Here is a 72,089-nt window from a genome sequence, read left to right as displayed (position 1 = left end):
TCAAATGCTGTCTGGTGCCGTGAGAAGAGGCAAAGAAGTTGGAAATCAAATCTTGAAGGGACATCACACTAAAGAGTGTTATGTTATTCTTGTTTTCATTTGTTTGTTTACTTGTTTACCATCAGACCAAAGGTGGATGGTGTCAACACCTGGGAACTTCTTTCTTATTGTTTTGAGGACAGGATTGGATTCAGACACAGTACAGAAGCCCGCTTTTTCATCTTGTGTGTAGTAACATGCCTATATGCAGATTGAGTTGGTGTTTTAATCTTGTATGTAGTACATGCCTGTGTGCAGACTGAGTTGGTGTTTTAATCTTGTGTGTAGTACATGCCTATGTGCAGATTGAGTTGGTGTTTTAATCTTGTGTGAGGTACAGTACATGCCTATGTGCAGATTGAGTCGGTGTTTTAATCTTGTGTGTAGTACATGCCTGTGTGCAGATTGAGTTGGTGTTTTAATCTTGTGTGTAGTACATGCCTATGTGCAGATTGAGTTGGTGTTTAATCTTGTGTGAGGTACAGTACATGTCTATGTGCAGATTGAGTCGGTGTTTAATCTTGTGTGAGGTACAGTACATGTCTATGTGCAGATTGAGTTGGTGTTTTAATCTTGTGTGAGGTAACATGCCTGTGTGCAGATTGAGTCGGTGGAGGTTCTGACCACACTGACACATTTGTACCCCAGTCAACATGCATGATTACACTGTGTTTCTCTCAACTGTCTATAACCTTCCTGTGCTCTCTGTCCTGATTTTTAACCAAACCCATGTGTTGCTGTTTCATTGCACAGGACAGCCCTCTGGGTTCTGCTAAGGGTGCCATTATGCTTCCCAAGGGTAGGGCTGCTGCCACTTAGTCCCCGATCCAATAGGTGGACTGGTGTGTGTGCCCCAATAGGTGGACTTTTGTGAAGACACTTCAAAAGGTATGTGGTCAAATGTGTCCCAGACTACCCCGCCAAGTGGTTTGAGTGATCGGATCACATTGCATCTTGGTGGTCATTTAACCTTTGTATTTAGCCCAGTCGCCCCCGAAATGCATTTTAAAACCAAATGTAAACAGTGTCATTGAGCCATGTTTAGGGAACTATTGCTATCTTATGCGCCAAAATAAACAATGAGGCAAAGATGGATATTTGTAAACAACACATTCATAATTGTTTACGCATCATTGCTGACCATTTCAAAGTGGCAACTGCATTTTTTTTTCCTGATTGTTCATTTAGTGAAGTAACTGGCAGTCTGTTACAATGGTCTGACTCCTCAAGCTGTTGACATTAACATGGCTCAAACAATACAGACAGGAGAAAAAGGATAATCTCCCAACACATAAAAGAGGCTTTGGGAGGAATTTGTAAGATCCTTCACAATGCTGCATGTTTTCCAGGCGCACCATGCATGGTCTAAAACAGGGGTGCCCAATGCGTCGATCGCAAAGCTTATGGTGGTAGATGGTGTCATTTAAAAAAAAAAAAAATTAAAAAAATTAAAATTAAGTTTTTTTTTTTTCTATAAATCGCCAGATCACAACGGAAGTCATTTAAGGTTACCTTTTTTATAGAACAGATATAGCTTTTTCGTGTATTAAACAAAATAAAAAGCCTTATGTTATTTAGCTGTGAATAATGAAGGAAGCAATAAATCCGATTAATATCCAAACCCTTGAGAGCTGTTGCCATGGAGATTTAACGGTACTTTCTGTTTGAAGATAAGGTAGCAGGCAAGTGTTGAAGAATGGATGACTTGAAATTGGATGACTTTAAATTAATATATGAAATTGAACAACATCAACAACTTTATGGATAAAATAAATAAACAAGGATAGCGAAACAGATTGATAGGCATAGAATGAGAACGGCAGAAACGCAGGCAGGACGTCAGATGACGAGACAGATCACAGTGACACAGGCTGTTTTTTTCCCCTCATATGTGAAGGCTGAGACATTCATAACATTTTATTCAGTCTTACTGATGGTCCTTCTGTAATGCCAACAGGTGCACTGTGTTGTGGATCAGTTTTGTAGTCCTGGTAATCTTTTGTTTAGCATATTGGCAAGGTTATTTATTTTTGTTCTTGATGAATGAATGTTTGTTTATTAATCAGTTATTTTTCAACAAATAACTAAATCATGATTACATAGAGGAAAATTCGCAACAATCACCTAAAAGCACAGCAACTTTCATCTGAACTTTTTGGAAAAGCTCCCTCGAAATCAAGAATTTTAGGCCGCAACTATCTCAAATAAGGTCACCAATATCACCATGATTCCTTTAAGTGTCGGTGCTGAGCACACAACACTGTGGAGTGCCACATGATGCTTGAGGTGATACTGCAACATTTTGTAAATTGGGGCACTCTAACAGATACATTGCTGTATGTCAAGAACCATTTCCTCCACAAAATTGAATTTGTGTGATCTATTTGACTCAATTTTTTTACATTTCCTACAGTTCTACCTCTTATTTCTCCTGTTAAGAACACTGAACCATTTCATAGCACTTATTTCCACCATTGGTTGCGACTCCTACAAATCTGCTGGCGCCACGATGATCACTGTTTGCAGCTATATTTAAATATTGCTTTTGATGAAAAAGTCTCTTTTTAAACACTTACATACGTTGTATTACTTATCAATGATTGAACCCTTCTCTGTGTGGACATTGTTTTAGCTGTAGTGTAGGTTATTAGGAGTCACAAATTAGATATGCTAATGAGTAAATAAAGTTGTATTAAATACATTCTATTATTAATCCTTCATAAAACGTAGAATTAAAAACACGGTCATTATTAAACCTGATAGCAGGTACAATTGCTGGACATGTTTTGTCCCGTGTCTCAACAATCAGTGACACACGACAGTACACCCAAGCACAACAAGCACTCTCCCAGCCACGGACCAGGAAAAGCCATTGGAGGTTTGTTTAGGAGGTGAAGTCAGGTCAACCCAAACCTACCACATAACATGCACTAATAAATCGTGTTTTCTAGGCAGATTGGTGGATGTTGAAAACTGGCCGTGATGACAGTCACAAAGCCATTTGGGAATGTGCATAGTTGGCTTGCCGGCTATCCCTCTGATGGACAGGTTATGAAATCAGTGGCCCCATGGACACGAAGGCCTCCTGGCCAAGGGCAGCGTACACAGCATGAAGCAACTCACAGTCCAACCACCCTGCACTTAGGTGAGATATTTAATACCTGTAGATGGCCTCACACCACATCAACACATGATGCAGTAACCTATACTAATGTATTTGAACTGCCAACAAATAGCATATTAATGGACAAAATAAAAAAGACCATCATACAGGATTCATGAGACTGATACCACAGGCAGTAGTTGTGTCTGTTTGTCTTGTTTCTGGCCCGCCATGCCTTGCCACTGACCCAGCCCGACCTTGCACAACCAATCAAACAAGGCAGGCTTGCTTAGTGTATCATAGTTAAACAGTGAGCAGTTTAGACAGTCTGCTCATAGAAAGTGAGTTCCTTTTGACTGGAGGCTTGCTCACATTTACTGGTAGACTCTAATTTAAATGTGTTACACAAGCCAATCACCTGTGCTGTATGTCCAGTTTTCCCTCAGGCCAAGTGTCTAGTTGAAGAACTTTCATTGCTGTCATCATCAGTTGGTTGTCACCTCTATGTGAGGAGCTTTCCTATGTGCGGACATGAGAGGACGTTGTTGGAGCTGACCTGCATTTCATATTTTTTAAATGCTGTTAAAGAACTGTCCTGCATTGATCTTCACAATCTTTTGATTATCATACAGGGCTACATTCTTGAAAAAACGTCTCTGATCTTAAAGAACAGTTTTTGTGTAGGGGCTAGGTGTTGAAAATGGACTCAAAACCCTGAATCTTTTGAGCCAGCACTTTTCTGCTTCAGGCGGCATTGTGCCTTTCTTTTTGAGCGATTGTGCGTCTCTTTTTGAGCGATTGTGCCTCTCTTTTCTAGACGATTGTTTAAACAGTGCCAATACAAACAAGTCTGGGAATCGAGCACAAAGCTGTCGAGCAGCCCCTGCTATTCTGCCAAACATTACCTGTCTGGCTCCGCTTCGGCAATAGCTGCCTTAGAAACAGATCTCCAACACAGACTTCCCATTGATTGTGGTGGATTTGTCAATCAACACACATCATCTTTGTCTGTTTTTGATTATGTCTTCAACCATTTTTTTTCTTCATCTCTGTTGCAATAATATGGTCGATGGTCATCTGATCTGAAAGCAAAACTCGGCCCATGTTCACTCCATTCAGGCCTTCCAAGCATGGAGTTCTCTAAATCACTCGGGGGCCGTATCAGTAGATCTATAGCAATATTGTAACAGCAGGAACACTCTCAATCCAAGATGGCAGACAGTGAGAACCATGCACAAAATGCTTCAGGCAAATATGTCAAAAACATCTATTCAAAGATTAGTCAAAGATAATATTAGTCTGCACAGAAAACTGATGAACATGCCTGTGTTTTGTAAAACTAAATTGAGAGTAAAATGTAGTCTTTACACTTCAAAATCCATCTGTTGATTGTATTTTTTCAAAGATCATTTAAATTAGCCAATATACCTAACTACACAAATAAATCATTAAAAATAACAAAGTATTCCTTTAAATTCTAACTTTTCACCTGCCCACTCTTGCACACTCACAGTCCCAGTCATATCAGTAAATGGATGCCCATGCTTGGTCATTTTGTAGGCTGTTTGGAACACACTGTGCATGTCTTAAATTGTCTTGTAAAATTCACAGCGATGCCATCTTTTCAATCTTTGCTGCTTTTAAGCGGGATCTGGAATCTCTGTGTTCATTCATTTTTGTCACGCACTGATTGTTGTGGTCTAGCCTTTTCAGTACGATAGCACTTGGTTGACGGCCTCAGTCCCTGCTCTTTCTGAGCAGCAAGCTACATACTTTGCACTCAAGCATTTTGTCTTTGACAATGAGCCAGTTGTTCTGGGAGCAAACATACATAATTTGATGCTCAGTCGGGCCCTTCATCTTTACTGATGTCATTGTTAACATCATAGTTGGCTGCCGTAGCAGTGGCTGCAGACGTTTTTGCTGATGCTACATCATCAGGCTCCTTGCTGCTCGGACTGGTGCTAATGTGGGCTTGCTACTCCTGGCCTGCATTTAGTACTGGTTTTGGTTGAAGGTTTGTTGTGTCATTGTCTAACTCACGCATCCTCTTAACGTTACGTTACTTAGACTAGTATTAACCTTACCTAGACTTGTCAAGAAAACAGGAACAGGTGAGCGTCACATAGTACCCCTCGGGTAACGCAGTTCATACAGGCTCATCATGAATCACTCAGAACCGGATATGGAGAGGGCAGAAACGAGTACTGGCAGCTGAAACTTAATAGACAGCAAAAATGCAAGTTAAGATAGTTAATACCAGAGCTGCACCTCTTGGTACAATGAGCTAATTTGATATTTGGAAAAACAAATCTGTGAATGCATCATTTGGCTGAATGGATTTAAATGAACTTTCTCTCTTAAATCTGAGACAGATTTGAGATCAACTAGAGTGAACAAGTCATTGGCCAGTTTGGCCCTTTTCGAAACACAATTCACCTCCTTGGTGCTTGAGTGTGTATATTTTGACACACCATTTTTTGCAGATTTCAGTACTGCGCCACAAAGGGGAAGGGCCCCAGTAAGCTATGATTGGGCCAACCCTTGTCAGTTGAGCCAATGGGCCACGCTATTTGCTTCATAGGCGGGTAAGAAAACATTCTCTCAGCCCCCAAAGGCTGTTTATGAACATGCGCTGTGACTTTCATGCACTGTGACTGTAGTTCCCATTTGCAGACTAAAACAGGAGTTCATTGTCTTCTGTTTCATCACTGTAAATGCCCCTAATTGAGTTGAAGGCTGAAGGGACCAAACGGATTCCTGTTCTGTGGAAACTACACGCATGCCTCAACAAACAGATAATGGTTAGAACATTTGTGGGGTTTCACTTTTGAAGGAAATATAATGTTCCACTACGGCCCAACATCAAGCCAATTAAACAAGATTAGGGATAGCACTACATAACACCCCCAAAGGGCAGGGTTAATAATAATAATAATAATAATAATAATGTATTTTATTTGTAATGCACTCTTCATTCAAAAGAATCTCAGAGTGCCAACATATTAAAAACTAACTATAATAATAAAATAAAATAAAAATGAATTAACATAAGCATAATAGAAAACTTTTTAACATTTTAACATACGATTTAACACACGGCCAGAAAGGCCTTCCTGAATAAAAATGTTTTTAGTCCAGCTTTAAAGGAGTCCAGCGTCTGCGTTGCCCTTAGGTGGTCAGGGAGGCTGTTCCATAAGCGTGGCGCTGCCGAGCAAAAGGCCCGGTCGCCCATGGTGCGGAGCTTTGTTTTGGGGACGCGGAGGAGCGAGCTGTTTGAAGACCTGAGGGTGCAGGTGGAGGTTTGGGGTGTAATTAATTCTTGCATGTAGGGAGGTGCATGCCCATTTATGCATGTATGGGTGAGTATAAGGACTTTGTAGTCAATCCGGAAAGAGACAGGGAGCCAGTGTAGTGAGTGTAATATTGGTGTTATGTGCTCATATTTCCGGGTTGGGTTCAGCCCTCTTATTCTTCATTTGGCATTATGAGATGGTGCAGAGTGCTGAGGCAATTATCTTCAGCTTGGAGGTGATTTCTCCCTCACTGATAAAATGGGGACGATCAATGTTCCTCTCCATTCTGTAACTTGCAGAAAGAGAGAGGAGAGTATAGATCAGTCATCTTATCGAGAAGAGACATTTTAACCATGAGTGTCAAGGACTTTAGGTTGCATTCTAGAATGCTTTGATTTTCCATACAGTAAAATAACATTCATGGTGAGAAAACAAGCTTCCTTTCAATGATTGTTGTGCAGTTATTTCAATTCAGATGCAGTCATTATTATCTGAAGGTTAAGGTGTATCAGAAGCACCAAGTTAATCCTTATGTAATCATGGGCATAAAACCACTCTGCCACCACCACATGACTACCAAGCCGCTGTCCTAGGCATATTGTGGATATGTTCTTTTTGCTTTTTTGCGCTCACTTGAAAAGATTTTGCATTTGATGCCCGAATTTGAATCCGATTAGGCACTGTTCTTGTGTAAACTGTTTTCCAAATAGGGTGAGTGCATTTCACTGGGCTTTTCCTTAAATGCTTTTTAAATCAACATGGAATTTATTATTGTGCTTTTTCATGCTGAAATGAACAGAATAAAATGAGAGGCTGACTGTGACTTTTTCATAAACTTTATTTAGGTGAATATGTACTTCTCTAAAGCATGTCAGGTTTCCACATCAGGACAAACTGACTTCAACAGCCTTAGACTTGAAGGAAAATTGAATTAACCACTCAATTAATTTGACTGTTTAAGCCATCAGTCACATTAATGCAAGTGATTAAGCCTGGCTCATCTCTCCAGTGACATGCTTTTTTTACTGGCTGTGTTTTAATGAATGGAAAGTGAGGAGGACGTTTCAACTAAATTGTATCTCCCTCCAAAATTTTATTTAATATCTTCATGGGACATGCAACACAAATAAATGTAAATTTTGCTGTAATGATTGTAATAAAAGTACAAATTGGTATACCTTCCATGAGGAAGTAGAACACAATTAAGCCACAGCGGGATTAAAACACACACAGCATTTTCAGATCAGACCTTCCCTTTTTTCCACGTCTCATGTACTAATTCTTTGTTCTTTCAAAAGCTACAACGGGGTTAATTGAGTCAAGTCAAATAGTGCCAGAGAATAACAAAGAACAGTAAGAACAGCTTGAGTAAACATGACTGGGAAGTGTAAATAGTCCAGTGTCCCAAGTCCCTGCTGCAAAGTTACAGGCCTGTTTAAAGCACTGTGTGAAAGTGACACAAGTGGCCTTTTGGGGAATGTTTCATAGACGAGGGGCCAAATTGATCTAAATGAAAAGGGATATGCATTATGAGTGTCACATGAGCTCTGTGAATGTGAATTGGGAACGTTCACTGTTAAGGTCACTATTAAGGTCACTGCCAGCTCTCTTTCTGTCCAAACAGCAAAAGTGACTTACAGGAAGTGGCAGCCTTGTGGCCGCGGAGCACTGCACTCATGCTTTAGAGTTAGCATGAACAGCTAACTAACAGCTAACTAACCCTGTTTAATGGTTTTCAGTTTGGGATATCAAAAATCAATGCATGAAGACAACCTGCTAGATAATGACTCACTGTAATTTGGGAAATGTTCAAATACACGTACAGTGGTATTACACAGAAATTACAACAAATATCCTCCTAATATTAATGATGAGGACTACCTTGGTATTATTAATGGTATATTTATTGTGTTCTTTACTCAAAATGGCATAAAAGTTGAATCAAAATGATAAGAGCAACATTCAATTCTGCTGGTAACCATCAAACCAAATGGGCATAATAAAACACACTGTGTAACTGTAAGTCATATTTTCTATTATACAAAATAATGTAACATCATGCAAGTGCATTTTCTACAATAATGGGCAACAAAGACATAAAATAAACTATAACATTAATTAGAAATAAACAAACAAATGTTTACAAAAACATCTACATTAAAGGTTAAGGACATGTTCATATTAGAAGTAAATACATTAGCGTGTTAAAATACATTCATAGGTAACAGATGTGGGAGTGGAATGCATTGTTCAGCCAAACCCTTGTAACAGAATATAGAATGCCATGATTGAAATATCTTGGATAACTTCTAATAGTACAGTTATGTAATTCAGATTTTTTACAAGAGTTCCCCAACAAGATTTGACACTATACAACATGCAGGCAACTCTGCTTATCCCAGCTCTGACATACATATGGAACCCCACTTCCACAGGAACTTCCCCAGCTTCTTACAGCTTTGTGAAGGCAGAGGATCTCAAGACATCCATACAGTTAACAGTGATGAGGGCACCGGTGATGTGTCTCCATTGCTTGGTCACCGGACTCTTCATCTTGTCCAAAGCTAAATGGAGATCTTGGATCATATCTCTGTAGCCCTCCCCATACCGCAGGCTCCACAAATGTAGGAAGTCATACGCAGGTTTCCACATTGACTAAAAGACAAGGAAGGATGATTTAAAGGAGTAGAATGTGTTTTTAAAATGACAAAATTGCTTCTAGCCCTACAACACAGAGGGGAACCAAAATAAGGCCAAAAAAGCCCAAACAAGAGAAAGGCTGTTTTGCTGTGCCTTCAGTTATTTTCCTAGATGATTTAAAAAAAAAACATTTTGGCAACAAAACAAAGGAAGAATCTCAGAAGCTTTCACACTCTATTCAGTCCTTGTCACGGTCACTCAGGTACCTTGCTGTTAAGAGTAATGCCAGAAAGGACAGCAGAGAGGAAGACAGTGATGCTATAAAATAAACCTCATTACGTTAGATTCAAATTAAAGGAGTATAACTGGCTGGAAAGAGCAGTTGCTGTGAGACAAAAGTAAGATGGAAAAAGCAAGAGAAGCTATACAAAAGCAGGGGACTGTTTGAAAATGTGTTGCCACCTCTGTTCATTTATAGCCACTGCAACATTCGGTCAGAGAAATTGGCAAAACCACTGTTACCAAATACGTTATTTGTTGTGTCAGTACATCAACTAACAATCCACAAGGATATAAAAGACAAATCTAATCAATAAAGACCTAACAATAAAGCCTATTGTAAAGTGATGTTACAAGGCAAGTATGGTCGTACAGCACAAATGATAAACAAACTGTTGTCCCTCCTCTCCAACTTCCTAATTAAGTGTTATGGTTAAGGTAATTAAGGTATTAAGTAGTGGTGCGCAGTCACAATATCAAAAGGAGAGGAAATAATCATACAAACTAAAAGTACATTTATGAATAGAAAAGCATAATAAAATGAAAACCCCACAGCTGAACTGTGGTCAATCAAAACAGTCCATTGCCATAATTATCTTTCATTATCTCTATCATGAGATTGCCTGGACTGTCTAGAAAGATTTTGTATTACTAGTATATTAGCAAAGTGTCAGGACGTCTTACTAGTCAAATCTATTATTTGCATTACGGAGGTTGCTTAGCAACGAATACTCTTGTTGAAACAAAAGAATGTCGGTGGAGAATGTGGAGACATTTCGTGGGTTCAAACCTAACTAGTCGGTAGTAGAAGTGTTGTGTAAAAGCTCATGTTCATGGGGTTGGTTGAGGATATCCACGGCTGTGATTACCTGAGGCACTAAGCCATGGGCCGAATCGTGGGGATATCCTTTACCAACTCCACTCGCATTTGGATCATATTGTTTTAGTTTTTCACTTTATGTGAAGTAGGTGCCATTTTGATATTAATGTTGCTTCAGCAATAAATGTCATTGTGGTTATAATTGTATTAGGATCCATACGCTACATGTTCACAAGGTGGTACATTCCTACACCAGTTCTGGACAAGAAAACACATAATGGGACCTATACCATCAACCTTAAAACTGATGCATGTTTCAGGAAATGCCCCAAGTGAGTTGTGTGGAGGACTCACCTGGGCGCTGACCTCTCCATTCTTGCCTCTGTGTGGTGTCTCATAGGCAGCGATCTGGGCACTAGAGAGGCGTCCCAGCCGCTCTGCCAGCTCTCTCCATCTCACCCCAAGTTCCACAGCAGTAGACAGAATCACTGTGTTCTGGATGAGGTTAGCCGCCAAGCCCTGGGCATCCATCTTTAACAACCCCTGAAAATGAATAAATTCCAAGCTCTATTTCAATTTACAATGAACAATCCCTTATCAATAGACAATGACACAAACCCTTATCTATAGACACTGACACAAACCCTTATCCATAGACACTGACAGGTGAGCATGAGGACTGGACACACCCTCGGGAGAACCCATAACATGGCTGCATTGTGGCATGCCAGTTTAGATGTGGGCATTTCACACAATGAAACCAAAGACACACACACAGCCTTAAAAACTTACATTTATCAGCTCATACTGAAATTTCAATCGATGTTTATCCGTGTGGCAATCCTCCTTCAGCTTCTCTAGCACACAGGCTACTTTCTCGGCCTCGGTCTCGGCGTGCCTTCGCACTATCGTCTCCAGCGTCTCCTGCGAGTAGCCCAGAGCTTGGGCAAAAGTCCTCCAGCTCGTTATCTGCTCAGTGACCGCATTTTGAATGGCAGAGTACATGTACGTCAGCTTCTTAAACGGAAGGGTCATGTTATCCAGCAAGTTCTGTGTGGTGATCTTGATCCCAGCGAGGTCAATGACCTGGTCTCTGGTGATGACCTTCATGTTTTTGCTGTGCACCAGTCCGAGACGGCCACGCAGAAAGCCTATGTACCACTCTTTAACTTTGGACTGGCCCGCGGACCTTACTTTCTCTCTTGAGACGAGAGCTACAGTGTCACCTTTGAAGTACTCCAGGAGATATTCCACCCTTGGCTGGCGCAACACCGATTTCAGTGCCACACCATACCACTGCACATTCACTGACCGCTGCTGAAATTTGGGCAATTCTGGAATTGCTTCCTCTGGGATAGGTACCGAACGGGTCACTTCGTCGCGCTGTTTGTTCACTCGTCTTTTGGCTTGCTTTTCAGTCCTAAGAGGAGCGGGAGAATCGGCAGTGAAGCCCACCACAGACACACCTTCCGAGCTCTTCACCTGGATGTTGAGGACAAATGGTCCGAGTTCACCACTGTCAGACTTCGAAAGCTCTAGAGGCAAATGGATAACTCTTCCTTGTCTGAGCTGATCCTGTTTCACTTCCTTGATTTGATCCGTGGCTTTTACTACAAACTCTGACTCAATGACACTGGTTTGAATATGCAAGTCTTTAAACCCATCTGGATTGAAGTCATGCTTCCCCCACAGGTGCAGAACAAGAGGTGGTAAGTTTCTACTGCCCCTAGTCATGTCTGAATATGGAAGCCTTGGTGGAACCTTCTTGTGACAGGAGATTACCACGATTACTTTGAAAGACGGATGTATGTGCTTGGGCCCATAAACTGCTACTGTGACCTGACGATTCAGGTAGTCCCAAACTGAAGTAGCAGGAGGCTGGACAACCGAGGCCTCTGCGGCTGCAATGACGTAAAGATGGGGCTTCAAGTCTTGCAGCTTCATCTGCAACATATTTCCATAGACATAACAGTCAGTGACCTTCTGATAGGGTCCTTCTTTCTTGTGTGCAACAAGCCCCACAAACGTGGTCATCACCTGGCATAGTGGATCTTTCTTCACCTCGGCCGCCATCTTCATCTCACACGAGATCCCCTCCTTTATGTTGAGGTTACTGAGACTCAACTCAAACAGCGGAGTCACAGTGGTCATGTAGTTGCTGTTAAGGCCTTTGGGTGGATCCATGTTGGCTTTAAGAGCAATCTCCTGAATCTCCCCTGGCGCTACATGACCCTGTGGTATGTGGACGCTGATGTCTGAGTCTGGCAACTGTACAGAGCCACCACTGTGACCAATCTTACACAAGATATGTGAGTCTGCAGCCTGAGTCTGTGCCCAGCCTGGGCTTTGGCTCATCACTCCTAGGTCCAGGCAGGATCGTGTAAGCTGTCTGTGACTCAGCCAGGCCATCTTATAGGCCTCTCGGTCATTCTTCAGCCATTCAAAGTCAGGGTTGAGAAATGGTCCAGAAGAACCAAGTTTTCCCTCTCTCCTAGGCTGCTTCTTCTCCAAGCCATCAAGAATGTCAGAAGCACTTCGCCACTTCGCAGATTGTTTAAAAGACTTCCGTTTGGGTTCTAAAAGATGACCAAAATTATTTTCATCTGAAGATGAACTGATGGAATCCTCATTGTCACCACCAAAATCAGCAGAAGGGTCCTCTTTCAGAACGGACACATCATTGTTGGAGAGAACAATGTCATCTAAGAAAGGGTTTGAGCCTGAGAGTTTACTCCAGAAGGGGTTTGTTGTTTGTTTGTTTGGGTGTTGGACTTCTGGCTGCAGGATGGGCCATTCATAATGTTTAGTCATCTGATTAGAAAGGCCACTGCCTAAGAAAAAAAAGACATTTAGGCTAAATATTAATCAATCAATGTTAATATTATCAAATGTATTCAAACTATTTCTGCTAATTAATAGGTTATATTCAAATAAGAATAAATAATTAATGAATTACGTTTTAAATGACACAATATGGTAAACATGAACTACAGTGTTGTGTCTGAAATGCACAGTCTAGTGAGATGGGAAAATGAAATACTCAAGATTACCATAGAGGTTGTTGTTGTTGTTGTTGATGGTAACATTGTCATCCAGATCAATCAAAGTTCCCTCTGATTTGCTCCGCATCAGACTCCCCGTCCGACGGAATGACTTTGCTCTTGCGGCGGCCATAACTGGAATAGACAGGCATTATGATTTGTCATCAGAGATACAGTTAACTGGACCAAGCTGTAAACTTGTTTCCTGGTTGCCATGGTTGTCTATTTGCTATGCTAGCTAACCAGCTAGCAAGCTAAGGAAACTTTTAAATAACCTTAAACGGTTTTAATGGCAGAGTTCCATTTGTATGAAATGATAACTAGTTATCTAGCTGATGTCATAGTCTCCTTGATTTAACTTGATATTAACAAGTTCTTATTCACATATTAACTTGAGTTAATCACATGCTAACAACTGCCAACTACTAAGACTAAGCTAGAGATAGGATGGTTAAAAAGATTGGTAGAAACACTCTGGGTGCCTGAGCAGCTTCATATTAACACAACTTCATATTCACCTCATATTAAAATGAGTTCTATTTCACATGCTAACAACTACCAACTAATATGGCTCCCTAAGCTAGAGATGGCTGGAATAGTTCATTGTCAAGTTACTGGCAAGAGACCTCATATGTTTTAAATCTGTCACAGAGGTTCGCGCTCCATAGCATTCCATTAAATACAGTTTGGTGGGAATACACAACACCCATTACTTTATCGTTATGAAAGACTGAATGTGACAATGTGATTAAAAATGTGTTATCTATCCAATGTTATTTTTTACGTGATACATTAATGGGATTTGTATGTGAAAGAGAGAAAAAGAGAGAGAGAGACATATTCATGCTTTACCTGGCAGAGTTACTGTGCACATTACTTACTACCAGGCAAAAGAAATAAGCGTTCTCGTGTATAGGACGCACTCGAGTATTAACCTAAATTATAATGCAGCAGAAATGTTCAAAATCATTTTATATACTGTAGTTGAAAGTCGGGAAATTACGGTAGTGTTCAGTAACACATATGCCGTTTATTTACTAAGTAACTTTATGACAACATAAATTGATTAAAGGCAACGGTGAAGTATTTAAAACACATTTTTGTCCAAAGCGACTACTTGTAAGGCAACAATGCTATTCACTGTACCAATTTGGGCATAAATCATGATGTTGCGGACAGCAACAGTGCCAATCACCACGGAATTATGTAGCAATAGTCTCTTCGGTTTTTTAAGTTATATTTAAGCCATTGTCCATACAACGAATATTAAAATGTATTTTGATACCATGTAATCATGGTGAAAGGGAGGCTGACATCTTAGCAATTTGGAAGGACTGGTTATTGGCTGGTAAATCAATTATTTTATATTATTGCATATTGATGATTTATCTCATAGCATGATAAGCACACTCAATAATTTTCAACAAATGTAAATGCCACAGCAGTGACAATCTCTGTAGAATACAAGAGGTATCCACTTGGTTCAGGGATGACTAACATGTTTTTTTTCAGCAATAACGTTAGTTATCTAGCTGATATCATACATTATTCATTTCCCTATCAAATCAGCTCGTCCTAAACAAAGTATTGCACCGTAGGTTGTAAACTGGGTGTCCCATTTGGTTTGACTTTCAATAGACTATTTTGAGCCTTTTCATTTTATTTCCTATATGTGGCCAATCAATAAGTAACCCCCCCCCACATAGACCTATTCAATATTTCTATTGGCCATGAATTAAACACTTGTAAAGCACTTATTAGACCTATTTTTGGAGGTATGGATGTGAACTAAGCCTATCCTTTATACAGCTACGTTTCAAAGGGGAAGGATCCAAACTGTCTACTGATTTTGCTGGGACCAGACCAATGAGTTAGCTTATGACATACATAGCCATCCCCAGTGTTTTTCCTAGACCAGTGCACAAAAACAGGTTACTCTTGTCTTGCATTCAAGAAGAAACTGTAAAAGCCTGCCCCTCCGAATGTCGCTGCTGGGCGACAGCCTACTATTCAAATTGCTTTTCTTTCACACGCAACAGTAGCAAGTCTGAGCACCTGTTCATATAGGAAATGACATACACTCTGGAACACCTACGCGAAACTAATGTAGATTACATTGTAGCAACACTCCTGATAGTTTAACCAAACATTTCAATCAATATATGCATTTTACTACACACATTATTCCATGCTCGTTATACCATTATTCAAAACTCACTGAACCAACAAATAGCCCATTACTTTCATAAATTAACCCCATCAACAATAAAGAACTACAATATAAAACGAGACAGCAATTTCAACAACATATCTTTAAAAATCCACACAAAGTGTGATAAGTTGATATTGCCCTTCGAAGAGACTAAGAGTTCATTTTAAAAGTTTTAGCGAACTAGGCTAGTGCCCAGAAGCCTACTGCACAGATTATGAATCCAGAACATTTTCCGGTGCTTGACGGTCAATGACTGGCCACTCACCTCAAGGCGCAAATTAAAAAAGTTTCCAAACGTGAAATTTATGGGACATAACTATAAAGTGAGGTCGCGACGATTCATACTGACGTTATGAACAGGGAGTGTCACAAACAGTGCAATTCACAGTCAAAATCAACTGCCTTCGTTTACACAGCTCAGCAGAGCATTGTGGGTCTGGTAGTTTAAAAGTCCGAAACAGTTGAATTTGTAGCCTCTGGCCTCCTCCTTAGTTAAAACGTCAATACCCACAATTCCAGACAGTATTTACTCATAGAGAGTTGCAACACCTGAAACCTCAAAAGACAGGTAGTTTCGGGTGAACAAGAATGTCGTGAAACAGTGCTGGTTTTAATCAGTGTTGTAGCGTCAGTGTTGTAGCCTTCATAAAATTAGTAACCTCCATACAATAATTTGCTGATCGTGTGTTATGATTAAAGGTTTGCTTTTGAGCATTGCATATGGTTAAGTCTTAGTGTTAAAAATAGGCCAGCAACACAGCTTTCAGTGCTATTAATTTTAAACGTTTTAAAGGATGCAGACAATAGCTTACTGAACGTTTTCTAAGTTGCCAAAGCCAAATATGTGATGTTTTCATAAATAAATGATACACCACTGAAAATAGAATTGTTGGTAGACTTAACAGAGGGTCTTACCTCCAGTACACGTGTATAAACTGGTGGTTAAGTGTGTGCAATGTGTGCAACTATACAAGGGCCCTGATGTAGGAAGTGCTTTTTTGGAGAGGAGATTTGTGCTACTCCTATGCATACTACTGAAGCTGTCATGTGTGGTTATTTAATAACAATTAGCTTGTTTTGAAACAGGCTATGTGAAAATCTTAAAATGATATGTTGGATCACACAGCTGAATGGATAACTATTCTCTGCTCTCATACAACTATGGATTGAGTAACTGTAAAACACCAGAACGCAAGCCTATACAAAGTCAAAAGGAGGAATGAATACATTGGTTCCTGGATTTGTTTCTGATGAAACTGAGTTGTCTAAATCTATTGAAGATAAATCCAGAGATTAGGTCAAGGAATTTACATGTCTACATTCACTGTTTAACTTCATTATGAAATAATGTTCAGGCAATGGATCTATAAAGATAACAACCTGCAGTATGGGCCCTCTAGTGAGTATTTGCTACAAAAAATCCTCAGGGATTTCTCATAAAGTAGCTTACTTTAACCCATGTAAGACGATTTGGACGGCTGTGAATCACTCACGTAGTTGACCGAGACCAAACACTTGTGTGCACACTCACACAAACACACGCCTGTTCCACAAACATTTGTATTACAGCTATGGTATTTATTTACAGAAATATTGTGGCCTTTACACACAACCATTAACTCTAAATTTAGGCCAGAGTTGAGAGCGGCCTTTGAAATATTTGTTTTAAAGAGTTGTGCTTTGAACTATGAAAGAAGCCAACTCTGTGGAATGCAGCTAAGCGCAGTTGGGGAGATTATGGATCATATCCATCTTTCGTGGGAAAGGATTGACATACTTTATTCCAGTAACTGTTTGAATAGTCAATACAATCACATTTACAATCATAACTTAGGAACATGTGCCTGTATCACTTCAAACAGAGTTCATTTTCTCAAATACAGTTTCTGCTGAAAGTACCCTCATAACTACACATGACACGACTTACATAAGCTGGGGTGGCTGGAGGGGAGGAACTTATTTACTTGTGAACAGGTGCTCCTTGAAAATGTATCATTTAGGTATAGACTGCCCTCTGCTGGACTCATTCGGCCTATCTTGGGTAGAGACAACATGATCTGAGCTAATCTAATAACATGTTTCAAATAATGTACTGGATGTAAGGATGAAAATAATGTTTACCAATTGCTAATAAAATAAGTACTGTATTCTTGCATTTTTGTTGATTTCTGCAGTTTTCTGTACAATCTGAAAAATTCATTAGGACGTAGGATAATTGATCATCTAAGTCCATATTAGTAGATAAAGAGAATGCCACAAATTCATGTAGGTGTTGGGTGATCTGACAGTGAATGTCTGGTCTTGAAGGCTGCCAGTGAATGTTTGGTCAAGAGTTGAAAATGTGTGGTGTATCTAAAGTTATCGTTACCAGTTACCTGAAAGGTTTTTTCCCCAGGCAATTCTTCGCTTTAGCCAAACAGAAATGGTACAAAACACACCACATTTGTTTGACATAGATGTCTCTCAACAAGCAATGTCATAATATGTTAAAATAAGTTGACACTTTCAACTGTACAAATGATCAATAGTGACTTGTATTTTGTAATGTCTCGTTATAACGTCCAGTGTTAATGTTTCAGTATTCCAGAAATATGTACTAAAAGGCATAATGCATACATGATTATGTAACATGTTTACGCGCAGAGCAATGATTGCATCTGAAGAAGATGTTCCTTCACATATTTACAGTCGAACTAATTTAATCAGTCCAGGAACGTCTTGAAACTTGTGCTAATAAGATCTTTTAAAATTTTCACCCACAGGCAATGAGACATGTCCTTCTATTCCTCGTTAACACTATAAAACACAACCAGAAATCAGGCATGAGTCTTTTATTTATTAAATAGCTTAGATGCCTTTGTTTGATCTGCCATGCAAGTAGTCTTCCTGCTTTGTCTCCATGTTCATAAAAGTTCTGTTTTAATTGTAATACTTTTGCAGCTGCTCTACTGGCTGACACTTCATTATAGCGTGCCCTAAGTAGCACTAATTTATTATGGTCATCCACATTAACTGTATTTTCCTGATATATATCCTTTTGTAATTGGTTAATCTGCTCATCTAATTGTTTCATTTCTAGTCTAGATTGTTTGGACTTTGAACTACAAAATCCCATAATCTGACCTCTAATGAAAGCTTTGAAAGCCTCCCATCTTATGCATGCTGAGGTTTCAGATCTATTAGTCTCAAAGTACATCTCTATTTGATTACCTAAGAATTCTATGAATGACGGGTCTTGAAGCCATCCTACTTGCAGGCGCCATTTAGGAGGAACATTAGCTATTTTGTCCTTGGTGTATACCAATGATACTGCAGCATGGTCAGAGATAACTATAGCATGATATTGACAATCTGCTATCTTGGTAAGAAGTTCTGCCGATATAAAAAAATAGTCAATACGTGAGTGTGTTCGATATGTGCTAGAGTAACAAGAGTAAGCTGTAGAGGTGGGGTTGAGGTGCCTCCAAATATCCAACAAATTTAAATCCTTCATGAATTGTTGAATAACTTTTCTAGTTTTGACATGGCTACTATCAGAACCTGTTGAGCGATCCTTAACTGGGTCCAAAGTGCAATTCATATCACCTGCCATAATGTATAGCCCTGACAGAGAGGAAATTGTGAGAAATAGGTCATTGAAAAAATTAGGATTGTCATCATTAGGGCCATATACATTTATGAGATTTTTTCTGAAAAAAGAACACCTTGGACAATAACAAATCTGCCCGCTGGGTCCTTTGTTATTTTCTCAACCTGTATAGGAATGGATTTATGAATAAGAATCATTACACCCCTTGCGTTTGAGGCATAACAACCAGAGAACACCTGACCCTGCCATCTCCTCTTTATCTTAACTGTATTTTCTGTCATCATATGCGTTTCCTGTAAGAAAACTACTTTTGCCTGTGATTGTTTTATTCTGTCCATTCCCTGCCTAATTTTTTTAAGATTGCCCATTCCCCTACAGTTCCAAGTAAGACATTTTACCTTTCCAGTTTCAGACATCCTTGCTTGTGGGTAATAACCATCTGCCACACACCATTCATATCAAACAAAGACAAACTGAGCGAACCATTACCGTAATTGAAGGCCCATTAGGAAATATTGTTGATCCAATTAAGATTAATGAAGCATTTAGAGATAATTATGAAAAGCTGTACAGTTCAGAGTGCCCTCCGAATCAGAAGCTCCAGTCACAGTTCTTAGACAATCTTAATATACCTAAGCTCTCAGAGGAAGATCAGATTGATCTAGAAAAAGAGCTAACAATACAAGAATTATCAGCAGCGATTGATGCAATGACGGCAGGGAAAACTTCGGGGCCAGATGGCCTTCCTATAGACATCTATAAGAAATTCAAAGATAAATTGCTATCCCCCCTTCTAGATATGTTGTTGGAAGCGTTCCAAGAGGGTCTCCTCCCTGAATCAATGAGAGGAGCCTTAATCACTCTACTACCAAAACCAGGGAAAACTAATACAAGATGTGAAAACATGCGTCCAATAAGCCTCCTTAACTCAGATACTAAAATATTGTGTAAAGTTATTGCAAGGAGATTGGAAACTCTTTTACCTAATCTAATAGGAGAGGACCAAAATGGATTCATCCAGCGCAGACAGGGATTCCATAATGTGAGAAGGCTTCTCAACATCCTTCATAACCAAGAGGGCCAACCGGACACTGCCATCCTGTCACTAGATGCAGAGAAGGCCTTTGATAGAGTGGAGTGGCCCTATCTATTTGACCTCCTGACAAGATTTGGGTTTGGGGAACGATTCTGCAAGTGGGTTAAGATTCTTTGTAATAATTTAGTAGCTGAGGTTCTGACAAATAATATGGTGTCCAAGTCTTTCAACATCTCCAGGGGATGTCAGCAGGGTTCACCTCTCTCTCCCCTCCTCTTTGCAATCTCCATAGAACCCTTTGCAATAGCAGTTAGAGAACATATGGGCATAACTGGTATTACTGTTGGTCAAATAGAACATAAAATTGCCTTGTTTGCAGACGATGTCCTTCTTTTTTTAAAACATCTTAGTAACTCTTTTCCTGCCCTGTTAGAGACCATTAGTAGATTTGGGAAGATATCTGGGTACAAGATCAATAATTCAAAAAGCATGCTAATGTTGCTAAATGAGAGGGATGGACAACAGCCCAACTATGGTACTACCATGTTTCATCCAACTGATAGCTTTACATATTTGGGCATAAAAATAGCTTCAAAACTCAAGAATATTGTTTCTGCAAACTATGACCCCCTCTTTGAGGGTATTTCTAACTCTATTGAAAGATGGTCATCTTTACCCATATCTCTGATTGGACGCATAAATATTTTGAAAATGAATGTTTTGCCTAAACTTCTATATCTATTTCAGAATATTCCCCTGCCACCTCCAAAACACTTTTTCCTAACAGTTAATAAGTTGTTCACTAATTTCATTTGGAATAACAGACGTCCTAGACTCCGCCTTTCACTTCTATATTTGCCATATGATAGAGGAGGACTTCAGTGTCCTAATTTACAGTGGTACTATTGGGCTACTCAACTTAGAACCATTATGTTCTATTTTTCTTCTCAAAGTACCCCATCTTGGGTTGACATGGAATCTTCTACAGTCTCCTCTGACCTGTCCTTAAGCCTATACCTTTATTCATCTGAACTCAAAAACCTTAGGAAAAACACCTTTAACCCAATAGTACTGAATATGATAAATGTTTGGTATGAAGTCAAGAAATACTTACGAATTCCTAATAACTTGTCTTGTTTTAGCCCCATTTGGGGCAATGCAAGTTTTAAACCAGGGTGGCTTGATGCAGGGTTTAAGGTTTGGGCAGACAAAGGGATAAAGATAGTTGCAGATTTATACTCGTCCAAACAGCTCATGTCCTTTGAAGAAATGGCTCATTCTTTTGAAATTCCTGGAAAACACTTCTTTAAATACTTACAAATAAGAAATTTCATCTCTACCTCCCAACAGAACTCTTTAATGAAACCCCTCTATCTATTTTAGAGAGGGAAATGATAAAAGATTGCTATAACAGAGGTTTAATTTCATCACTTTATGACATTATAATTTCAGAATCACAAGAATCCTCAAATCATAAGCTAGAAGCTTGGAGTAAGGACTTAAATGAGGATATAAATGTGAATGATTGGATGGAGGCATGTAAGGAGGCCCAAACCCAAACAGTAAATGTAAGACTGAAATTACAACAATATAAATGGTTAATGCGTACTTATGTCACTCCAGCTACATTACACAAATACAACGAAAACATCCCTGACACTTGTGTGAAATGTAACAAATTTAAAGGCACTTTGTACCACTGTATTTGGGAATGTGAACACATAATGAAATTCTGGAAAGAGGTTAACGATAAGATAAATACAATTTTAAATATTAGTTTCCCATTATCTGCTAAATCATTCCTCTTACACATGTATCCTCGTCACATTTCACTAAGAAGTAGAGATTATTCTTTCATAGACATGAGTTTGTTACAAGCAAAACGTTTAATTGCCCTATACTGGAAAAACATTAAAGCACCTAGGGTAGGTAGTTGGGTGAAAGAAATGGCTATAAACATGTCTATGGAAAAAATTACTTATATTGTTAGAGGTAAATACGGGAAATTTGAGGAAATATGGAATCCATTCTTTTCTTTCCTTGAGCATGGTGGAGTTGACGGGATGTCACTTAATGGAATAGGTGTGTGAAAACTAGTGGAATCTTGCGAGAAGCTTATGTGTGTATTATTATTTAATTTTTTCTTCTTTCATTTTCTTATTTTTTGTTAAATCGTTTGTCTTTGTCTTTTTATCATTAATATGTAATATGTGTGTCATGTTGGTACATGCTTGTACCTCAACTGTCTAAAAGTTAACAATGTGTTTAAAATCAATAAAGATATTTGGGGGAAAAAAATAGCTTAGATGCAACAATGCGAGAGAAATTCATTTATATATCACATTTGGGGTTATTCGTCATGCTGTACTGTAAGTATACAAATTATTAAGAAAGGCAAAATGTGTATAAGATGTATAAAATACTGAAATTGAAATCAAGAATAGAATAATACTATAATGAAATAGAGTATACACACATGAAGAAGAAGAATGAAATCATAAAAAATAAAACATTGTAACATAAGAACACATACATTGGTAGGATGATACCATGCTTTTAACATCAGAGGTAATACATACGAAATATTTAGTAGTCATTGAATTGCATAAAAGTTATTTATTTTCAAGATTCACGGTTTGGATCAAGTCTCATATCTATGTTTAACTCGTGAAAAATATGTTACATTCACCATATTATACGCAAGCTCAATTAACTCGATACCAGATGATCTGAGAAGCTTAAAGGGTAAAAAGAGTTCAACACTTTTATCTTCCCTGGAAATCTCTGTGCCTTCATGTTGGTGATTTGCAATGTATATTCAGGTATGCAGCTTATTTTCACTTCAGTCCAACATAGGGTTGGCTCTCTCTCTCTCTCTCTAGGATTTCATTACAAATACAGCAAACTGTGAAAGAAATATGCTATATAATTATTATCATGATGTGTTTGTAGTTTGATATTAGTCTCAGTGTTCCTTTGTTCTGATGAGAGGAATTCTATCTGTGAGAACAGAGATGTTAAACTCAGACCTGTCATTTGATGTTTAGGGTAGGACTGAATTAGGAGACCATGTGTTTATGTGAACTCATTCTGGACTGTTGTGTTAAAGTCTGGGTTTGGGGGTCTTAGGTAAACATTCTTATCTCTTGGAACCAAGGACGGGATGGTACAAGATGGGAGTGTCATGTCTTTGTTCTGTGATATTGTCTTTGCATAAAATCTGTTACATTTTACCAGGGAAGTCAGTGATGGGTTGAACAGCGTTCTGAAAGCACTGCATTCCTTTTAGAGGAGTGTAGGTTGAAGAAGCGGTCTGACACCATTCACTCCTCTTTGCCAGAGTAAAAGTCAACTCTGGCATTTATTTATTTATTATATTCTTGGTTGTGTGAGTCTTAATTCTGAGGTTAATACAGTCCTGATAAGGGTGAAATAAATCCCTAACACAAACCTACAGTTTTCTGTTGTTAGAAACGTCATTTTAGTGATCTGGTTGAAATATCTTTGCTTAAGGCAAAATACATTCTCTGGATTTGATGATCTACAGTATTTATACCATTGTTCAAAAGAACAACCATTTACATAATCTTCAGAGGATAAATTGGAGGATTGTAGGAATAGGATGTGTCAATTATCATATCTACAGTCATTAAACACTTAATAATTTACCTATCATCTGTTAATCTGAGAATCCTGCTGTAGATGTCAAACTATAAAATGAATGTACAGGTCTCTCGATAAACATGAAATGTAGGTTTGCTATGCTATGTAGGCTTTTTTGGTTCGTTTTTTAAAGTATGTTTTTGTTGGTAGCTTGAAGTTATAACATGTTCAGTTTGATGATACATGGTCATGCGAAGAGGAGAAAAACACACCTCCTATTCCCTCTAGCCACCCAGGCTATTAACTATGCATTGTGGCTCAGGCATTAAACCTTGCAAAACATCTTTTAAATGTTGATATTGCCAAATATGTGACAGAAATACATTAATTAGCAAGCTTTTTTCAGTGCTTGTTGTGCTGTTCTTGAGGCAAGTCTGTTGGAGTTTGCTACCTAGTTTTATACAAAACAAATTTACTAAATTGTAAATACTCAACTTGTGAAAGCACCACATTTGCTATTTTCTTTTGGAATCTACACCACTACTTTGAGCTCCTTCACAAGGTAATGGATTATCCCGAGGTGATTAAAACAGTGGTTCTCAGTCCTGCTCCTGACCCCTCACCCTGCCCTCACACCAGAACTCATCAGTGGGACACACTCAGTATTGAATCAAGAGCATTTGAAATACACTGATTTCATTCAGGTTTACTGAATCAAGAGCATTTGAAATACACTGATTTCATTCAGGTTTACTGAATCAAGAGCATTTGAAATACACTGATTTCATTCAGGTTTACTGAATCAAGAGCATTTGAAATACACTGATTTCATTCAGGTTTACTGAATCAAGAGCATTTGAAATACACTGATTTCATTCAGGTTTACTGAATCAAGAGCATTTGAAATACACTGATTTCATTCAGGTTTACTGAATCAAGAGCATTTGAAATACACTGATTTCATTCAGGTTTACTGAATCAAGAGCATTTGAAATACACTGATTTCATTCGGGTTTACTGAATCAAGAGCATTTGAAATACACTGATTTCATTCATGTTTACTGAATCAAGAGCATTTGAAATACACTGATTTCATCCAGGTTTACTGAATCAAGAGCATTTGAAATACACTGATTTCATTCAGGTTTACTGAATCAAGAGCATTTGAAATACACTGATTTCATTCAGGTTTACTGAATCAAGAGCATTTGAAATACACTGATTTCATTCGGGTTTACTGAATCAAGAGCATTTGAAATACACTGATTTCATTCATGTTTACTGAATCAAGAGCATTTGAAATACACTGATTTCATTCAGGTTTACTGAATCAAGAGCATTTGAAATATACTGATTTCATTCGGGTTTACTGAATCAAGAGCATTTGAAATACACTGATTTCATTCATGTTTACTGAATCAAGAGCATTTGAAATACACTGATTTCATTCAGGTTTACTGAATCAAGAGCATTTGAAATACACTGATTTCATTCAGGTTTACTGAATCAAGAGCATTTGAAATACACTGATTTCATTCATGTTTACTGAATCAAGAGCATTTGAAATACACTGATTTCATTCAGGTTTACTGAATCAAGAGCATTTGAAATACACTGATTTCATTCAGGTTTACTGAATCAAGAGCATTTGAAATACACTGATTTCATTCAGGTTTACTGAATCAAGAGCATTTGAAATACACTGATTTCATTCAGGTTTACTGAATCAAGAGCATTTGAAATACACTGATTTCATTCAGGTTTACTGAATCAAGAGCATTTGAAATACACTGATTTCATTCGGGTTTACTGAATCAAGAGCATTTGAAATACACTGATTTCATTCGGGTTTACTGAATCAAGAGCATTTGAAATACACTGATTTCATTCAGGTTTACTTGGCCTCCAGAAGCAAGATTGCGAAGCTCTGGTTTAGAATGTTTGAAATGAACTCGACATACCATTTGTTCCTGCCCACATTTACAAATCCCCCATTTCGATTTCCACTCCACACCGACTGTGATCTGTGAACACCTAATCATGACTTTTGTTTTCCCAGACACACCCTCCTCTTCTCCTTCAGCACTACCCTTAAACTCTTCTTCGCTGTTTGGAATCTGAGTCGGGAAAACTGAGGCATGGATTGATGGCGTTTGGCTTTTAGCTTCTCGCCTTTTTGCTTTATTGTACTTCAGCTGTACATTTCTTTGGCCTCTCTCAACATAATGAATGTCTATGTAATATAAACGTGTAATGCAATGTGTCATGAAGTGGGACACAAGTGTCTTATTTAACATCTTATGTAGACAGCCCGATAAACTACTGTTGCCCTAAAGAATTGTCTTAAATGTAATAGCTTGCACTGACAGAGGAAATTGTTTCACGAAAGCAAATGTTTTCATCTTGCAGCTGAGCTGTTGGGAAACCAGTTAAGGTCGACTGACTCCTGACACATGAAGACACGTAGGTGGACTGATTTCTGACACATTAAGGCACGTAGGTGGACTGATTAATGACACATTAAGGCACGTAGATGGACTGATTCCTGATAAATGAAGGCATGTAGTTGGACTGCATGCTTGTCTTTCGCGGAACATATAAAGGCCATCTGAGAAGAGAGCTCAGGCTGTATGTTCATGTTGGATCCTTTACATTGGTAAGTCTCTGAAGCTTCCATCTTCCAGTTTAGTTCATTTGGTAGACTGCAGGATTGGAAACAAAGTGAACAGATTCAAATGAAAAAAATGTGCTGTAATGTTTGTATATATAACTCAAGCATAATAATATATAATTTCAGTTTTCACAAACTGAATAAATGTTTATAGTATTCATATAGTATAGATGGTAAATCTATATTGTGCTGGAATTCATCTTAACAAAGGTGATCAACCATATGACGCAATTCAATTCAGTTCAATTGAAGAATATCTCAAATGTGAGTCATAGCAGATATCATTTTGAAAGTGTTAAAAGTGTTTAACAGCGATTTGTCCATACCTTGAAGTAGTACCGGTGGTAGTGTCTATAAAAGGTATTATTATTTTAATTTAGTTCTGAGTACCTTTTGTGCTCATCATACTTTCAGTAATAGCATATGGAATATAGTTAACCACAGTTAACTTAGATAAGTGACTTTAATTGTTTATACTGACAAAACTAATTATAGGTTTAGCATGCAGTATCCTGGCTATGCTGTTAACCCCATCAGCATTAGTTTGACTCTTTGATTACCTGACATACCTGGTTTGCTGACTTCTGATACGAGAAGCTGTACACATACGTTTAGTATTAGGATGTGCCACATACTTAGTCTTGCAAAAACAGAGACAGAGACTTTAGGTTTGACATTGAAAAAGAGAACATTGACATTGAAATGCTTTTGTTCAAATAACTGAAAATTCCTTTTTGCCCACAATATTTGCAATCTGATTATTTTGTCTCATTTTGATATTTTCTAAGTTTATTCAGATGTGCTTTTTCAATGACAATATTTTCTTTGTTTCCTCTTGTCAGCTTTTTTTCAGTGATGTTTTTTTCAAAATGCTGACAGTCTTTTTTTTTTATGTCAACTTTCTGCCTCTGTTTCGGCATGGAAGAGTTTGAGTGGGTCTGTTGGCACACTTTTCACTCTCACATTGTCACATTTCTCAGTCGGGCCATATGTTAAAATAGTCTAACCAGTACCACCTGAAAGATTAAGATATCTCATCTCTCATGTTGTGCACTGGTGCCAACCAGCCCCAGCACGATGGCACAATGAAGAGACAAGTATAAATAACTTAATTAAAGCCAGAACCAGAAAACATAAACAAGAGTTTTAATAATTGGCCTTTAAATTAATGACAATTTAAAGAAAATTATATTTAATAATTTAATAGTAGTTATGATCTTTCATTTCTCATTTAAAACACATGTTGCCAACCAACCCTATCCATGGATCCGACATGAGATCAACTCCCAGTCAATGTAAGGTGCTTCTGACACTTCTCCATCTCTACATTTAATCAATTTATGCTGTCACGAAGTTACTGACTAAACACGCGGCTGTCGTGACCGCACCCTGTCGTGACCGCACCCTGTCGTGACCGCACTCTGAGGCGCACCCCTGGGGGAACCATGACGACTTTAGTTCCAAGTAATTTTGAGGTTTACCGTCTAGTGTTGCTAAGCAAGTTTAATAGTTTTTGATTGCATCAGAGTCGGGATGATCGTGTTGCAAAGTCTCAATTGCAACCTACACTGACAGACATACGGACATACTTTATTCATGTTAAATTTAGTGGCCCACCCTACTGTCCAACTATTACTATGGGGATGCAATATAATGTGGGATATATGGTGTGCAAGACACAAAGCAAAAAGTGATCTGTAGATCAACCAGTTTTCAAACAGTTTTCAACACTTATTAACCTGGATCTTATTAAAATATTATTTAGTAGTAGTAGTAGTATTTGTCAACTACCAGTTTAAACACTGCATCGATATCAGGCTACTGGTTTTCTTTACTGTTTCTTAGCAACAGGTGATAGTTTCGAAAAATGGTAGAGGCGAGCTGCAACATTATTTCCTCAATAACATTATTGCACAAGTGTTGCATAAAAGCAGTGTCAAACCTGGAGTTGTGGTGACTGCAATGGTCTTCTTACTGAACATCTGCAGCAATGAATATGCAACTGCTATCACATCAGAGTTCCTAATAGCCATAAGATGGCAATATAGAGCTTTCAGATATCTATGGTCTGAACTAGCTCAATATGGAGCTGTCAGATATCTATGGTCTGAACTAGCTCAATATGGAGCTTTCAGATATCTATGGTCTGAACTAGCTCAATATGGAGCTGTCAGATATCTATGGTCTGAACTAGCTCAATATGGAGCTGTCAGATATCTATGGTCTGAACTAGCTCAATATGGAGCTTTCAGACTGTATTTGGTCAGTTTCAGACTTCTGGCCTTGTTCTGGCGTGGGGGTGGCATCAGCTGAGAGGGGCATGGAATAATGAGTGACAGGATATCACGCTGACCTAGTTCACAAGGCCATAAACACTACCGGCCCAACCTACCTCCAGGACCTCCTCACCCCTCATTTCACATCAAGGACACTTAGGTCCGGAAACTCAAACCTCCTTGCAGTTCCCCGGACAAAATTAACTAAAATGGGAGATCGTGCCTTCTCCTCACTGGGGCCACGACTCTGGAACAAGCTCCCGGAGAACATTAGGGCCTTAGATTCCCTCACTGCTTTTAAATCACACCTCAAAACCCATTTATTTATCTCTGCCTTCACCTAAAGTCCTGGTCTTTGTTTTAGTTTATTTTCTGTGTTGTTTTTAGAATGCATTGTTTTAATTGCTCTGTCCAAAATGACTCTGTTTTTAATACATATTATTCGATCTCATTATAATCTTATTAATTATTTTTAATTAATTTATTATCTTTTTTGGTATATTATATTATCCTATTTTCTGCACTTCATTAGCACTTCTATTACTTTGTATTATTGTTGTTGTGACTGTCTATACTATGTTAAGCACCTTGAGATTTCTTTGTATTTTAAAGTGTGCTATACAAATAAAATCCATTATTATTATTATTATTATTATTATTATATCAAAGAAGGAGGGGCAACTTCCTCATCACGTTGTTTGCAGTCATGTGACTCTAGTGACGCACAAAATCCAGATGTGGGGCAGGAAGTGAAAAGCAGAATAGATGAGATGGAGTAAAAGCCTGCATTGTGCTAGTTTAGACCACAGATATATCACTACAGAAAGCTATAAACAGAAAAATCACAACATATGTTGGATGTGATCCTTATGTTTTTGAAGAGGAGCGATTTTTCAACTGAATTGAAAGACTTGCCTGATGACGAGGCAGCAGAGATGAGCAACTAACTACCCTGCCCTCCAGACATCCTTTACTCAAGAAAGGTTTTTGCTGAGAAGTCTAAAAGACCTACAGGAGCGGCAGTGATCTGAAAAATGTGAAAAGCATAAAGATCACAAAGGCTGCAATTAAGCTAGGCTGCAATAACATGTACATGTACATACATCATCTTATACAAAAGTTAAAGCAATGATATTATGTACATTTAAATAGACACAACTGCATTGAATGTTTGTTCCTAAATGAATCCACAGGACCATAAAAGAGAAGCCACTCACTCACCCTGGTGAGAACCCAATGATAGTCATTGTGGAGCACCTTGGTACTGAGGTTGTTGTGGTACATACAAGGAAAGTAGGAGAGATATGAGCCTCACTGCCCCTGTGGATTATTGTTTTGTGTTAGGTCTACTAACATTATCCACTTACTGTTTCATCCTTTAAGGATCACGTGCTGAAAGGATGAGTGGGGATACACAGCTGAGGAATCTGCACACACCTGAGGGCTCTTCACCTCCTGTGAATTCGACCTCACGGAACTCAGTTGGTATGTTCTTGTTTATTTTCTCCTGCATGTCAAGGAAGTGTGGTTATGGTACACGTGCTTGAAAGAGTAGGCTACAGTGAATGTCATCAGTGGCGCCCCCAACCGTACATAAAATACTCACACTGTGTACCCTGACAGTGGCAGTTTTATCAGTAGCATATTAAAGGCTAGTAGTGAACTTGAAGCAGAATTTGGTGGAAAAGAAATGTAATAGCGTGAAAGAAGTGAACAGTAGTGAACAGTTGACAGATTATTATATTTTATTATTATATTATATATTATATTTATTTATTATCCTAAACTGTTGCATGCATATTTTTCAGTTTAAGTACATTGAGAGCAATTAAACCCAGGAAAAATTCCTTGTATGTGGAAATGTACTTGGCCAATAAAGATGATTCTGATTCTGAAGATTGAAAAGATGTCAAAATGTTTAAAATACCAAAAATAAAAAGCAATATAGTTTAATTTACCTTTTTAAACGCAAAACAAACGAGCGCAAGCAGGTGGTGGAGCAGTCACTGAGTTAGCATAGTGATGCCCAAGCTGGACTCAGCAGGTGTGGAGCTGGAACTCAACCATGTGGCAGGGAGCTGATTCTGATCTGTGCACCATCCTAAAAGAGACAGTGGGCATGTGACCAAACATTCACAATATAATTAAAGTTCTACTGACCTGCCTGTCTCCACTGCTTCGGTTGAAATATTCTGCTGCTTGAGGCTTTTAAATACCTACATAAGGAACAGTAGGACAGATATCGACTCTAATAACAGGATCGGTTCTAATGAGTATTCATAAAGACTTTGATACAGAGAGAGATATGATGGAGTTTGATGCAAAGGGGAGCAGGAGAGTCAATCTTACATCGTAAGGTAGGCTAACCGTATAACACGAGGTATAACTGTTGGTGCACATAATGAGCTAGCAACTAAGAAACACATTTGCGTCAGTATCTGATCGACGTTTACTCTTTTTATTTAAAAAAACTATTTAAAATCAGTGGATGCTTGCCTTCCATCATTGGGTTCATTGCTAGCAAGTTATCTAGCTGTCATCTGAATAATCTAAAATTGGAAGAAAACATGTTTATAAAAACGTGCGGCTGAGTTTAGGCTATTGACTCAAAACAACGACAACATGACAAGACACATCACATTTTGGCTGGAGCAGTCCTTTAAACTACCACAAAGTAGGCAAAGAATATGATTATGTTCCAGTCCACCGATTTGTTTTACAAACGCAGTGCAGTCTTTGTCACACTGTCCCACGCTCCAGGTGCACTCATCCACTTCTGTTAAGTGCGATTTCTCTACGTTTAGCCTACTGTAAATGAGATGCTGACACTGTTATGCGTGGCACAACTTTCTGAGTGAACAATAATCCATTCAGGTGTCCCTGGATGGCATACAGTTGTAATTGAGTTTCTTTAAACTATTTTGTGAAAAGGGTCCTCTATTAAATGCCTGCGTTTAATAACGCCGAGTCATTATTTTATCAATATCCACTTGAGTGTGTGCTTAATGCTTATGCTTTCAGATTCGTCTGGTAAAGGACATCTCAACCTGGGCTTTGAGCACGATGAGAAGACAGCTGATTTAGAGAAGCCACCTGAAGTTGACATCACGCCAAAACCAAAAAGTGCCAGAGGATTCCTTGGGTATACCCATAGACTTGTCATGAAACTGCAGATGCAACTGTTGAATTATTATGTAAGATAACTAATAAATCACCATTATAATCAAACAGTTTATTTTTTAAATGATTTGGTTAATTCCGTTTCAGTCAGAAGAAAAAGTCAGACAAGTCAAAGGAACCTGCAAAAGCTGTGGGATTCTTCCAACTGGTGAGAAAATAATGTTCTTATTTTCAAGATAACAGTGTAATGCTGTATAATATAATATAATATAATATGATGTGATGTTTAGGAATTTGAAAACCTATTATATATAACAACCTATTATAACTTTGGACCACACAACATCATCACAGAGCAATGACAGACCAAAACGAGGCTTTGATGTTGTAATCTTTTAGTTCCGTTACGCTACGTGTCTGGAGCGTGTGCTGATGCTCATCGGTCTGCTGTGTGCTGCCCTGCATGGGATAGCTCTGCCTCTCATGTGTGTGGTGTTTGGACAAATGACTGATAGTTTTGTGCTCAGTGGACAGCAGCTCCTCAATGCAACTTGTAAGTAGAGGTGGTTACAAAAAGTTACAGATCCACATTTGTACCTTTTAGTTTGTATTTATTTGCTGATTTCTTTACATGGGGAGCATTATGTACATTCTTTCTCTGTTCCAGATAACTTTACTCTTGATGCAGTGAATTCATCAGTGAACTCATCAGAGTGCGCTGTCATATCTGGAATAGAGGACGCAATGACAACGTATGTCTCTGTAATCGTATAAGCATGCACTGCAGTTAGCTTTACAGGATGCCCTCAACAGTACAAAGAGCTTGGAGATGTTAGAGGTTTCTCTATCTAAGTCTATTGTTGTCCCACTGTTTTTGAATGACCCAGTATAAGCAATCAGCTCTGAGGGTGAAAGTCACAAAAAAACTATGCAGGGGAATTGAAAAATGGATGTGAAATGAAAAAGAGATTGATAAATGATCAAGTGATTTGATTGATTTAAAGCCAATTTGATTAAACAGTCCTGATATGATGAAAACGTATTTCATCATTTTCATTCATCATTCACAACCCAAACTTGCAATTTATCACTTAAGTAAAGTGGCCTCCAGGGTGGAAGTAACACAAAATAATTGACAAAGATGGAGGTCATCAAAATGGATTGTAAACTGAAAAATAGAGTGATACATTTTCAATCAATTTGATAAACTTGATTGACATTTTATTTGAAACTGTGAAACTGAAAATCAATTCAACTGACATTTATCCTTTACACTACAGGAAGCAATTTTTGTTACTTACAGTTGTCGTTTACAGCAAGCAATTTGTGTTACCTCCTCCTACTGACAAGTTTTTGGCTGTCAACTTGCAGGCCCACCTGCTTGTGAGAGCGTGGATGTAGAAGATTGAAGCAAAGAGACATTTGAATCAGATGAATCAGACTCAGTTTCACTGATTTAACATTGTTGTCTTGATTGAATACGTTTCATACACTGCAAGTCTTTCAGCGCATCTTGTGTTAGCCTCTAGTTCTGATCGACTGATCTGTTATCTGTAAATATAAGATAAAAAATGTCCACAAATTGGTTATGCAGACCAGAGGAAGCCACTGTTCCATTCATGTCTAGGGAAATATCTCAAGATTTCATCAAATATGATAACGTCCTGTCCCTCTGTGGTTAGTTACATACATTTAGAACACTTTGTCATGATCCCCAAACCCTTCTGACTCATTGAGACAAATGCATTTTTACATTCAGGAGGGAAACAAATAAAAATGCATTTTCTTGCTGCAAAAATGGTAAAAAATAATTGCAAAAAAAAAACAAAGCAAAAAAACATGGCTCTGTTTTCATCATATCACGACTGTTTAAATCAAATTGGCTTTAAATGAATCACATCACTTGATCATTCATTCATCACTCTATTCTTCATCTCTATTTTTCAATTCACCTGCATCTTCATCACCTCCATTTGTGTATCAATTCAGTTTTGTTTAACAAACATTGAAATGAAATGTTTCCATTCAAGGGAATTATGAAAGGCTTTATGCATGATGGCAGATGTATTTGTATCTCATGTGATGCCTAAAAATGTATTTGTGTTGGCAGCCCTCATTCTGTTGTGATATTAATAAAGCGTACCTGGTTCAATTGCAGGCATGCATATTATTTTGTTGGAATTGGAGCTGCGGTGTTACTGCTGGGGACCTTCCAAGTTATGCTATTTTTGTTGACAGCAGCCAAACAGACCAAACACGAAAAATACTTTCATGCCATCCTCCACCAGTCAATGGCATGGTTTGATACCCATCAAATTGGAGAGTTGAACACCAGGTTGACAGAGTAAGTTTAATTTTAAGAAAAATATGCAGCATTATCTTTCTCATGCACACCAACAGACCAAATAATAACACAAGATAAGCAACTTATTATTTAAGTTGATTCGTCTTTTTGCTTTCCCTTCTCTTCTGTTGTGAACAGTGACATTAACACCATCAATGACGGACTGGGAGACAAGATTTGTGTGTTTGTTCAGTTTTTCTGCACGTTTTTGTCTGGCTTCATTGTTGGATTGGTATTTGGTTGGAAGCTGACTTTAGTCATCTTGGCAGTTAGTCCTCTACTGGCGGGGTCTGCTGCGGTGTGGTCCAAAGTATGTCTGAGGATTTGGAATATGTCTTGTTTCTCACTCCACATGTCAATTTCAGAAAACATTAGAGCACTCGTACACGTACATGTATTTTAAAGTATTGCATTGGTGTATGTATTGCATGTGTGTTCAAGTACAAGTATATGGGTAGGTTATATTTCTGTGTGTGATTTTTTCCCCCATGTGTCTTGTTTAAGATTCTTGCAAGTCTGACAAGTAAGGAACTGTCAGCTTATGCCAAGGCTGGAGCTGTGGCTGAGGAGATCCTGGTGGCCATCAGGACTGTTGTAGCATTCAATGGACAACAGAAAGCTGTAGAAAAGTATATTCCCATTAAATCTTTGTAATGGGTAGTAAAATTGTATTTCTCTGCAAATGCTCCATTCTATTCCATGTTTCGTATCCTGTGTTTGATCATCCACTGTAGATATGAGAGGAACTTAGAGGATGCCAAAAACTTTGGGGTGAAGAAGGCCATCAGCACCAATGTGTCCATGGGTCTGACACAGTTCGTCATATTTGCGACCTACGCCTTGGCCTTCTGGTATGGGACAAAGCTCTCCATCGACGAGCCAGAGAACTACTCCATTGGACGAGTCATCACAGTAAGCTGAGCTACTGTTCTACTTGCACTGCTAATGGAACAAATACATCTTACAGGATGTTTTTTGCTGCCATTACCAAATTGCCTTTCTTCGCACTACCATAACCTCACTTTAAAGAAAACTTATGCTGCTGTGTACACGTGTATCTCTATGTTTTATATATCTATATGTAGGAAATGTCTTGTCTTATCTGTTGTGCCTGTGCACTTTATATGTTTCACCGTGGGAGAGTGGAAAACGTTCTATCGATTCCTTTGTATGTCTTGACATGCAAAGTAATTGACAATAAAGCTACTTTGACTTTGACTTTAGATACTTTTCATCTCATATCCATTTCCCTCATGTCTGTTTTCTGTCACCTACTACTGACACCAAGCCATGGTTTAACCCTATGAGACCAAACACTCCTGAAGCATTCTATAACAGTAGCCATTTCAACCCCAGGTTTTCTTTTCTGTGCTGATTGGAGCCTTCGCTCTGGGCCAAGGAGTTCCTAACCTTGAGAGTATTGCTAAGGCCCGTGGTGCAGCCTATGAGGTCTACAAGACTATTGATATGGTAATGTAACATTCCCTGAGTTTTTTTGTTCTGAAAATATGAAATACATACTAAATTGAGATATGCTTCTCTGTTTTAGCCTCATCCCATAGATAGTAGTTCTATGGAAGGACACAAGCCAGAAGCTGTGAGAGGAGACATTGAGTTTAAGGACATCCATTTCAGCTACCCATCCAGAAAGGACATCAAAGTGAGCACTGCCTTCTGTCATTTATTCAAGTGTGTGTGTGTGTGTGTGTGTGTGTTGTCTCAAATAGATGATGTAATGACATCATATGTAAATGTTCAGAGGGTATCATGTATCTACTAAGATCACATTAAAACAGACATCTTTCTCCTGGTGTCTCTCAGTCACTCCATTTTGAGACTGCAGAAATTGTTGTCCTGTTTTATTTTTGAATGGCCCACCAGGTGATATATAATGTTACACAGTAGAAGGTACAAGACTAGTTTGGGGTTTAAGATTCGGGTTTGGGTGAAGTTGTGGTTCCACACATACACACACATACAGTACACATGTAGCAGGTGTATACAATAGGCAGATGTATAAGGCTCTAATGTTCATTTTGTTCTGTGGCAGATTCTACAGGGCCTGAGTCTGAAGATTCCTCATGGAAAGACCATCGCCCTGGTTGGAGCCAGTGGCTGTGGGAAAAGCACCACCATTCAGCTCCTGCAACGCTTCTACGACCCAGAAGCTGGACTGGTATTGTAAAGTTCCATCCAAGTTTGTATTGCCATTGGAATGTGGAATGCTTTTGTTATTGAACAGTGCTTTGATGGGTAGGCTGTTGTCTATTGCAAGTCCCTGTGCCAGCTGTGTAACTGCAATAATCTTTTAGGTGACACTCGACGGACATGACGTCCGCTCACTCAACGTGAAGTGGCTGCGGGAGAACATGGGCATCGTCAGTCAGGAGCCGGTGCTGTTTGCCACGACTATTGCTGAAAACATCCGTTATGGCCGAGAGGAGGCTACTGATGAGGACATCGAGCGAGCTGCGAGGGAGGCCAACGCCTATGACTTCATCTCCAAGCTGCCAGATGTAAGAGAATGTAGCACACACACACACGAGAAAGTTTCCCAAATTACTTACAAAGTGGATTTCCCTTGTAGACAAGTCATCAAGTGTGGAGATTTGTGGATAAAATGAGGATTTTTGTTGCTAAAACAGAAACTGAATACCTTGGTTGGGGAAAGGGGAGCACAGCTTAGTGGTGGCCAAAAACAGAGAGTTGCCATTGCCCGTGCACTGGTGAAGAACCCCAAGATTCTGCTGCTGGATGAGGCTACGTCAGCACTCGACACTCAGAGTGAGTCCATCGTGCAGGCAGCGCTGGACAGGGTAAGCTTGGGGGGAACCCTGGGGGACATCATGTCATGTACAGCTATGAAACTCAAAACTCAGCTCACTAACTCACAGCTCACTAACTCACAGCTCCCTAACTCACTTAATGTGTATTCCTTCCACCAAGGAGGTTATGTTTCCCTTGCTGTTTGTTTGTCTGTTTGTTTGTTTGTTTGTATGTCTGTTAGCAGGATTTTACAAAAATTACCACGCCGATTTTCATGAAACTTGGTGGAGGGTTGGTGCATGAGCCAAGAAAGAACCCCCATTTTACATTTTAAATCAGATTGGGCTCCCCTTTCTGTGACATCTGAGATAAGGCATAAGGCATTTCTCCCAAGTGCCCCTCTAGTTAAATATCGTTTGCACAGAATGTGAATATACTGTATATATATGATGCATGTGCGCCACATCCACCACACACTGTGCCATATGGTAACAGTTGGTACGCTCTGTACATTTCCCCGTCAGGCAAGAGCTGGCCGCACTACCATAATAATTGCTCACCGCCTGTCCACCATCCGCACAGCCGACATGATTGCTGGCTTCAGCAATGGAGCAATAGTGGAGCTCGGGGACCACAAGGAGCTGATGGCCAAGAAAGGAGTCTACTACTCCCTTGTTACGCAACAGGTACTCAATACCCAAACACAATTTATGCTAAACCGACTTTGCTGTGTGGCATAGCAGGCATGTAAACGCATAGATGACACAACATACTACTGTGCATCGAACACACCCAAAAATATGTTTATATAGAATGTCATGCATTATTCTAGATTTCTAAATCCATATTAGCAATACCAGACAAATACGTACATGTAATAATGAATAATATGTTGTTTAAAAGAAAAGTACATTCACCCCTAGTCTTCTGGGAGGCCAGAGGAGGATCATGATGAAGATGAAGATGGAAATGGGGATTCATCTGATGCAGAAACTCTGGAGTACTCCTCAGACACGGAGAAGAAGAATGACCCAGATATTCTGGATCAGGTAACCATTGACAACAGTGGACAACTCCCTGACAACTCCCTTAAGAGCCCCACTGGATTGCCAATGGAACAGACGGAAATCAAATCACAGAAGAGGAAGGCAAAGAAAACGGGGAAAAAGGTAAATTGAATGATGGCCACTTCAATGTCACATCATGAAAAGGTATAAATAGATGTTTAAATCATTTGGTATATTATATCAATAGCATGGGAACTGAGTTGTCATGTCTGTTCCTGTTTAATTCCCAACTGTGGCAGGAGAAAGAGAAAGTGGCAGATATCCCGTTCAAAAGAATTCTGGCCCTAAACAAGCCTGAGTGGCCTTACCTTGTGGTCGGGCTTCTGGCCAGCTTTGTGGGGGGAGCGGTCTATCCCTGTGTAGCCATCCTCTTTGCCAAGATCATTGGTGTACGTTCCTTATGTTCCTTTGAGTTCACCTATGCAAAAATGAGATTATTCTATTTTAAACAACATTTTATTTTAAGTTTGATTATACAATTTTCAATTCATTTCATGCAGGTTTTTGCTGAAATTGATCCTGAGGTGAAACGAGAGAAAACTGTAATGTTCTCTCTTCTCTTCCTTCTGGTTGGTGGGGTTGCATTCGTCACTTATTTTTTTCAGGTATATATACTGTATATATATATATATATATATATATGAAACAGCTTTGTCACATCTGGTTCATTTCACCATGGTAAATGTGGTAAACATCTGTGTGTGTGTGTGTGTGTGTGTGTGTGTGTGTGTGTGTGTGTGTGTGTGTGTGTGTGTGTGTGTGTGTGTGTGTGTTTTAGGGTTTCATGTTTGGTAAATCTGGTGAGCTTCTCACCATGAGGCTTCGGAGTCAAACCTTCAGTGCGATGATGAGACAGGTTAGCATAATGTTTGTGATTCAAAATACATACACAGTGCTGTACATAATGTCTCTTTATAAACCCTTCCAGACAAATGTCCTTCACCTGTACAGGCAAGAGATATTGTCATTAGAATGGCTCTGGGCTCTGATAAATGACGTTTTCGCCCCCTTCACAGGAAATGGCTTGGTTTGATGACACAAACAATGCAGTGGGGGTTTTGACCACCAAGCTGGCTACTGATGCCTCTCTGGTGAAAGGGGTGAGCTGCATTTTCATTGGTCATCACACCTTATTCTATGCCAGACTGATGGAGATAATTACCAAACACTGTTAATTACTTCAGAATATATGAATCAAGTGCTTGTATTAACAATTACCTTTTATGCTTTTCATAACAGTGACATGGCTTTTCTGTGTTTCTGTGTATATGTGTAACTTTGATTAACTGGCGCCACTTATTGTGTTCTCGACCCTGAGAAGATACTAGAAGCTCAGTCGAGAACTAGATGATTAAACATGTATGGCGTCAGCATTAGATAAATCTTAAGTATATAACCCTTGTGGTTTGTGAGTATCGGGGCTTCACTTTTCATCCTTGTGTTGTGAGTGAGCCCAATTGCGATTGTTATTGAATAAATATACTGATCTACAACTTCAGAGTCCAGAGGTAACTAGGGTGAATTTTCACCTAACCCAGACACACCCCGTGTTCCTCATATTCTCTTCCATCTCTCCACCAGGCTGCAGGTTCTAGATTAGGTTTGGCCACCAACACTGTGTGTTCTCTCGGTATCGATATCATCGTGGCCTTCATCCACAGTTGGCAGCTGACTCTCCTCATTCTCGCCTGTGTGCCCTTCCTGACGGGGGCCAATTTCATCCAGATGAGAGCCATGGCAGGCCATACCTCCAAAGATCAGAAATCCCTAGAGATGGCAGGGAAGGTAAATGTGTTGTCCTCTCTTTGTACCACACATTGTGGATGGGGAAGAATGAATTATAATGAATAATATATAATATATAGCTTGTTTCCACAAAGAGAACATAGTGTCTCTCCCTTGGTCAGATCTCCACGGAGACGGTTGAAAACTTCAGGACTGTCGTTACACTAACGAGAGAGGACATGTTCTTCTCCAAATTCGCTAACAGCTTGATTGAACCTTATCGGTAACAATTACAACAGCAAGTGAACTTACTGTTGTTCATGTATTCGATTCACAATTAATCACAATGGAATTAAACACTACTTTTTATATTCAGTAATAAACCCAATGTATGTGTGGCTCCATCCCTCAGCTCCAGCTTGGTAAAAGCTCCCATTTATGGGATCACATTTGCCATTGCTCAGGCAATACCCTTCATGGTCAATGCTGCAATCTTCCGTTTTGGAGCTTGGCTCATTTCTAACTGTTACACAGAATATGAAAATGTTTTTCTGTAAGTATGGTCCTGTGTTCTCTTAGCAAACAATAGCATCTCATCAGTCAGTACACAAATTACATCATATGAAATGTATCAATAATGCTTTTATGCACCCAACTTATTTGTTTTCTCAGGGTTTTTTCTGTGATTGTATTTGCTGCGATGAACATTGGGCAGTCGTCCTCCTTAGCCCCAGATTTTGCTAAAGCCAAAGCGGCTGCTCACCGAATCCTCAGTCTCCTGGAGAAGAAGCCAGAGATTGACATTTACTCTCAGGAGGGAGAGAAACCAGTGAGTGGTACAGAATACCAGTGGAGTATGTGAGGATTTCTCTACCTGTTGCTGAGAAGTTCTACTGACAGTTGTAAGTGCTCAATTCTGATTTTCCAGACAGACCTTTGTGGAGAGATTATGTTCCAAGGGGTTGGGTTTTGTTACCCAACACGGAAGAATGTGCAGGTCCTGCAGGGTCTGGATGTGAGTGTGAAGCCTGGTCAGACTCTGGCGTTGGTGGGGGGCAGCGGCTGTGGAAAGAGCACCACGGTGCAGCTGCTTGAACGCTTCTACGATCCGGCGGCGGGACAAGTGGTGAGCGTATTTTTATGGTTTGTGTCATTTGTGATTTGGCAAGATGATCATTTTCCATTTCCCATTACCGATATCAGTGCTTGAAGACTTTCAAAAACCCAACATTCTAGCCCACGTGTTAACCCTCTACAGGGGACATCAGATGTTTATACCGATTATATTGCGATGATGATAGATTAATAAAACATCATGTACTCACACCTATCCAGACTCAAATGCATAGACATAGCAGCAGCCTTGTAAAACGCAAAGAAGCGTATGTGCATCATTCTATTATTATATCTCTGCTTAGTTTTTAGATGGGGCTGACACCAAGAGCCTGAATCTGGCCTGGCTGCGCTCTCAGCTGGGCCTGGTGTCCCAGGAGCCCATCCTGTTTGACTGCAGCATCGCTGAGAACATCCAGTATGGAGACAACAGCCGCACCGTCTCCCAGCAGGAGATCCAGGAGGCAGCCAAAAGTGCCAATATCCATGATTTCATCCTCGGTTTACCTGAGGTGGGGAGAAGAGTCTGTCATTAGTCTCATGATGTGTTTGTGTGTGTGTGTGTGTTATGTTACAAATGCCTAGCTCAGGGCGCGGTAACATGGTAGGGGAGGCCACACATGGATTGCAAATGACAGGAAAGTATTTATTAAAGAAGTAAAACTTAACAGCTGAGTTTTTCAAGGATACAAACTTCCAAGGCTTATTTGCGTGAGACTGACAAAGACTGATCAAACTTTTTTGACGTGAGATTCATTTATTTGGATGCTAGCCTGAGACAGGACTGGTCGATGGTTTTGGGCATCTGGAAAAACTACTAAGGTTACAGCCTATGTCGAATTCTTTCATAAATAACATTGGCATGGATGTTTATGATGAAAACTAGTGAGTTGACAATTTTCCTAACATAGTCAAACATCAAGCAAGCGTAACACAAGACATAGCAAGACAGCTAACATGTTATTACAAATATGTAAAAGGCAAATGTCCTTTTAGCCAAACACTTGAGCAGATATCTCACTCAATGACTGGTGGTGTCATTTCCAAATCAAACCTTTTTTATTGTGCACTCCTATGAGGATAATCACAACTTGAAAGCACATCAGAGAACAAGAGGTTAAATCATTGTGCTTTTATAAACCTAAATTAAATTACATGATTAACTAACGTTAAGTCTTCTACAATAACTTGCTGCAAGTACTGCATAGCATTAGCATAGCATAGCATAGCATTAGCATAGCATTACATTGAGGTCGTTTCTGATCTACTGGGGTCTTTGGTATTTCAGTCATTATTGTCCAGCCTACTGTGTACAATACATATCCATTTTGGCCAATGATTGTAATTATTAGATAGATTAGATGTAGGCTAATATTCCACTTCTGGCCATTAGGTGTTTGCTTGAGCCTTCAGGCCGTGATTGGAGTCTTCTCTTCTCTCTAAAAAGCCACAAATCTCTTTATTTGCTCTCCTTTTCCCTATTCGATACCAAGAAGAAACACATATATATGTTTGTTTTATGGTTTATCCAGTAATTTGTAGGCATAGTGACAGCTTCTATCTCCAAATCGCTCCCAGTCACTCGTACCACTTTGTTTTCACCCAAAAAGGGGCATGGCCGTGGAAAAGACCTCGTGTTGATGTCATGCTGCTCTGGTCTGTAGAACACCTATAGATGGCCTGGTAAATGGGATGCTGGCGAGTCTAACGCCACTCTGTCTGGCTTTTTGTTTGGGTTTGAGTCTGACTCGGACCGTAAAATGAACTGATCCCAAAAGCCATTGTGATGTTTTATGAGTGGCCAGCATAGAGTGCCAATGAAGTGGTGTACAAGGTAATAGCCGATCATCGACCTAGAGATGTGACCCTAGTGTTAAGTTAAGTCAAGTCAACAAGTCAACTATTTGTATAAAAAACAACAGTTGTATGAAAGTGCTTGTAGGCATATAGTTGGAGGAACTATGACTATTGGTGGGCAGATGAGTATCCCCCCCCCCCCCCCCCCCATCTGCGGGCAACACAGGTCACACACAAAAGAGGAGGAGCCAGGCAGGGCCGTGATAGTGTTCAGTCTATGCCTGCAATTGAATTCACACAGCGGCAAGTAATGGTCTTTTTTTCTTCAGAAATACAACACACGTGTGGGAGACAAAGGCACGCAGCTGTCTGGAGGTCAGAAGCAGAGGATTGCCATTGCTCGGGCCCTCGTCCGACAACCCAAAGTGTTGCTACTGGATGAGGCCACATCTGCCCTGGACACAGAGAGTGAGAGGGTACGTGTCTGTGTTTATCGTCTGGTGAACTACAAGAAACTAGATAAGATAGGTGCATCTCTATCTCAGATGTGTGGCCTGACGTATAGGGTCCTCTATGGCAGCCTTACAGGAAAATGGTCTAACTATAAAGACATTTTCAGCACCTTTAGCTAATGGCATTGTCAGACCATACCCACCACTATTGTGTGAACTGTTCCTTGGACATCGGACTCGGACTGGGCTATTATGTATCAATACCTTTTCTTGTTGCATTTGTGAAAACAGGTTGCTCTAGCCAAATTTGAAACACTGTTAATTAAATGTAGATCTCGTAAATTATTTTTATAGAAATAGAAATGTGTTATGTACATTGTTTCCAGCTTGATGTTGTCCAACTGCAAATGCAAACATTCCTTCTCTGTCCAAATAGATCGTTCAACAAGCACTTGATGACGCCCGACAGGGCCGCACCTGTATCGTCATCGCCCACCGCCTGTCCACCATCCAGAATGCAGACCTTATTGCTGTCATTCAGAACGGAAGAGTGTCTGAGAAAGGCACACATAGTGAGCTCATGGCCAAACAGGGGGCCTACTTTGCCCTGGTCAATGCACAGGTCTCAGTATGAACAGTGTGTGGAGAAGTATTTGAGGTTATATCTTCTAATGTTTTTTTATTTTATATGATTTGTTATAATGTGAGGGCAAATGTTAGATGACACGTATAACAGCAGTTACATAAAGGTGAGGGCTGTATCCTGATACAGGCACAGAAAACGGTTCACTAAAGTACTCAGTTCAGACTTACAGGCAAGACTATAGAAACTTGCTACTGATTACTGGTTCAATGGTTTCATCTTAGGGGTTTTTCTTTGTTTTGAAAATGTACAGCCAATATCTAGATTGATTTTGTAACAGCCTTTCTAAATGTATAAGTGAATTTGAATGCCAAATATTAAAATGTAATATAATTAAAATGTATAGAAAAATTGAGATTAATTCTGAATTTGTATTCTGACGGATGATTAAACACATCACATCACTAAGCCTGGAGAGGAAGCATGCAGCCCTCACACGCTACCTACCGATTAAAGGACCATTCAAACACTACCGAAGAGTCACATAAACACTACCGAAGAGTCACATAAACACTACCGAAGAGTCACATAAACACTACCGAAGAGTCACATAAACACTACCGTAGAGTCACATAAAGACTACCGAAGAGTCACATAAAGACTACAGAAGAGTCACATAAACACTACCGAAGAGTCCCATAAACACTACCGAAGAGTCCCATAAAGACTACAGAAGAGTCACATAAACACTACCGAAGAGTCACATAAAGACTACCGAAGAGTCCCATAAACACTACCGAAGAGTCCCATAAACACTACCGAAGAGTCACATAAAGACTACCGAAGAGTCACATAAACACTACCGAAGAGTCACATAAACACTACCGAAGAGTCCCATAAAGACTACAGAAGAGTCCCATAAACACTACCGAAGAGTCCCATAAAGATAAGCATAGTATAGTAATAGTAGTGGAGGAATAGAAGTACGAAGGGCTGCTATACTTTACTCAAGGCAGAGTCAATTCTGTCTGAGTTTAGCGGAAATCTAGAGGAAGGCTCCCAGAGCTAAAAAGTGGTAAATGGTCGGGTAGGGTAGGGCCTCATCAGATGGTTTATATATAAACTAACTATCTATCAATCTAAACTATATAACTATCTTATGATATATATATTACTATATATATATATATATATATGATACAATAATAATAAAATTACATATAAAGATGACCACAGCCTTAGCCAGAGCACTCAAAATAGATGTATGGTATTTTCATTCATTTATTTTAATTTAATTTTTGAAAATGTATGGGAACAGCCTATAGACTGGACCAACACTTATTGATGACTATAAATACAGAAAATCAACAGTAATTAAAAAAATACAGATAGATAAAACTGAGAGGGTATACATTATGAGAATAATAAAATGTCACACTAACTACATTTTAGATTTGTATTCATTCTTTAACCACTTGTCAGAATTCAGAAATATTCCTTACCACTCTTAATATAATTATTGTTTCAAGTTAAAGTGAGTGCAGTCATTTAGTTCTTAAGTAATCATTTATTGACAAGACACTTTCAAGAATGTGCCAACATTAGAATGTGCAAAACAAAAATAATGTATGTTGTTCCGATTAAAAAAGCTCACATGGATGATCCATTCTTGTCCGATGTTCTAAAATAAAAATACAATTGGACTTCAGTTCTTATTAAGGAACTTTTGAGTTTCTTCTCAATTTTCATGGCAGCCCATTTCTGCATATTTGATAGCCAAGAAATGATTCGCAATTTAAATGTACAAAATTAAAAAGCCACCTCTCACCTGAAAACTCCGCATATGCACTTTCATATGTTCAACACACGAGGGAGCAGTTCATCCATGACGTGCCACTACCACTAGTGTTCGAGCAAGGATGAACTTGCCTCGAGGGACAAGTCAGAGAAAAGGTTTTTTTTCTCTCTGTTAGTGGTGAAGCAAGGGCTGCGAATAAGTCGCAAATGTCATAAAGTTGTCGTGAGCTATATCTACGCCTACTTGTATCCTAGAAATCAAAACGAAATACAATTTTGCCAGAGTCTTGTTCGTCGGGTATCTGAAAATAATGCATACCACTAAAGCACGTTAATAGCTGTTAAAGCAGTGACCGTGAAAATACAAATTGAAATGTATAGAAGAAATGCAATTTTGTCTTCGTTAAAGCTCAAATAGCCTGTTTGTCCTTTTCCTAAATAAGTCGAGTAACCTTTATGCCCATTCATAAGAGACAAAGTGCCAGTGTAACACAAATCCTTCAAAAGTGCGGGAAACGAAAGTTGTTAAATGAAGTTGAAACTTTATTTCTAGCCTACCTAGTCGTAAGCCTTTGTGTTTTCTCTCTCTCTTTCTCTTTCGTTCTTCCTTTCTTTTACATTTCATTTAAAATAGGCTTTCAACAAACTCAAAGGCATCATTTTAGAAAGGAGCAGCGTATTTAACCTATGCCAACTCTACTGTAATGATAGCCTAAAATAGGCCTATGTTTCTAATTATTATAGTTTCATTCAGTTTCGTTTATTTTAGTTTATCCACACTTGATTTTAGTTAAGTTTAGTGTCAAATTGAATGCGATTTACAGCGTACAATACATTTCTGCCCATCAGAAAAACAACCTCTCTGAGGCCAATTTTCAGACATGGAACCGTTTAAGAGAGACTCCTGTAGGTTGCTACGAACTGTTAGAAAGTAGGCCTAGTTCAATTCGTCCATTCCTTTCTCTGAAGTCTGCAGTCGTGGGGCTACGACCTATGCCTGTGTCTTCATAAAGTTCATTTGCGCACAGTTGAAGTGCCCTCTTTCTGTCCACTGAAAGAAAATGCAAACTTTTTTACGTGATGTATAAATGAACATTTATAAAAAAAGACAAAACTGTTATCTATCTTGTTATCAGTGGAAACTAAAGAATAGTCATTTCTCCATTTGCTCTGCCCATCATTTTGAAGCTCAATCATTTGAACATCGCATACATCCCAACAAAACAACAGAACTGTCAGACATGAACCCGTAACTAATACTAAGCCTACGTTAACCAGGTTTACCTTTTCTTGGCGAGATTTCTTATGTTAAATTTAAATCAAATCCATTGAGTCCAGATTTTGAATCCATTCTCACTTTATTGAACGGCTGAATTTGAGTCCCAATCTAGGAATGTACCGTGATGAAATTAATGCTCACTTTACAAATATGTACATGCTTAAATATAAACGCCATGAATCACTAAACATTTTTATTTCTAAAATATAACAAATAAATTCAAAGTGCGTCTCTGATACACTTGCTGAGACAGAAAACGAGTCTGCCTATTCGATAAATATTACAACTCCAGCTGAAACGTGTTGGCAAATATGGCAATTACGGGTGAAAAACAAAGCAGATTTCACTTCGATAGAGTTTTAGATATTTACTAGAATAAATTTACATCTAAAACTTTACTATACAAAAGGGGGCGTCCTGGACAAATATGTCACATTTATACCTGCATGTAAGAACTCGCTAAGCTATTGCATTACATAGGCTATATACACCGCAATATATCTCATACAAACTTGATCAGGCTCTGGTAGAATTAGACCAATGTGTGATGTATATTTTTTTCTCTCAAATATTAAACAAAAGAGAGTAAAGGACAAAATGAAAACTACAAAACACTACATACAAGTTCTTACAAATTGCCTATGAAAAGGCACACGTACGTCATAGCAGTGTTCCAGTATAAAGTGCCACAGTTTGGTTTTCAGAAAACATGTTCTCATTAACTCGGCAGGCCATAAGCACTTACAGAACATTCTTTTTTAACTCTTCGTTTAATATCAGGGCAGGGTGACAAAAACAGACTTGTCCTCGAATGTAACACTGTGCCTTCCAATGCAGGCATTGCACAAATGGTAATGTTAATTTGTGCCTGTAATTCTTTTCGTGAGTATTTACTTTAAAGTAATTTAGTCCTTACTTTAAATGCATATACAGCCTGCCTCCTTTATCGTCAATACAAGTATGATTCGTTTTTCTCATAAACCCGATCACATGAGAGCCACTCTATATAGAGTGCCTCCAAAATAGTTTATGGAAACTGCAATGTCCATAGATGCCATCAAATAGCCTGCGTAAGATCGAACTCAGTCCAAGGAGTTACTGAGACCGTTCATGCCTGTTGTTGGAGTAGAATCGGGGGGAGGCAGCAGGTCAGGGGAATGACAGGGAGGACTGCCGGGGGTGCTGTGTTCGCTGTCGGTGTCACTTCCCCGTTTGCCCCCACTGCCACCTGATCCCGATCCCACAGAGCCTCCTGCACTATGCGTTTTGACGTGTTTACTGAGGTGGTCACTCCTCATGAAGCGCTTATTGCAGACGGGACAAGCGAAACGTTTCTCGCCGGTGTGTGTGCGCAAGTGTCGCTGAAGTTCATCTGACCTCGTGAACCTCTTTCCACAAAATAGCCAGTTACATACAAACGGTCTCTCCCCAGTATGCCATCGCAAATGAGCCTTCAGATGAGATGTTTTACCGTATACTTTCCCGCAACCAGGGATATGACAGCTGTGAAGTCCTTTTCGTCGCAGACTCGCCCCTCCAGGTCCCAGTCTCTCTGCCTCCTGACAGTTTGGGCAATCGCAGGTGGCTCTGCCTGAGTAACGTCGCGCCGAGGAGCGCGGAGACCCCGCTAGTGAAGACGCTGGTCCTCCCGTCAGCATGGTGCCACCTGCTGCACCAAGCGGAGAAGGGCTTGAATCGGGGTATGAAGAAAGAACTGGTTTGAAGCCGTCCATCAGATGCTGACCGGTGGTCAAGAGATGAGGAGATGCACTTGTGCTGAAAGCCGAGTGACTCAAACTGGAGTAGTCCGAATTATAACCCCCAAGAGGAGAATGCAATGAAGTCTGAAGTCCCCCCGAATGCAAGGAAGACTGTAGCGTGGTTCCGTTTGGATTCTGGACATCAATCCATCCTGCTCCGACGTCCCACCATGCAGAAGAACCCGTAGTGCCCACGTCTCCTGTCGGAATACCAGGATGGGATGACTTGAACCAAGAGTCATATGGATGCGTAACACTCATTCTCGGATAGATACCTTGCAGACTGTCCACTGAAGTATGTACTTTGGAAATATACACCGGCTGGTGGTTCCCCTCCTGCGAAGTATTCGAAACCGATGCCTGGAAAACAGAGTAGTCGTTTCCAAAGTGCGAATTGGTTGAGGTTCCCGGTGTTAATGAAAAAGCACTTGATCCACTTGAACTGTTGGTTCCAAATGTGTCCGAGAGTCCTGACCCACTGCGGGTTACCCCAAACGTGGATAAACCTGAGCCCAAACTGCAGCTACTCGCAGAGGCTCGTTTCCACGGATGAAAGCCTTTTCCAAAGGCAGCGGAGTTATCTGATATCGAAGAGGGTGACGGACTTGGAGTCCCAATCTTGTTACACGTTGCAGCCAACATGGCTAAGGGAGTCGATCCTAATCTCGGCTCCTCCTAAAAATGAAACATGAATTATGCAAACTGTTTAGGAATTTCATCAAATGTGAACTCTATTTTACATTTGTAATTAGTAAACTCTTAAACATTCTAACTACATGACAATTCCTACCTGCAGATCGAAAGCAAATATAGCAGCAACAACTGAAACACGCGAAAACTAGAAGTGGAAAAGTCTAAGGAAAACCTTAGTTTGTATTTGTCCCAAATAATTCGACGGAAACTTTTCAGCGTGCGGTTGGTGTAATGTGTGTTTCGGTTTGTGTTCTCTTGACCCTCTACCTTAAAACATAATCAACCAACTGTCCCTCTCCCTTACTCTCCCCAGGGCAATTTTAATCCCCCCGGGTGGACAATAAAGGAACTAATTAAACGCAGCAAGAAACTCCTTAGACTCACCCCTAGAAGTGAAGTTGCCATCACAAAAACTGTCCTCCGTAGAGGATCTTTTTATATTTATCAATCAGAGCAGTGTTTTTTTAAGAGGTATGCAATACAATGATGAGATCCGCCCATTTCAGCACAATTGTAGGTCCTCGCTGGCTTTGAAGAACCGCTGCTATACAGGCGACCAATCACAGACACCGGAGCTCCTCCTCCCGACTTTGAAGTACGTCCGCCACATTGGGGACCAATCAAGGCCCCGGAAGCTCCAACTGGCCGCAACGTAAGGTCATCAGTGGAGCCTGCAAGCCGGTTTCTCCTCCCCTGCCATCCCCCTTTCATGGGACAGAAAGAGCGCAGAAAGGTAGATCAGAATAAATGTTAATACTCCAGGAGTTTTATTCTTACTTTGCCAACTTTAAGCTGCCACCTCAAGGAAGCAAACTTCCATTTTAACCACAACCACTGTACACTACAGTCAATGCATATGGGGCAAAAAGCGTCACTTTTGTTAATACGATTTTAGAAACACTACTAACTGGAAAAGTGGCCACAGTGTGATGCCTCTGCTGTTCAATCAACTTAATTGGTGTTTGTCCATCATCATGTCTTATATAGATGTTAAACCCATACGAAAGCAAGTAAAGGGCACAGTAACGGCGCAATTAATTATTATGCAAAAAGTATAGCAAAATTTAAAAGCAAAATTGTAACTAGGCCTTGATGTAACTTTACATCATACGTGTGTGTGTCTGTGGGAGGTATATCAGCTCAGCACAGACAACCCAAATGGATAGAACAAATAAAGTATTCTACGAATTCAGTTAAAGAATTAGCACATCTTAAGATATTGTCAGCCCATGTGCTGCTATCTTCCGCGAATAACGGATGCGAGTGTGTGCCGGGAATCCTCTCTCAAGGTAATGACCAAACCACATTTGCATGCACTGTGTACCACCAGCATTTCATTTGAATTTCAAATTTAATAAGGCATGCTGTTTTTAATCATGTTAAATGTTATTTGTTTGATATTGCCTAACATTCTCAATGACCGGCCTTGGTGACCACCATGGTCATTACGGGGCTGCGAAAAGTTAATTAAAACGGCCTATGCTTATACATCACAGCATCTGCCTAACCAATGACACCTTTATTATATTGCACGATAGACGGAGTTTCAAATTAATTTCTCTGTTTCTTCGATTTGGACATCTATTCCTTTAAGAACATATGGCAAACAGTTGGCATATTTGGCAAAAACGAAAGGACAAACATTTGCTGTCACCAAACGCGAATGAGAATGAGTAGGATATCAGTAACAAACGGACCAAACTGCTCCAACAGTAGGTAAGTCTTATGGATCAGGATGTTTTGTCATTAGTTCAGAAATGCAGTACAATTCGTAGTCGTGGGCTATTTAATTGAGTTATTATGAATGTTCAAAACTTTTAATCTTATATATAGTCCTCATCATGTAGTTTTCTCCCCCCCCCCCCTTCTAAAAATAATAATATTTAAAAACTGATTGAACATGATTTAGTTATAGCGAGCTGCTTGTAATGTGAAGAAATAGACCTGAACGCACGATGCAAGCTGAAAAAAAAAATCAATTAGAGTACGTATCGGCTATCTTAAATAGGCTACAATTTGCATTTACCATCCCGTAAAAACAATCTACATGTCGACAGACAAGATAACTTTTCCAGAAAAAAAATAATTTGCAAAAATGTTTGATGAAGCGAATGAAACAAATGAGCAGTCCTTACCGCTAGTCTTAATTTCTCGGGGCTCCGTGTCCCCGGTCAAGCTCCCTGCCCCTGAAATCTCCTCTGGACGGTACGCCGATGCAGCTTGAGCGCACAGAAGATGAATGTTACCAAGGGAATTCAGTTTAATTACGACCAAGGCGCCGCGGGCCGCCGGTGATCTAATCACTACACGAGGTTTCAGCATCTGACAACAGCTACGAGAGGTTTGAGGCTCTTTCTGCGAACAAGTGTTTTCCATGTTGTAGCTATTCGCTTAAAGAGGCTAATGCAACAGGATAGCCTACTCAAAATCAGTAGAAAACCGAACACGGATTGACTTGTTTTACTGAAGTTACAAATGGGGTGGTATTATTAAAATAATAGGGATAGCCTCAATATAAATATTCACTTAGGTGATGAGAAACACGAATTGATAAACCTTATCTCATTAAACCGAACGGATCATGTCTTTCTTGTTGCTTATTTTTAATTAGGGCCCTGGTTAAATATGCTGCATTTGAAGTTGGGAGAGCTGAGACGATATGCGCTCGCTCGCGCGTGCAGGCCTACTCAACTTATAAGGTGATATTGCTCAAATTTCCCAGTAAGTTTTCGTTCTCCCCGTGGCCTATCATCTTCATGTTATCACAATCAAATCCGTCACTCTTATCGTCTACATAACTTTATAATTTGGACTACCGAAATCAGAAATTCAGTGATGGTATATGACATCGTTTCGATTGACCGAGAAGCATGGTTTGGATAAAGGTCGAAGGCTATTTTGTTATGCCCTTGAAAGAAACAGCATTTGTTTTATCTTGGGACACTCCTGGGAATGGTGTTGGCCTTCATTTGCTTTTAAAAATGTTCAATGCAATTTATAGTAATCATAATCAGCATGTTTGAGGACGAATTATTAGGGATCAAGACAACATTTCAATGTTTTAACGGATTGCAACATATTAAACTAAATTATAAATTTGACTAGGTAATAGTGTTCTTCCACTTCACTAAATATAAATGTGTATAGTGCTGCTTATCTGATGTAATTCCAAGGTAAAAAAAAAAGAGAAGGATCAAGGGGTCCTGAAATGCAAGGTGAGCGTTTGATTCGGGCAGACCTTTCTTCAGTACTGCCGACCTCCCAATTTATGGAAGTGAGCACTACACTTGCTCCCGTGCATGAGAAGAGACAGAGAACAGCCAGGCTGTCCCAGGGTACGAGTCAGGTGGAACAGGAGTTTGTGGAGCAGGAGGCTTGTGTGCTCGAGCAGATGTCCGTCTGCTCCATGCGCTGCCAAGTGTGTCCGGAGGAGAGCAGCCACAGACACGAGGGTCCAAAGGGTGTGACAAAGGATGTGGAGGAAGCCCCTCTCCGGCTGGGTGAACCTCAGAGAGGGTCTTGACACTGCCAGCTCTCTCTCTCTCTCTCTCTCTCTCTCTCTCTCTCTCGCTCTCTCTCTCACACACACACACACACGCGCGCGTGAACACACACACACACACACACTCGCGCGCGCACACACACACACACACACACACTCGCGCGCACACACACACACACACACACACGCGCGCGCGCGGACACACACACACACACACACACACACACACACACACACACACGCACGCGTAAACACACACACACACACACACACACACACACGCACGCGTAAACACACACACACACACACACACAAACACAAAACAGTAGACATATACATCAACACAAACACAGATCTTACATGAATAAATAGCAAATAGAAATTAAAATGGGTGTTTTATCGGGCATATGCATTTATCTGTTAGTGGCACAGAACATTAAAGTACAAACTGTTTAGATAAGCACTGCTACTCATTTAGATCAGGCCCCGCTTTCCTACTGATCCTCTGTCTAATTCTGTTTTCCATTTAATCATCTCTGCTTTTCGCTCATCCTCTTGTTCACTTGTAGATTTATTTGAATTTTTGGTAATGCAAAACAGATCAACATTTTGAGTTCCTTTATGAATTCAGTCATGTTTCATATTTGAGTTCCTGTGCTTTAGTGGTGGCACAAAACAGCACTGTTTGCATTCTTAGTTTCAGGGACTTGCTTTCTCTAGCCAGGCTTGATGCAAAATGCTCACAGAGAGGGTAACATTTAAACCTCTTTCGAAGGCATCAGCAGATGTGTTTTTTTATCAGTGTCTGGAGTGGAATCTGTCATGTGCAAAGATGCTTCAGTTTGTTCCTCAGTGGAGGGTTGGTGTTGTAATAATGGGAGATTAGATTAGATTAGATTAGATTAGATTAAACTTTATTGTCATTGCACAGATTTCAAGTACTGAGACAATGAAATGCAGTTTAGCATCCAACCAGAAGTGCAAAATAGCAAAAAAGTGCAGAGTATGTGCATATGTAAAGTGGAGTAAGTGAATAAATAAATATATATGTACAGTAAGAAATAGATATGTGATATGAATAGAATTGGGACTAGCAGCAGTTGAGGTAAGAAGTGTAGTATATAGTATATAGTATATAAAAAGTGCAGGTGTAAGTATTAGTGGTGGTAATAAGTGAAATGAAATGAAGTGAATGAGGTGTTAGTAATACAATGTTTAAGAAGTATTGTATGGTGTAAGTACGATTAATACAGTTATTACAGTAATAAGTGGGATGTACAGTAGTAGGTATCCCTAGCAGCTAATCAGTGCAGCGGAGGCACCTGTGTAGGGAACATCATGGGTACAGGTATTAGCCTTATTAATGGTCTTGTGATAAAGTCAAGACAGGGATGTTAATCCATCCAAGTTACAGCCAATACAGTTCATAGTTTACAATTTATAGCCTCAGTGCTGATGGCTGAATGTTAATAAACAGGTGTTTAACATTTAAATTCCTCGCTTGTTTTGCATGTTGTTTTAAATGTAAAGTCCTACTATGAATCAAATCTTAGGCTGGTGGTATTACAAAGAATTCTATAGGTGCATCAGTGGTCCTCATTAGCTTGTTGTAACAGGTGCTTTGGTCATATCGCCTGTTTGCATATCACTTGGTGTACCAGGAGAGACCGTCAGCCATTACCCCAAGATGCCTGTTGACTTAATTGTTGGTTATTACTTTAACTGCAGTATGGTTAGTGGGATGCATAATCCAAATCACTTGTGTTTCCTCACTGGTGCATAAAATGCACTTGTCAAACATGATACACTTCCAGAGTGATGGGCCAGACCCTGGGATGGGATGGGGCAGAGGGGGTAGTAGATCCAGGGATCGTGTGGGCTGGTTGGGGGGTCAGAGATGACACCGGGGGTGCTTTGGGAGGGGGGGGGGGCACAGGTGTGCAGCAGGCTCCTGCTGAAGGAGAGCGCTGAAGCATAAAGAATGATATAAATGTCCTGGAAGATAAAATGGCTAGTTAACAGTCTTTTGACTGGCCTAACCTCTGAGCTTTTGTGGGGGGATCGATCAGCCAGCTGCCGGAGGGGCATTGTCAGGCTGGGGAGAGCCCTTTGGCACGCTACTGAATGGGGCTTTCTCCCGTCTCCAGCTTTTCTCTCTATTATACATTTCCCCCTCCCAAAAGTATGATATACTGACTGTTTTTGTTTTCTTTCCTTAAATACATGTTATAAATATTTGGCAAAGACAGACTATGTGTGTTGTGTGTATCTCACTCCCTTACTTGTCATTGTCCAAAGATAAACTGGACACAGTCAGTCCTAACACACAGTTAAAGCAAGTACAGTCAAGTCCAATGACCAATAGTCTGCTTGTACTTGAGTATAATACGGTTTATATGTTTATAAGGTTTTACAGAGGCCCCACTTAAGCTAAATGCACCCATTGGATATGTTGTAATGTGCTATAGTATGTCCTGAACAGACATTATTATATTAAATGTCCCGCTTCTCCTGACCATACACTGTCAGCTGTATTTAACTGTATTTAAATGTAGGGATGAGAGTGGGGCAATTGGAAGAGCAGTGTAAACACAATGGTAAGGGTCTGACAAGCCGTGGCAACAATCTTACAGCTACACATATGAGGTGTAATCTGTATTTTACAAAACATTACTTATTGAGGGCATCATTACTTCTTTGATTTGCTGTATTTACTTAATGTCCCAAAAAGAGCAGTACATTGGACTACAACACCAGAAAAAAATACAGCATAGAGTTTCTTTTTTTTATAGAGTACTGTTTGATTAGAAGGTTGACATATAAAGCAAGATTATTACTTATTTTATTCACTACCAATACATATTGATCACTAGATGTTTTTGAGACTACATTTATTTCAACACTTTCAAGGATTTAGTTTGTGATACTGCAATGTCAGGGTTGCGTTTCCAACTATTTGTTGAGTACACAGTTTTATCTAAAAATAGTATAAATATTAATGGCATAAATCAATTGTTCTATACAACTAATCATTTAATTATTTATTGAAGTAGTTTGTATCTTCTTTGGCACAAAAAGAACTAGACGTTTCTCAGACAACATAGAACGTTTAGCCGAGCTTAGTTTTTTTTTCTGTGTATGCATCTTTATATCTGTTAGGGGATAGAGAATGCAGTGTATTATATCCTAAACTAAGACTGGATTCAAGATGGCTGGTGTCTTACATTTCTAACAGTCTAATTTATGATTTCTGACTGCCCAAACAATCACTTTTTTGGTTTGAAGTAGTCCTCTCAATCCTGGGCTTGTAGTAATCCTGAAAGATAGCAGCACCATCCTCACACTAGTGCTTAGGTCCCTGCATAACACTTATGAGAAACCCTTCTACTCAGAGATAGCTGCCTGTAATATGTTTCTTTGTTATAGTGTGTGGGTGTGAGAGTTTTGGTATGTCACGCTTGTTTTTTTGAGGGTAGTGAGTCGTACAAATGGCAGATGTGTGGTGGTTGTGGTGGTGCGTGCGTGTGCGTGCGTGCGTGTTTGTGTGTGTGTGTGTGTGTGTGTGTGTGTGTGTGTGTGTGTGTGTGTGTGTGTGTGTGTGTGTGTGTGTGTGTGTGTGCATGGGAGGAGGACAGGGTGGGGGCGGGGGACTGGGTATAGGGGAGGAAGCTGGGAAAGTCTTCTCACCCTGCAATTTAATCACTGTATACTCAGGGCTGTATTGACAGTTGTCCTGTGGAAGCTATTAAAGTTGCTGTCCAAGGTTAAATGAAATTGCAGTTTATCAAGGAAGCATTGAGAAAATAAGCAAATCTACTTGTGGGCTTCTGATTAATGTGCAGTGTGATCAACACAAGGGCTTCATTAAGCTATACATCACCGGAGTAATTTAACATGTCATCTTGGTGTGAGTGTCCCTGCATGTGTATGTGTATATGTTTGCTTGTGAGTGTGCCTGCTAAATGTGTATGTGTATATGTTTGCTTGTGTATGTGCGTACTAAATGTGTATGTGTATATGTTTGCTTGTGAGTGTGCGTACTAAATGTGTATGTGTATATGTTTGCTTGTGAGTGTGCGTACTAAATGTGTATGTGTATATGTTTGCTTGTGAGTGTGGGTACTAAATGTGTATGTGTATATGTTTGCTTGTGTATGTGCGTATTAAATGTGTATGTTTGCTTGTGAGTGTGCGTGCTAAATGTGTATATGTTTGCTTGTGAGTGTGCGTGCTAAATGGGTATGTGTATATGTTTGTTTGTGTATGTGCGTAATAAATGTGTATGTGTATATGTTTGCTTGTGAGTGTGCGTAGTAAATGTGTATGTTTGCTTGTGAGTGTGCGTACTAAATGTGTATGTGTATATGTTTGCTTGTGAATGTGCCTACTAAATGTGTATGTTTGCTTGTGAGTGTGCGTACTAAATGTGTATGTGTATATGTTTGCTTGTGAATGTGTGTGCTTAATGTGTATGTGCATATGTTTGCTTGTGAATGTGCGTGCGCGTGTGCTCTTGATTGGGCTCGGCCTGCATGCATGTGACACTTCTGGTTGTTTATATGAGCAGACACAGGTGTTGAAGTGGTCATTTCAGCATGGCGTGGCCGTGTTGTACAGCTGGGTGTGCTCTAACTGATGCATCTATCTCTGGTGGCAGCCTCCAGTCATTAGGGCAAACGGTAGCCAGAAGGGAGAGAGAGGAAGATAGCTCCACGGAGGTCAGGGTTCAATGTCATATTCAATACACACCACACAACACACTAGATTCCACTATCCTTCATAGTTACATCTTCTGTTTGTTCATGTGGCAGGCACGTTTATGGAACGCGAGAGAGTGTGCAACAAGAGTGTGCAAGCCAAGGGTAAGATGTTGAGGATTGAGTCACTTTATATGCTTCAAAATGCAAAACATTCTATATTGTGTTATCTTGATGTCACTGGCCAGAACCACTGGCCAGAACTGTGTTCTGATTTCTTTGGTGGTAACGGCAAACGTTAATATATGCCAATACAGCCGGGCTCCAGGAGGACCTCATCACTGGGGTTTGTTTATGGTGGGTAATGGATGGTGCCCGAGGGAGTCACACACAGAGTCACACATGAATCATGGCTATCTGGGCGGCTGATAAGGACCTGAAAGTTGGCCATAATGAAGCAGGGACCACTTGAGACCAATTGTTCGCCCAGAGATTTTACTGTGGTGGCTAATTGACACTAATTGTTTAATCTGATGTTCCCCTCTTTAACACCCACCGCTGAAGCACCTTTAGCCTTGCTGAAGTACAGCTCTTTATATGTGGGGTTTGAGTTTGTGTGTGTAAACCCCTATATGCTGTTAGGGGGTATTTGGGTAGAATAATGCAGTGTCGAGGGCTTGATTTGAGCTTGTACTTGATGGACCTGCCTGTTTTGATTTCCTTGCACACAGCTCAAGGGAGAGTCCTGTAGTCCTTTAGTCCTTGTCCTATATCTTTTATGCATGACCTGTTCAGCATAACTGTCTCTGAAGAAGGATGCATTCCATGTAGTGTAGCTGAGACTTCTGTCGAACCACAGTGGTCTTCTCCTGTTATTGGATGATCATAGTGAACCACAGTTGTGTTCTCCTGTTATTGGATGATCATAGTGAACTCCTGTTATTGGATGATCATAGTGAACTCCTGTTATTGGATGATCATAGTGAACTCCTGTTATTGGATGATCATAGTGAACTCCTGTTATTGGATGATCATAGTGAACCACAGTGGTCTTCTTCTGTTATGATCGATTATCATAGTGAACTCCTGTTATTGGATGATCATAGTGAACCACAGATGTGTTCTCCTGTTATTGGATGATCATAGTGAACTCCTGTTATTAGATGATCATAGTGAACTCCTGTTATTGGATGATCATAGTCAAGCACAGGCAACACAGGCCTCCATGGAGTTTCAGTGCAAAATCTGACATCTGATTTGCCTTACAGGAGCTGGCTATTTCTGACACTTATGAGTTCAAATATAAACCTCTCCTTTCCTGGTCTTCACTTGAAAGATGGTATTCCTGAGGAGCATGTAGGGAGGCATGGCACAACACCGCCCAGCAGGAGGTCAGCTGGTCCAACGTTGAGCTGTGTTAGAGACCTGGTTTATGAGTGGTTCAGAGGGGGAAACACAGGGCTGGAGATCTAACAGCCAGACAAACACTCACACTCTCACACACACACACGCACGCACTCTCACACACACACACGCGCACACACACACACACACACACACACACACACACACACACACACACATACACTCTCAAACACACACACACACACACACACACACACACACACACATACACTCTCAAACACACACACACACACACACACACACACACATACACTCTCAAACACACACATACACACACACACACACACACATAGCTAGGGATGAGAATTGATAAGATTTTAACGATTCCAATTCCATAACGATTCTTGCTTATCGATTCGATTCCTTTTTGGGCAAGGAAAAAAAGAGTACAAACGAGTTTATTCACATAAATTTTACATTTACATATTTTAAATAACCAAAAACAAACCTAAGAATAGGTCAACAAACTCTCAAAGTAGGGTCCAGAGACCCATAGCCTAAGGATCCTTTTCCTTTGATGGGGTGCCAGGGGGTCCCAACAAAGAAAAAAAGTATTTGTTTTGACTATAATTTAAGTAACAGAATGTATGACTGATTTGGTATTGGGTTTCATACAATTGTTGTAATAAAACATCTAAACTCAAAGATCTCATCAGATGGGGGAGCCTGGAAAATAATCTTATCAAATAGGGATCCCTCCCACTCTTAACAAGAACCAGTTCCGATTCCCATCCCTACACATAGCCGTGAGCTACTGAAAATAAAATCTCACTTCAATGAATAGAAAGCTTCTCAAACAATGTGCTTAATCACTGTGGATATAATAATCGAATGGATAAACAAAAATGAAAGGTGTATGTTAGGTGTGTTACAATGTAGCTATTCTTTCATGACCCCCAGAGTGTGTGTGTGTGTGTGTGTGTTGCCTCTGTGTAAATGCCTGTGTACGTCTGCATGTATGAGTGTGTTCTTCTTTCATGGGAGAAATGAAATTCCTGTGTAAGAGACAGAGCGGTCAGTGTCTGGCGTGCTGACTGGGATCTTTATGAGTCTTGGTAATGAGTGTAATGACAGAGGTGGTGCCATCAGTGGCAGCCATGTTTGTAAAGACTGACTCAGCTCTTCTCCACACACTAACACACACCTGCTGTCATGCTACCCCACCCAACTACACCAAACACTACCACACACTCCTGCTCCCCCACCCAACTACACCACACACTACCACACACTCCTGCTGTCATATAACCCCACCCAACTACACCAGACACTACCACACACTCCTGCTGTCATATAACCCCACCCAACTACACCACACACTACCACACACTCCTGCTGTCATGCTACCCCACCCAACTACACCACACACTACCACACACTCCTGAAGACTACACGGAGGAATGCATGCTGGGGGCCAAGCAGAGAAGCTGTGTAGAAGCTTCCAAGCTTGGCAAAGATGATCTTCAGACCAAATCTCACAAATGTATTCATATGGATTTTAGATTTTTTAAAGAGTTGAAAGTGAGGTCATATCCCAGCACCACTTTGACGTATGAACATTAAACTTGGACACAAATACAGGTCCATGGACTCAGGAGCCCATCGGGAGGAAGCTAAATAGACTCAGGAGCCCATCGGGAGGAAGCTAAACAATGTGTTAAACCTCTAGGGGGCGCTGCTAATAACTGTTAACTTGTCTGCTGCCTTAAGAAATATAATATTGTGTCTGGTTATACCATGGGAGGCCACAACATTGGCACAGATGATATTCAGACAAAGCAAATACAAAAGTTATTTGTTGGCTTTTCGATTTACGAAAGTGTCTGACCATCACAGCTAATTGAAATCAGCGGCAAAGCTGCCAAAACAAGAAGTGAGCTATCTGTAGTCGTGAAACCATAGCCTAGCCCTTGACATAATGACATCAGAATCAGAATGGGATTTATTGCCAAGTAGGTTTACACCTACTTGGAATTTTTTCTGATGTGAAGGTGCATACAGTAAACATAAAAACATAGAAACACAATAAGTACTACACATAACATAAAAACATAAAAACACAAATAAGTACTACACATAAGAAAAGTACTACACATAAGAACCAAAAAAACACAATATATACGATACAAATATATAGACAATGAATATAAAAAAAGTAAAGTGGAAAGTAGAGTGCAAAATGTAAAACAGGAGTGCAATGTGATCGAGCAATGTGCAATGTAATGTGTGTTAATGTAACACAGACTTAGGGTGTGGGGGTGGGATAAGAGTCCAGGTCAGGTGGGGGTCCCGGGCCTTGTTAATAAGGCCAACTGCAGCCGGGAAGAAGCTGGTTCTGTGGCGTGAGGTTTTGGTCCTGATGGACCGCATCCTCCTGCCGGAGGGAAGACATCACGTTTCCATGGCAATACTGTCCTGCTTGGTTGCTTGGCCCCCACATTGCTGCGTGCAGCTCTATGTTTTGAGTGGTTTTGTCTCGGCCTCTAAACCTGTAGGTAGAAAACCTTAATGCTTGAGCTGTATCAGTTCATAAATATTTATATTGAGGACATAACAAACCATCACACCCACAGAGCACAGATGGATCCATTATACAGGCGTTTGTACTTAGTTGTGTTATGTTGAACTATTAGAAAGATTTCTTGTTTCATACACCTCTCATGCAAAGATATTTGATTTGTTTTACAGGGATCTATATTTATTGCACTCTAGATTCTTATTGTAGCTTAGATTTGAATTTATTTTCATTATTGTTGTACTCCCCCTCTCCTTCCCTTGTCCCCTTTCTTTCTTTCTTTCTTTCTTTCTTTCTTTCTCTCTCTTTCTCCCTTTCCCAGTCACATTCATAAACATACACACTCGCTCTTTCCCTTACCAGAGAGCTTTTGTCCGAATCTTAACAGACTCCCTTTATTGGAGATTGTTTTAGTGCTGTATTGAGCATTATTTGCATTTCAATTAGCATTTATCTTGTCTGTGTCTATTCTCAATGAACACTTCTGATTTATTGGAGAAGGCTACCTTTACTTTGTGCTAATAATTGGATGCTATTGAAAGGATGAGTTTCATTGATTTTGAGGATGACTGCAGACATTACTGGCACGAACCATAGATTGTCAGCAGGCCATGTGTTGTGCCAGGATCGATGTCTGGTATCATCCCTCTGCTTTTTATTTACCTCCAGCCCCATTGATTGAAACATGCAATAGTTCAGGGCATTATTGTCACACTGTGCTTAAGTTGGGCTGCATGATGAGCAAAATCTCTCCTCTTGTCTTCTGTTTGTTACACGAAGTGTACACAAATGGAATAATGAAACAATCATTTGAAATATATGATATCATGGAATACTTGAATCAAAACGGCGAAAAAATGTTAGTTAGAATGACATACTACAACGTTTTAATAGAATATTAATTGTGGTCAAGAGGTTTAGTAAATATATAAAAAGCAGGGTGGCAAAGTTCAAATAAACTCCAGGCTTTTTGTGTATTCAGCCAACCACTTCCTGGGGCAATCGGGTGTTTTTGATTCATGACTCAAATCTCCACTCCCTGTTGCAGTTTGTGGCGTGCTGCTCCTCTCTTCAAATAGATCTCCCGTAGGATGCAGCTTGTTGCTGCCGCTGTGCATTAGGTTTAGCATACAACACTGTCAGAAACGGAGGTGCCATGTTGCAGCCAGCACTTGCATCTGATTGCCTGCCTGCTAGGGAGAAAGGTCACTCATCTGACCAACTGGGATTCTTCTGCTTGAATGCAATCAGTGTATATTTGTTATTCTGGGGGGGGGGGCGGTTTCTTTATGTGCTGGCTGAAGAGTTAATTTCCCCTGTGACCTTTTTGTAATAAAACAGAATTATCTCTTGTATTTTCTCTTGGGACAGAGCGGAAGGGGGCAATTAGCTTTCTCTCTAGTGTTGTGTGACAACAGTGAGCATTTATACATTTCCTGACTTTATTTAGATTAAGAGGCTGGAGGTAAAGTCAAAGGTGTGTTTGTGTGTCTAATGTAGTCTCTCTGTGTTGTCTGTGTTTATGTAGTCTGTGTGTGTGTGTGTGTGTGTGTGTGTGTGTGTGTGTGTGTGTGTGTGTGTGTGACTTTGATATGCTTGCATGTAGTAGCATAGTGTAACAAGACGTATTCTTACATAGACAATAGGAAGCAATGTAACACATTTTGCCTGATTAACTTATTAGTAGCATTAGAAGTACATTAAACTTCCATCCATGAACATGGACTAACAATTTAGGGACTAATAATTCAACTGTTCTGAGGACTACTCTGTCCACCTCACCCCTCCCCTCACCCCAGCACGGACATGCGTCACCTGATACCAGGCCCCTTAATCCATTTCCCTTCCTCAACCCAACTCTGTGTTGTTAAACTGGATCCCGACACCCTGTCAAATTTGTGTGGCTGTCGCTAATCTACCAACAGATCACTTTGGTCCAGTGTTTATACTTTTGTCCCCCGGCTTAAATGACATCACCTGATTTCTACTTAACTCTCCCCGGGCCCTAACTTCATTGACGGGCAACGAGCAAAGAGCAAAGCCTGTCGCGCATGAACTAGAGCTATCGTGTGGGGTGCTAGTATTGACGAGCCAAGAGCAAAGCCTGTCGCGCATGAACTAGAGCTATCGTGTGGGGTGCTAGCATTGTGCTGACCCACCCATGTTTGTGCTTAGGGTTTTGCCCATGGTATTAAATTAGCTAAATGATTTTGCCAAGTTATTAAATTAGCTTTGGTTCACGTGCGGCAGACTTGACAGCCCCCCGTCGTCAGTCTAAGACGGACACATGCAATCCACCTGTAAGCCCTACAAAAGGAGGAGGAAAGACGGGACAAGTGAGAAGGCCAGGGAGAGAGAGAGAAAAAGAGAGAGAGCAAGAAAAAGAAAGCGATGGAGAGGGAGAGAGAGAGAGGGTAGTTTGGAGGGAAATTTGAGGTGAATGAAATGCTTTACTGACCCAAGGAATCTCCTTTATTATCTGCTCTTTGTGCCAGTGGCTCCTCTCTCCGGCCCTGTAGCCCCCATTCATGCTCAGTCACAGGCAACTGCATTATCTCCGGCCTGGCTGGGACATTCATGGCTCTTTATCCCATTGTGTAGCCCCCACCACTCCGGGCCCAGTGCAGGCTGGGAGAGAGGCAGCACAGCCATTGTGTGGCCCCCGGCGGCCTTCACACGCCCTGCGGGAGACTTCCTTTCTCATGTCAGCGAAACCCGTGTGCTGTAATCCACTGCTCAAGCCCTGCAGGGTGGGACGCTTATTAAAATGGCCCCTAATGGCTTGTTAATAAATACCTTCCCATTTTACGCCTAGGCTTTTTAATTTGCGTGGTGCGAGAGAGAGAGTTCACGTGCTGGTGATAAGAGCGCGAGGAGTGGAGTGAAACCTCTGACTGGTTTGATAGAGAGAAAGAGAACTGTAGGTCCACCCGAGACCATAACCTGTGGATGTGGTCCTCTGATGTCAGACAGAGAGAGAGAGAGAGAGGTGAGGAGAAAGAGGTGGGTACCTCTGCTTGTAGGAAGAGAACGCTTGTGCACCGTGCTTAGCTAACCTGTCAGCAAGGGACAAGATGGCCAGTAGTCTGAGTGGGGTCACTAGGCAGGTAGAGGCGAACACCAGCGGAGATACACAGGATGCTCTGCTCTGGAGCCTTCGTGTGAGGGGCAGAGGAGAGCCTCTTTAGGGAAGTGCTGAAGGCGGCCTGAGTGATGCCTGCTGGGTAATCTCATTAAGCATGGCACCTTCGGTCCTGTCACCCAGCAAGGGGGGGTCAGAGGTCGGCCTCACAAGCAGCCCCACCACCCCCCCCCCCACCCCCCACCATACACACCCCACCATACCACCCCCACCATACCCCCCACCATACCCACCACACCCACCAAGTTATAATACCCTTCCCGTTTTGTATTTCAATGTGCCTCATCTTATTATGAAACTACATTTATTTCCTTAATAATAATGGTTGTCGGAACACTTTTAGCTAATAAATAAAGCAAAATTTGTTCTGTGAACATTTCTTTTGCACCACATGCACACAGAGGTAGAAATTCCTTTTTAGGTTTTTACTAAATATTAATTTCTTTATGATAGTTCGTTTGACGGCTGAAAGGCAGACTGGGTCAATTGCGGTATAGGAGGACTGTTTACATCATCTGATGGCAATATGCAGGGCTACAACGCTTGGAATTTGCTAAAAAAAAAAAAGACTGTCCAGCCCACTCTGTTATGACAGCCCTGTCTGGTCCTGAGTGCATTCATATAATGTTTTTTATTTGGTTTGAAAAAAGCAAATGTGCCTCTATCCCCAGTTCATCTGCAACCACTCCAAATGATACGGGCTTTGAGCTCCAGGCAGAATGGATCTCTCCACCAGACTGAGATGTGCCACAGAGTGCATTTACACAATGCCTACCCTGAGCAATCTAAGTTGAACTCTTTGTCAGTCAATCAATGAGGGTCTTTATCTGAGAGGCTTAGATTGGGCTGTTACAGCAAACACAAAGCTATCAGTGATTCTGAATGGAGGTAAATAACTGCAGGAGGTCAAAGGTCAAAAGCTCTGCCTAACCATCAGTGTGCCACTGTTATCTGTAATAACTGGAGTGAGCTGGGAGAGAGGCTTTTCACTGCTAAGCTATCAAGCAAAATGCAATATTACTTTATGGAAGTCAGGCATATAATGTCAAGGCAGCCATAAGCAACAGAAAAGCAGGCATGCTATGACATTTGACTAATGTCCTTTCTACTTCTCCCTTCCTCTCCCTTCCTCTTCCTCTCTCCGTATCCCTGTCCAGATGGGTTCCCGTTGGACTACTATCAAGTGCCGTGTTGAACCTTCAGTGGACCTGCAATGACAGTTCAAATTGATTTGTGATTGTTATCAAAGGGTTTGCCTTTTTCCCTCTCACCACATTTTAAAGACACAGTATATATTTTAGACTGACTTCTAGACCTACAGCAATAACAGCATTGTACAAATATACTGTGGCATTCTTAATGATTAGTTAGCAAACTTTTAGTGAGCTTTCATTCTTCCCTGCTGCTAAACATGGTTGTTAGCCCTGCATAGTTGGAACCTGAACTTCTCTAAAAAGTTTCTTTGTATTGCAGTGCATTTTATTGTATACATTTTTACAGATTCATCTTTTCAGGTGTTTTCTAATAATTACATATTATGGTGTAAGGTACATGATTTTATCAGCACACCTACAGACATTGTTGAAACGAATTAATCTGATCACAAATACTTTGGCTTAAAGCATTTCAGTAAATGGTTCACATGAATAATTAAAATGTAATGAAATGTAAGTAAAAATAAAGATATTTAAATAAAAAATGGAATCATTTTTAAAAATGTTATATTTGTTATTTTACCAAATAACAGAGTGAGCAAAGAAAAGGAGCACATTGCTGGTCTGACAGAAAGGAAAAGTGAGACTCTGTTCTGATTTTTAGCTTTCCTTTTCCAGTCACAAAAACATGTGCATGCAGATATGAAAACACACACACACACACACACACACACACACACACACACACACACACACACACACACACACACACACACACAACAAACACTGGAGAAAAAAAAGAAAAGGTGTATCTTCTTCGAGAGTCCTGTTCTTTGCTGGGATTCTCAGTGGGATTACCGAAGTCATTCCACCTGGAAATCTTCTTTGCCAAGTGTGTCCCACTTCATCAAAGGTGAGGACACCTGGCTATCAGTGGGATATCTGTTCATCTGATAAGGGCCCAGTGGCCCCTGGGCAGGCGTAGCCCATCATAAATAAAAGCAGAGGAAAAGGGAAGCCTTTGTCACTGTTTATCTGCCAGGCTTTTCTACTGCGCCCTTGATTTCCTCTTCAGAAAATTGATGCACCCTTAAATTGAAGCAGAGGACTTGGCAGGTAATGGTTAGTGTGATAACTACCTCAGATTTCATCAGTGTATCTCCCTCCCTGTATCTCTCTCTCTATCTCTCCCTCCTCTTTCTGTATCTCCCTCCCTGTATCTCTCTCTCTGTCTCTCCCTCCCTGTATCTCTCTCTCTGTCTCTCTATTTTCCTCCTCTCTCTCTCCCTCTCTCCCTCTCTCTCTCTCTCTTTCTCTCTAATCTGAGAGTGCAATCGTTGAAACCTTCAGCTAGATGGCATGTCACATGTGCCCAGTAAGTGGCAGGGCAGTGGTGACAGACATCTGGCCTGTAGGGAGGTACCAGCGCAACGTGCACGTTAACCTGATGCTGCCATACAGACCTCCATGACACCTGTAGCAGATGCTACATGTTTGGGCTCACCTTGACATCACCACTGGCGTTCCGTTGGCCATCAGAGCGGTTTAGGAGCACCAGAGGCTTTTTCTCTATGGTAGATCATATGGACAGAACAGAGGTGCTCGTGAAAGAATATGACAGGAATAGAATATGACCTGTGTCCTGTGCAACTCATCTTTCATAGGATAGGGTTGGACATCGTCGTGGAGAGGAGGTGTACTGAACTCGCTTGAACACTTTACCATAATTGGTAAATAAATGCGTTTTATTTAAAAAATGTTTTACTTGATCCTTTTGATGAGGACTCGAGTAAACCCAAGACTATGGTTCTATCCACTACATTTCTGACGGGAATTTAAAACAGCATCAATGCCACCTGCCCTCAAGATAAGGATCAGCCATCAGGCTCTGTAGATGGGGGACAGGTGGGCAAGGCAGAGCAGCTCTGCACAGAGTGCCTTTTGGTTCTGAGGAACATTTTTAAAGAATAACTAATAATAATAATGATTTTAAATAATAACCAATAATAATAATGTTTTTACATAATAACCAATCATAATAATCACATTTTGGCTCATTCATGATAGAGCTAAAGTATTGCTAAATGTTTTTTTGTTATTTTAGAAATATCTGTAATTTGAAAAAATAATGTTATTAATCAATTCTTGCTTCTTATTGAAAAACTTTGTTTGAAAAAAATCACATACTGAAAACTAGGAGAAATGAAATGCTAACCCTTTAACCCAGCCAGTTAATGTCAGCACTTTTAACAGCCTTTGATAGCGATCATTCATTTCATGGTAATAATCATGGCAATGCAAAAGCCTGTTTTTGTCCCATAAAAGATGATGTTTTTGACAGTGAGATTTTTTTCTTTGACAAGAGAAACAGCTGTGCTGCCCTTACAATGCATTAAGTCATTCGTTCCTTTTAGATAGTTCAATTGTGCGTGAAATGTTGCTGGCGCATAGGCCTCGCAGGCTGGGATGATTAGGCAACATCTGTTACACTGGGAGAAATCTGTGTCTTTGCTAATTAGCTGTCAGGCAGAATCACGGTGTGCCTGATGGTGCTTCGGAGCTGCCACAGGTCCCCTCCACGGCCTGTCACCTGTCTGCTCTCTGCCACTCCTCCGCTCTCCGCTCTCTGTGTCTCTCTCTCCCCACACTCCTCCGCTCTCCGCTCTCTGTGTCTCTCTCTCCCCCACACTCCTCCGCTGTCTGTGTCTCTCTCTCCCCCACACTCCTCCGCTCCTCCGCTCCTCCGCTCTCTGTGTCTCTCTCTCCCCCACACTCCTCCGCTGTCTGTGTCTCTCTCTCCCCCACACTCCTCCGCTCTCTGTGTCTCTGTGTCTCTCTCTCCCCCACACTCCTCCGCTCTCCGCTCTCTGTGTCTCTCTCCCCCACACTCCTCCGCTGTCTGTGTCTCTGTGTCTCTCTCCCCCACACTCCTCCACTCTCTGTGTCTCTGTGTCTCTCTCTCCCCCACACTCCTCCGCTCTCTGCTCTCTGTGTCTCTCTCTCCCCCACACTCCTCCGCTCTCCGCTCTCTGTGTCTCTCTCCCCCACTCCTCCGCTCTCTGTGTCTCTCTCTCCCCCACACTCCTCCGCTCTCCGCTCTCTGTGTCTCTCTCTCCCCCACACTCCTCCGCTGTCTGTGTCTCTGTGTCTCTCTCTCCCCCACACTCCTCCGCTCTCCGCTCTCTGTGTCTCTCTCTCCCCCACACTCCTCCGCTCTCTGTGTCTCTCTCTCCCCCACACTCCTCCGCTCTCTGCTCTCTGTGTCTCTCTCTCCCCCACACTCCTCCGCTCTCTGCTCTCTGTGTCTCTCTCTCCCCCCACCACTCCCCCTCCGCTCCCTCCGCTCTCTGTGTCTCTCTCTCTCCCCACACTCCTCCGCTCTCTGTGTCTCTCTCTCGCTCCCACACTCCTCCGCTCTCCGCTCTCTGTGTCTCTCTCTCCCCCCACACTCCTCCGCTCTCCGCTCTCTGTGTCTCTCTCTCCCCCACACTCCTCCGCTCTCCGCTCTCTGTGTCTCTCTCTCCCCCACACTCCTCCGCTCTCCGCTCTCTGTGTCTCTCTCTCCCCCACACTCCTCCGCTCTCCGCTCTCTGTGTCTCTCTCTCCCCCACACTCCTCCCGCTCTCTGTGTCTCTGTGTCTCTCTCTCCCCCACACTCCTCCGCTCTCCTCTCTCTGTGTCTCTCTCTCCCCCACACTCCTCCGCTGTCTGTGTCTCTGTGTCTCTCTCTCCCCCACACTCCTCCGCTCTCCGCTCTCTGTGTCTCTCTCTCCCCCACACTCCTCCGCTCTCCGCTCTCTGTGTCTCTCTCTCCCCCACACTCAGTCAGAAGTCAATACATTCAGAACATCTCTCAGTAGAAGAATGAGGAAAAGGCAAAGGTTCTGCCCATCTTTAAGACACTCATGTCATCCTCACCACTGTAAACTTTCCTCATACTCTAAATCCACCGCCTCTTTCAAAAATTGGATTGCAATTTCCCTCCAGCTTTACAATGCTGATTCACTTGGGTAACTTTCTTGAAAACATTTTGTACATTTAATGGTCATTTTTTAGAGTGAAAATGCATTATTCTAGTTGTCCTTTATTGAACTCTGTTGGCTATGAAAAGTGTAGTTTCCTTGTCGTGTTTGCTTCCAAATACATTACAGTACATCACTGGATCATCTGCAGTAAAGTACATCACTGGACCTTCTGCAGTAAAGTACATCACTGGACCATCTGCAGTAAAGTACTGTACATCACTGGACCTTCTGCAGTAAAGTACATCACTGGACCATCTGCAGTAAAGTACATCACTGGACCTTCTGCAGTAAAGTACTGTACATCACTGGACCTTCTGCAGTAAAGTACATCACTGGACCTTCTGCAGTAAAGTACATCACTGGACCTTCTGCAGTAAAGTAGTACATCACTATCTGCAGTAAAGTACATCACTGGACCTTCTGCAGTAAAGTACATCACTGGACCTTCTGCAGTAAAGTACATCACTGGACCTTCTGCAGTCCTAGTTCGTCCCACTTCTTCTCTGCCTCTAGCGGTGGCACGACCCTGATACTGGCCCTGTCACCGGGCCTCTTTCCCATCCTCTTTCACTCCTGCACTGTTGTGAAGTCAAGAGAAAGACACACACGTACACACACACACACACACACGCACACACACACACACACACGTACACACACACGCACACACACACACACACACACACACACCACACACACACACACACGTACACACACACGCACACACACACGCACACACACACACACCACACACACACACACACACACACACACACACACACACACACCACACACACACACCCTTCTGCTATGTCTGTGTGGAGCCAGGGCCCCTCTACATCTGTGATCACAGGGTCTCAGTGTTCAGGCATAATTATAGCAGGGTGTGTGTGTGTGTGTGTGCGTGTGCGTGTGCGTGTGTGTGTGCGTGTGTGTGTGTGTGTGTGTGTCATCCCAGCCACTGCAAGCTGCTGTGGTACGAGTGCTCTGACCTTGTGGTGGATCTGCCTGCCATCTCAATAAAGGAGGGAGGCAGACACAAAAAGGCCTGCTGTTCCAGCCAACCCCCAGCCCTTATGTCTGTCTACAGTGTGTAGAGTGTCTACACACACACCACACACACACACAAACAGACACACACACACACACACACACAGACACACTCACGCACACGCACAACACACACACACACACACACACACACACACACACACACACACAACACACACACGCACACACACACACACACACACACACACACACACACACAAACAGACACACACACACACACACACACACACACACCACACACACACAATCACACACACACACACACACACACACACACACATACACAAGCAGACACAGACACACGCACACACACACACACACACACACACACACAAGCAGACACAGACACACACACACACACACACAGAGAGAGAGAGAGAAAGGGAGAGAGGGGGGGGGGGGGGGAGTAAGGAGATGCTCTCACCCCATGGATAGTAAAGGCCTCCTGCTCCTACTGCTTGTATATATTCAGCCATCATTTGTTAATGTGTTATAACAACCAAAATAGTTATATTTCAAGAAGTATAAGTTACTAATGCAGGCTTACTGCCTGTGAGCAAAACACGATCAGCTTAAAAACAATTGAACACACACTGAACCTGATGGAAATGTTCATGGACTCTATCAGTGGATGAGTCTGGAAGCAGAAAATGCTAACATTGCTTAAAAGATGTAGACACCTTTATCAGGGTAGTCTGTGACTAATCATGTTTTCCATTGATCTCTATCATATTCATTTGCGTAGCACCATTAATATTGTCTCAAGAGTTGAACCTTCTACATCGCAATGGCCAGGAAAAACTCCCTCTGAACAGGTAGAAAGTGTCGTCGTTGTCGTCCGTCCCCCCCCAAAACATTTTTTTTTAAATAAAACAGTGATAAGATATTTACTTTCCCTGCACTGCACAATGTGGTTGAAAAATAAAAAAGTGTCAAATGAATCTAGACAGCAAGACTTGACAAACACACTGGACAGAATGGAGAAGCATATGCCTTAGGAGTAAATAAATGTAAGGATCTTATCATTCTGTGGAGGGGAAAAATCAAGGCAGAGAAAAAGTCCGTGCGGTGAGGAATGACAGGCCTTACGACTCTGAGAATGTCACGGCAATTGCAGTCTACTGAGTGATTGCTCCGTGTTTGTGCTGGAAGTGGGACCACAGGGACACGGCTCAACCCTTTGCTCATCTCTGGCCAAAACCTCCGCCGCCGCTGACATTTAAAGTGTTGATTTTTGAGCACTTATGCTAATTGTTGTAATTTTCCTGATGAAGCGCCCGTTCGGATACCTTGATACAAGCACAGATAGTTTTCCATTTTCCATCATGCTTCCTCCTTTTTTCCATTTCGTTCATGCCGTGTCAGCTTGGAGTGCTACTGAAAGCCCTGCGAAAATTGCGCGCAAATTGCATCAGATTGCCAACATTGTGAAAAGGTAAATTGCTTGCAAATCTATT

General features: G+C 40.7%; 3 protein-coding genes across 3 annotated transcripts; 1 reads left to right on the top strand and 2 right to left on the bottom strand.

The window, feature by feature from the left end:
- Window positions 1–8,324: 8,324 nt before the first annotated feature.
- macc1 (MET transcriptional regulator MACC1) lies at window positions 8,325–15,852 on the bottom strand. Its single transcript, XM_031576751.2, has 5 exons — window positions 15,696–15,852; window positions 13,228–13,353; window positions 10,970–13,008; window positions 10,532–10,720; window positions 8,325–9,093 (listed from the first exon to the last, which is right to left on the bottom strand). The coding sequence occupies exons 2-5, from the start codon at window positions 13,349–13,351 to the stop codon at window positions 8,890–8,892; spliced, it is 2,556 nt and encodes an 851-aa protein (XP_031432611.1). The 5' UTR covers window positions 13,352–13,353; window positions 15,696–15,852; the 3' UTR covers window positions 8,325–8,889.
- Window positions 15,853–29,841: 13,989 nt separating this feature from the next.
- On the top strand, window positions 29,842–44,651 carry LOC116222534 (ATP-dependent translocase ABCB1-like). The gene is made up of 29 exons (XM_031576965.2): window positions 29,842–29,866; window positions 29,989–30,090; window positions 31,627–31,747; window positions 31,873–31,933; window positions 32,125–32,278; window positions 32,393–32,477; window positions 33,320–33,402; window positions 34,165–34,379; window positions 34,574–34,698; window positions 34,804–34,981; window positions 35,426–35,539; window positions 35,619–35,729; window positions 36,120–36,245; window positions 36,382–36,585; window positions 36,715–36,885; window positions 37,360–37,521; window positions 37,759–38,004; window positions 38,142–38,291; window positions 38,403–38,507; window positions 38,681–38,758; window positions 38,919–39,002; window positions 39,484–39,687; window positions 39,810–39,910; window positions 40,040–40,180; window positions 40,300–40,456; window positions 40,556–40,753; window positions 41,046–41,252; window positions 42,867–43,013; window positions 43,426–44,651. Exons 1-29 carry the CDS (start codon window positions 29,842–29,844, stop codon window positions 43,621–43,623), a joined length of 4,053 nt encoding a protein of 1,350 aa, XP_031432825.1. The 3' UTR covers window positions 43,624–44,651.
- Window positions 44,652–46,827: 2,176 nt separating this feature from the next.
- On the bottom strand, window positions 46,828–49,584 carry sp8b (sp8 transcription factor b). Its single transcript, XM_012834489.2, has 2 exons — window positions 49,486–49,584; window positions 46,828–49,083 (listed from the first exon to the last, which is right to left on the bottom strand). Exons 1-2 carry the CDS (start codon window positions 49,504–49,506, stop codon window positions 47,731–47,733), a joined length of 1,374 nt encoding a protein of 457 aa, XP_012689943.2. The 5' UTR covers window positions 49,507–49,584; the 3' UTR covers window positions 46,828–47,730.
- Window positions 49,585–72,089: the final 22,505 nt, after the last annotated feature.

The sequence above is a fragment of the Clupea harengus genome, chromosome 11 (genome assembly GCF_900700415.2).
Source record: "Clupea harengus chromosome 11, Ch_v2.0.2, whole genome shotgun sequence".
Classification (NCBI taxonomy): Eukaryota; Metazoa; Chordata; class Actinopteri; order Clupeiformes; family Clupeidae; genus Clupea; species Clupea harengus.
The sequence above is the reverse complement of the archived record's forward strand: the minus strand, read 5'-3'. Positions and strand labels throughout refer to the sequence as shown.

Bases quoted from the DNA above. Each gene is read 5' to 3' on its own strand.
- LOC116222534 (XM_031576965.2), top strand. From the start codon at position 29,842: ATGATAGTCATTGTGGAGCACCTTG. The intron at 39,003-39,483 runs GTGAGCTGCATT...TCTCTCCACCAG, and splicing joins ATGCCTCTCTGGTGAAAGGG to GCTGCAGGTTCTAGATTAGG. The intron at 39,911-40,039 runs GTAACAATTACA...TCCATCCCTCAG, and splicing joins AGCTTGATTGAACCTTATCG to CTCCAGCTTGGTAAAAGCTC.
- macc1 (XM_031576751.2), bottom strand. From the start codon at position 13,351: ATGGCCGCCGCAAGAGCAAAGTCATTCCGTCGGACGGGGAGTCTGATG. The intron at 13,009-13,227 runs GTAATCTTGAGT...TTTTTTTCTTAG, and splicing joins CAACAACAACAACCTCTATG to GCAGTGGCCTTTCTAATCAG. The intron at 9,094-10,531 runs GTGAGTCCTCCA...CTTGTCTTTTAG, and splicing joins ATGGAGAGGTCAGCGCCCAG to TCAATGTGGAAACCTGCGTA.
- sp8b (XM_012834489.2), bottom strand. From the start codon at position 49,506: ATGGCAACTTCACTTCTAGGG. The intron at 49,084-49,485 runs GTGAGTCTAAGG...TTTCATTTTTAG, and splicing joins TGGCAACTTCACTTCTAGGG to GAGGAGCCGAGATTAGGATC.